The sequence below is a fragment of the Lycium barbarum genome, chromosome 7 (genome assembly GCF_019175385.1).
Source record: "Lycium barbarum isolate Lr01 chromosome 7, ASM1917538v2, whole genome shotgun sequence".
Taxonomy (NCBI): Eukaryota; Viridiplantae; Streptophyta; class Magnoliopsida; order Solanales; family Solanaceae; genus Lycium; species Lycium barbarum.
The window spans coordinates 26,359,628-26,431,716 of NC_083343.1; the positions used below are offsets into that span (position 1 = coordinate 26,359,628).

The window sequence follows — 72,089 nt, forward strand, 5'->3', positions numbered from 1 at the left end:
TAAGTTTCGCACCGCCAAGTCGTGGTTCTGATTATCTGCTATCAACTTTTGCTGGTCTACCATAATCTTTTGCATAACACCCATCATCTTTTTCATCATCTTTTCCATACTATTTGCGGGAGCTTGAATAACAGGTGCTAGAGCCTGAGGTACTTGTGGTGGCTGATAATTTTGTTTCTGATTACCCTGGTTACCTCCCAAATCGAAGTTTGGATGATTTATTCAGTTAGAGTTGTACGTATTACCATACTAATTTTTATTACCTTGCCCCCTTCCTGCGTTACCCACAAAGTATATGGATGCTGGATTCGTAGCACACCTATTGCTTGTGTGACCTTCTCCGCAGACTTCACAAAAAATGTTGGCTTGTTACACTGCTTGCACTTGTGGTTAAGCTTGCGCAGCAGTTAACTTCTTAATTTCAGTGCGCATGGCATCAATCTGTGCTGATAGTGTCGTAAAATTATCCACTTTAAAAACACCCGGTGCCTTCTCAACTGAATTTGCTAGTTGTGTCATCTTGCCGGTCTGGAGTGCTCTGAGTAAACCTGTTCAATAATGTGCATAATTCTTCATAGCTTAGATCAAGAGTCTGCCCTCTTGCAGTTGTGTCTAGTGATGACTTATGTTGGGCATCCAGACTCTCAATAAATGTGTGTCCCAGAACTTCATTCGTCTGATGGTGGTGAGGACAATCTCTGAGAAGACCTTTGAACCTCTCCCACGCTTGATACAAATTTTCTCCATTTTTCTGCCTAAATAACATGATCTCCCTTCCGAGTCGAGCTGTCTTTGCTGGTGGAAAGAACCTTGTCAAGAATTTTGTCGCCAAATCATCCCATGTAGTGATAGAATTGGTGGGCTCTACTAATAACCAGTTACTTGCATTCCCCAACAGAGAAACGGGGAACAGTGTCAGCTGCAAAAACTTTTTAATGATCCTTCCAGTAGCAAAAGTATCAATAATCTGCAGAAAAGTATGGATGTGACGCTGAGGATACTCCTGTGACATTTTCGTGAATTCCCACAAGAGTGCAGTAGCTAAATCATAGGATGCTTTAGCGCAAAGTGCCCTTTGATGGTGGGCTTCACAATGCTTGAAGTGGCATCTACCACACGACGCACTGCAGCCTCTCTCACTTTCGCTGGTGGATTATTGGCCATGACCACAGGTAATAATTAGACTAGAGCCTGCGGATTCTGTAACAATTTCAAATCTCTCATGCGCCGGTTGAAAGTACGTTTAGGCTCAGGATAAAATTCTTCAAAATTGTTTTGACTCGCAGTCCTTCGCATTCGATTAGAGTACCTGCAATCAAATAGCGGCTAAGATCAAGACGTTAATACTTGGATAACTAAAGCATAAATAGTTTATACTGGTAAAATAGCTGATTTCTAAGACCCCGGCAATGGCACCTAACACTTTTTGCTCCCAACACACACGCAAGTCTACGTGGTTGCCAAGTAATATAGTGAATTTTGAAGTCGGTTATCATATCCACGGAGACTTATGATCAACGGTTCTCCGAAAATATACTATCCCCACTAATTATGCAAGTAAATAAAAGGATGTTTGTTTAGGTTACTAAATAAAGCAAAAAGTAAATAACTACTACTTATGTGAATTGTAACAAACGTGGTTATAAGTTGAGTTTATCACAGAGAGAAGACACTCCAAGGTTACGACACTATCGTATTCATGTTATACATGCACTATCGTTGACTCTTATTCTTTATCGAGTTACTGATTGATAGGGTTAATTTTATGACTACGAATCTCTGGAGTTCTCTAGTCACCTATTCGTTTTACTTTCAAGCCTAAATCTTTATGGTCATGAACATTCATACAAACGCATTCATAATTCCTGTATATCAACCAAGTAGGGCGAACTAGGTATATCTCTATCCTAGACGGGAATCTGCTCCTCGATGCCACGGATTAGGATCCTACTTTGCTCAATCTTCGTTCTATCTTAGTATTCCTCTCTCGAGTTCAATCTAAGAATCAAATATATGTCCTACTGGTCGTGAAGCAGTAAAATAGTCATGCACAAGATTAAGCAAATAACTCATATGATAAATAGAATAAATGTCAATTCAAGTTCATACGATAATAATCATACTTTGGCCATAACCCCAGAACAAGGAAGCTTAGCCGCTCATAATCGGATTACAACAATTAACTTTCATGTTCGAATGAAGAAAAGATGAATTTAAGAAGATAAAAGTTCAAACCCTACGATGAAAGGTCTTGCTCCTTGATCTCTGTGAAATAATACGTGATAGCCCTCAAAAAATGACCAAGCGTACTATTTATAGTATTGAGAATTAACCCTACAAAGCCCACAAAAATCCGATCTAAACATTAGTATGAGTGTAATTTTCTCTAGCTCGCTGAGTGATCCCTAAAACTCGCCAGGGCCTCGCTTTGAGCCACGCTCGACGAAGCGCCCCTCTCATTTTACACTTAGAAAAAAAAAATCAAGACTCTTGCATTTTTGAAGCCCATGCTCGTTGAGCCAGGTCTAAAACTTGCCCATGCCTCTCCTTGAGCCACGCTCGGTGAGGTCACTCTTCCATTTCACACTTAGCAAGTTTTCCCAATCTTCTACAATTTCAGACACCCGCCTCACTGAGCGAGGCTTAAAACTCGACTGTGCCTCGCCTTGAGCCATGCTCGGCATGGTCACATGTCAACTTTACACTTAGCCATTTTTCTTCAATATTGTGCAAATCTCATCTTCCTTCACGTTGGGTCAGGTCCAGGGCACACCTATAGCTAGCTTTGGGCTGAGCTCCGCGAGATCCCTTCCTCACTTTGGCCAGTTTTGCATGCAGTTTCCATTTTTGTCTGAATTACCACGTATTTTCTCCAAAATTTCCTGATTGCAACAAACACATACAATTTAGCTTGTAATGCAAGAGTAATCATTAGTTTGGTGAATTTAGCTTAATTCGTCCTCTAAACAAGGAAAAATATGAGTTAAACGGTGGATAAGCGTATAAATACGCCTAACATCAGTAGCTTCCTCTTCTCGCGTATGTTGTGCCAAAAACTCCTCATACGTAGTGAGATTGTAAGAGTTCAATTCTGCATTCAAAGTAGAACTAGAAAAGACATATGGTAAGTTGTGTTCATCAAAAATAACATGTCTTGGAATGCACACCTTTCTAGATTGAGGGAGGTAACATTTGTATCCTTTGTGAAGAAGGCTATAGCCAATAAAAATACATGGAAATGTCTTGGGCTGAAATTTATCCCTATTAGAGCCTTTCAAATAGGGAAAACATCTACACCGAAAAACTTTCATAGTCCTGTAGTTGGGCTCTTGCCAAATGAGATGTCAAATGCAAATTCGAAGTAGACACTTGATTGATCAAGAAAACGACAGTCATAAAAGCTTCAACCCAAAGGAACATAGGTAAATTAGCATTGAAAAGTAGTGTAAGACCAGCCTCAACAACATGTCTATGTTTTCTCTCTGCTACTTCGCTTTGTTCAGGTGTATGAGGACAAGAGACTTGTCTTCGAATACCATTCCGATTTAGATAGGTGATAAACTCCAAGCTATTAAACTCTCCTCTAGCATCACTTTGAAACACTATTAGTTTCTGGGAAAATTGAGTTTCTACTAAGTTCACAAAATTAGGGGGGGAAATTAGATTTCTTCTTTAACGGATAAATTCATGTAAATTGTGTAATCATCAACGAAAATCACTTAATATTTTATTCCTTGTGAAGATATAATTGGGGCTGGCCCCCATAAATCACTATGTATTTTTGCCTAAGGAATAACTTCTCTTTTATTTGATACTTGGAAAGGTAACTTACAACTTTTTCCCATTTGACAATTAGTACACACTGAGATAGTATTATTCCAAGAACTAACATCAATAAACTTGTTTTTATGTAAATAATTAAGAGTCCTCGAGTGTGGGTGTCCTAGACATTGATGCCAAATTGTGTCTGAATTCTTGTCTGCCTTCGAAATTGTTAATGCTTCATGCGGGTTCCCTTCCAAAGTATACAACTTATCTCTTCTATTCCCTTTGGCCAAGATGGCCCTTGTTTTCTTGTCCTTAACAATAAAATCCGTGTCACTAAACTTCAAAGAACATCAAGTTTACTCACAGAGACAAGATTTTTCTTAAGATCAGGCATGACAAAGACTCTTTTAATTCCAAGTTCTTTCCAATATTCTTACCTCCTATATGCGTAATGGGAAGTTTATCACCATTTCCTATCATAACAGAATCAGTTCCTTTAAAAGGAGGATTTTCAATGATACCTGCTGATTGCACCATATGATTAGTAGCTCCTGAATCCATGTAGAGGTTGTTGTCACTTTGGTCATTAAAGGACATTGCTGCTAAGGCCTTTGGAACCTCTCATTGTGTTTGATACGAATAGTCTCATTTGTAGAAACAAGTTGGAGTTGTGTGGTTATTCCTTCCATATATTTGGCAAGGGTTAGACCGTGTGCTCTCTTTTGGTTGGTTAACCGTGTTGGTTAGACTTTCAAGTTGCCTTTGAGATTTTTTTCGTCCAAACCCTCTCTCTCGCTGTTGTTGTCGTTTTCTATTATAGTAACCATGACCCCTACTTTGAGTGTTTTGTGCCACAACAGCCATGCTAGAGTCAAGGTGAGTTTGTCCAACTTTTTCATCAGTATCTTCTCTCATGTCGAACCCTCTAAGAGAGTTCACAAATCATGTGAATATAGGGTATGGTGGTTCCCTAAAATCACAGTACGGAGAGTTTTGTACTTGCTTCCAAGACCTCTAGCAAAATTGATGATCTTTTCATCTTCATCCAATGGTTTGTGTATAGCCATAAGACTACCACAAATTCCTTTGAATTCCTTGATATATTCATCTATTGACTTAGAGACCACTTTTATAGTTTGAAGTTGTTGCTTCAATTGGAATTCCTTGTCTTTGCTTGCTTGTAGGTATGTATCCTCAAGACAGGACCACGTCTGCTTAGCCGTCGAACAACCTATGATAAGGAACATTGACTCTTCTGTCATAGTACCTGATAGCCAACTCCTAACAAGAACATCACGTTCTTCCCTTTCGGTGAACTTAGGGTTAGGAATAGCCTCCTCTTTCTATCCTTCAGTTGTTTCGGCTGAAGCCTCATCTTTGATAATAGTTGTGACTTTCAGTGTTTGCATTAGTTAGAGAATTTGTGTTCTCCAAACTAAGTAATTGGTAGGTTTCAGTTTGATAGGACAAATATCTACAATTTGGTGAAGGGAGGAAGGCGAAAGATTGAGTCCGGTGTTAGAGTTTGACGTTATGGTGGTAAGCAAGAACTTCAGAATTGGGTATTTAATTTGAACCGACTGGCTATGATACCATGAAGAAAGTTTACAAAGGATAAAACAGAGTTGTTGTTCTCGGTTCTTGTCTTCTATACGTTCTCTATGGTGTGAATATATACATTGTAGGAATAGCTAAGAGTCCTACTCATAATGTTATTCTAATGCACACTACAAATACAATTATAACCCCTTTCTAATCCCTGCTCTTAGACATATAGTATACGGTAGTTTAGGAGTCCTAAAGTCCTAAGTATATTGTCTAACATTTCATACTACATATTGTCAAGAGTTAATAAACTTTTATTCACAATTACCGTAGTATCATTTTGACTTAATACATTCTGAATTGTCGTTGTATTGTTATCTTGGGTTACTTTCCGATTAGAAATTTTTATATTTATGAATAAATATATTCCTTCATTGGAAAGTATTTCACCTCCTCGGTTAATTCATAGGATTTTAATTTCCTTTCCAGTGGCTTTCAACTAATCCTTTGTAACCCGTAACATTTCAATAATTTGACCTTTTGTTCAAACAAACATATGTATATCTTCGCTCATACAAAATAATATATAAACTATTTCATGATCTTAAGAATAAATATATCAAGCATTAATGTAAGACTAATTTATAATCTTCCACATATTTCATGCATGCTACCTAATCGTATACTTGTATACAGTAAAAACCGGATGTGTGTTAAACCGGTAAGACCAGAGACCAAAGGAAGAGAGGGAAGGATATTATTTGGTCCGGGTTTTCCCATAGCCGAGTTGATCATGGCCGTTCCTCCGTCTGATCAAGACTGTTCCTCCGTTTGATCAAGACCGTTCCTCCATTTGATTGTGGCCGTTAGTCCGTTTGATCGTGGTCGTTGGTCCGGGAGATCCGTTGCGCGACTGTCACACGTCGATAACGTCCTGCCATGTTCAACTGTCAATCGTACGGGTGTCAGACCGTATGGCCAACCTAACCCAACCAAATCCGTTTCAGAGTTTTTCTTTATTTTTTAGTTTCTCATATTGTATGAAGCCCAAGAAGAAACACTATAAATACGGGCCACTGCCCACTTTTGAGGGGTTGGCTTCCTCATATCAAGAACTCTTGTAATAGCAAAAACATATATAAACTCTCTCTCTCTCCTAAATATCTGATTTCGGTCCAAATGAATTGTGTTCATCTCTTAAATTTATTCAATCAAGTAATACTCATATATTAGCTGACACATAAATCTATTGCGAATCTCTGGTCACTATTGCTCTCTTCATATCATTTCCATACATATCTTTTTCCTATCAAATAGATTGAGGCTTAACCACATATCCTATACCTACTCATAAATTTAATTGGTTACCCATATTCAGGGTAAACATTTTGGCGCCCACCGTGGGGCAAGGATAATAGTGGTCTTTGATCTTAATCCCTATCTTACCCATAAAACCAAAAATATCTTCTGTTCGTCTCTGAAAAAACGGACCAAATGGCTGCTAGTGGGCAATCTGGTCACGTCAACAACAACGAGATCGTGGCCGAAAATGAAGGCAGCGGGCCACGAGGATTACCAAACCCTGCTGACCCTAACCTCGTCAATTCGAGGGAGGGCCTTAACCGTCAAAACACCGTGGACCAGGAGAATGCCGCCCAGCCGGCCACTGACCCTTTAAATACACACAATTCGATTACTTTGTCTCGGACTCAGGGCCAAAAAGAACCGGATACCCCGAATGATAATATTGATTTATGTTTAATTTTTGAAATTTTGCAGGAACAGAGAGCGGCGATTGCCGAACAGGGAATTGCAATTGCCCGGTTGCAAAACGGAAGGGATAAAACGACCTCGAAGGAGGCGAAGGGTGTTGCTGAACCCAGAAGAGATGAGGCACGGATGGTTGAGAGCGATGGGTCCGGAGCTGGTTCCTCCACCAAGGTTCTGAGAATGCTAGAAACTTTGGCAAAGCGGGTAGACTCGACCGAGAAGATGGTGGAAACATACAACTCTCGGGTGGACCAAATCCTGGGGCTGCGCTTTTACTGAAGGGGCCGGATTCGAAGAGGTACATCCAAAGGCCTTTTCCTCCGAGAGCAGATCCGAAATTAATCCCGAAGAGGTTCAAAATGCCGGATATCCATAAATATGACGGCACAACGGACCCACATGAACACGTGACCTCATATACCTGCGCTATTAAAGGCAATGACATGGAGAAAGACGAAATTGAATCGGTATTGCTGAAAAAGTTCAAGGAAACTCTGTCAAAAGGAGCATTGACGTGGTACGACCATCTGCCCGAGCATTCGATCACTTATTTCGAAATGCTCATCGATGCCTTCATAAAAGCTCACGCCGGTGCCAAGAAGGTGCGAGCCCGTAAGGCAGATATTTTCCGTATAGCTCAGAGAGACGATGAATTACTGCGTGAGTTTGTAAACCAATTCCAAAGGGAACGAATGGAGCTCCCCCCGGTTCCGGAGGAATGGGCTGCACAAGCTTTCACAAAGGGGCTAAATGTTCGGAGCTCAACGGCTTCGTTCAAATTAAAGAAAAGCTTGTTGCAGTACAAGGCTGTGACATGGGCTGATGTCCATAACCGATACAAGTCGAAGATTCGGGTGGAGGATGATCAACTCGAGCTTCCCCCGGGGCCAATAAATATGAACAAAAGTTTTGAGAGACCAAGGAAAAATCACGAACCGGAGGCCAGATCGTCGAGGGAAAGGTATCGGCCATATTCCCATTCGGAGAAGCCAAGCTTTAGGTCGGAGAAATCCAGGGTTGGCCCGAGCCATTTCTCCGGTCGGGGTGATAAACGGGTCGAGCGCCCATCGAACAGTCGGGGTCTCTCATTCAGGAGCGATGCTGGAAACCCTGCTGGCAACAAGGATTCACCGAAGATATCGGAGTACAACTTCAACGTCAGCACCTCGGACCACGTCTCGGCTATTGGCCGTATCCCGGATGTATGATGGCCAAGACCTCTACGGTCGGATCCAGGCCAACGGGACCCGATCATAGTGTGTAAATACCATGGAACCCATGGACACAGGATCGAGGATTGTCGCCAGCTGAGAGAGGAGGTAACCCAGTTACTGAAGAATGGCCATCTCCGAGAATTGCTGAGTGAACGAGCCGAAGGTAGTCACTACAAGGAAAGGAAGACTCATAAAAGGGCTGAGCCAGTAGAACCCCAACATATAATCAACGTGATAGTCGGGGGTACCGATGCCCCTCGAGGGCCGGTGATGAAACGGGCCAAGGTTTCTGTTGTTCGCGAGAAGTGCAGCCGGGATTATTTATCCGAGGGTTCTATCTCTTTCAGCAATGAGGATGCAGAAGGCATCATTCAACCGCATAATGATGCATTGGTAATTTCTGTACTTATCTTTAAAACTCAGGTTAAACGTATTTTGATTGACCCAGGTAGCTCGGCCAACATCATCCAGTGGAGAGTGATCAAACAGCTAGGGCTGCTCGATCAGATTGTACCGGTAGCCCGGGTACTCAGCGGGTTCAACATGGCGAGTGAAACCACAAAGGGGGAGATCTCATTGCCGGTGAACATCGATGGCACTATCCAGCAAATGGTGTTCTATGTAATCGAAGGGGACATGAAGTATAATGCACTGTTGGGCAGACCTTGGATACATAGCATGAGGGCCGTGCCCTCAACTTTGCATCAGCTGCTAAAATTCCCAACCTCGAAGGGGATAAAAACCATCTGAGGTGATCGATGCGACGACCGGGCATGAGATGTTAAGTTTTCTCGGTGCCTACTCCGGGTATAACCAAATTTGGAGGCACCCGGAGAATCAAGAGAAAACATCCTTCATTAACCGATATGGGACTTACTGTTATAATGTCATGCCTTTTGGATTAAAAAATGCCAGCGCAACTTACCAACGCCTAGTTAATGGGATGTTCGAAGAACAAATAGGGAAAACAATAGAAGTTTATATTGACGACATGGTGGTCAAGTCCCTGGAAACAGAGGTCCATTTAAAACATTTGCAGGAAACCTTCGACGTGCTCCGCAAGTATAACATGAAGCTCAAGCCTGAAAAATGTGCCTTCGGGTCTGGTCCGGTAAATTTTTGGGTTTCATGGTGTCAAACCGGAGGATCGAAATCAACTCGGACAAGATCAAGGCCATCAAGGATATCGAGGTGGTGAATAACGTCAAAGGAGTCCAGAGGCTCACCGGAAGGATAGCGGCGTTGAGTCGCTTCATATTGAGGTCCTCGGACAAGAGTCATCGCTTCTTCTCCTTACTGAGGAAGAAGAACGACTTCGTTTGGACACCGGAGTGCCAAAGAGCTTTACAAGAATTAAAGAGATACTTTTCCAGCCCATCGCTGTTGCACACACCAAAGGCGGACGAGCAGCTTTTTCTCTACCTTGCTGTCTCCGAGATAGCGGTAAGCGGCGTTTTGGTCCGAGAAGAATCAGGTACGCAATTTCCTATCTATTATGTAAGTAGAACTTTGGGGGATGCGGAGACCCGTTATCCCCACTTGGAAAAATTGGCATTGGCATTGGTAAGTGCTTCTAGAAAGCTCAAGCCTTACTTTCAATGTCATCTGATATGTGTAGTGACTACTTACCCCCTAAAAAACATCATGCATAAACTGAAATTATCGGGTAGACTAACTAAATGGGCCGTAGAATTTAGCGGATATGATATCGAATACAAACCTCGAACGGCCATCAAGTCCCAGATCTTGGCCGATTTTGTGGCAGATTTCACCCCAGATATGGTCCCCGAGGTCGAGAAAGAACTTCTGCTAACCTCGGGGAAAGCCCCGGGTATTTGGTCGCTACATATGGATGGGGCCTCGAACCTTAAAGGTTCCGGGATAGGAATCGTCCTTAGAACCCCGGCCGGGGATGTTGTTCGACATTCCATTAGAACTGTTAAATTGACTAACAATGAAGCCGAGTATGAGGCTATGATTGTAGGTTTGGAGTTAGCCTGGAGTATGGGTGCCGAAATAATCGAGGCAAAATGCGATTCACTCTTGGTCGTAAACCAGGTGAACGGCCTCTTCGAGGTCAAGGACGAACGGATGCAGAGGTATCTGGGAAAAATCCAAATGATATTACACCGGTTTAAAGAATGGACCATACAGCATATACCGAGAGAGCAGAACAGGGAAGCCGATGCCTTGGCGATTTTGGGATCTTCGGTCGAAGGGGAAGAAATTAACCCCGGGACTACGGTGCACTTCTTGAACACGGCGATAGGAAACGGACATGCCGAAATAAACACAATGGGTTTAACTTGGGATTGGCGCAACAAGTACATCGACTACTTGCGTGATGGAAAGCTCCCGAATGACCCAAAAGAATCACGGTCATTAAGGACCAAAGCTGCGCGTTTCTGCTTGGTAGACGGCCAATTGTATCGACGGTCTTTCCTCGGACCCCTGGCCAAGTGTTTGGGTCCCGGAGAAATGGAGTATGTGATGAGAGAGGTGCACGAAGGAACCTGCGACAATCACTCCGGTGCTGATGCTCAGGTCTGAAAGATTATCAGGGCCGGTTATTATTGGAACCGGATGGAGGAAAACTCAAAGAATTTTGTCCGGAAATGTGACGGGTGCCAGAGACATGCTCCGATGATTCATCAGCCCGGGGAGTTGCTGCATTCGGTGGTGTCACCTTGGCCTTTCATAAAGTGGGGAATGGACATTGTCGATCCATTACCATGGGCACCAGGTAAAGCCCGTTTTATTTTATTTATGAGTGATTATTTCTCCAAATGGGTTGAAGCATAGGCCTTTGAAAAAATCAGAGAAAAGGAAGTCATTGACTTCATATGGGATCATATCATCTGTCGTTTCGGCATCCCTGCTGAGATAACTTGTGATAATGGTCCTCAGTTCGTGGGCGGCAAAGTCAACGATTTCCTCGAAGGGTTGAAGATCAAGAAAATTGTATCAACTCTGTATCACCCGTGCGCGAACGGACAGACGGAATCCACGAACAAGACAATAATCTAAAATCTGAGGAAAAAACTTGAAGCATCAAAACATCACTGGAGGGAAATATTACCGGAGGTGTTGTGGGCTTACAGAACCACATCGAAATCGAGCACGGGAGAAACTCCTTTCTCGTTGGTCTACGGGGCTGAAGCCCTTATCCCCGTAGAAGTTGGCGAACCAACTCTCCGGTTCAGATATACGACCGAGGAGTCAAACGAGGAGGCCATGGCCATAAAACTCGACCTCACGGATGAACTTCGCGAAAACGCGTTGGTCCATATTGCGGCCCAGAAACAGAGAGTGGAAAGGTACTACAATCGGAGAGCCAGTTTTCGTCATTTCCAAGTTGGGGACTTGGTGCTTCGAAAAGTTACCTTGACCACCAAGAATCCCAATGAAGGAAAACTGGGTCAGAACTGGAAAGGACCATACAAGATAACCGAGGTAACTGGTAAAGGATCGTACCAGTTGGAATCCATGGATGGGCAACGGTTGCGCAATAACTGGAATGTGGCTCATCTGAAGAGATACTACTGCTAAGGTATGGACTCCTCGTGTTTTTCTATTTTGACCTCTCCTTTTTGCAGGAATTCGTGTACCGGGTAAAGAAAAGAATCTAGATCTGAAAACACGTGTTGCACTCTTTTCCTTAGTACGGTTTTGTCCCAAAATGGGCTTTCCGACAAGGTGTTTAATGAGGCAACAAGTACAACGTGTTACTCGACGAAGCTAAAGGACAAACGTCCGAATACTCGGGGTCGCACCCTACGAGTGGGGACTTAATAGCACTCACCCAATCGTGCAGCTCGGATAAGCGCTAGGGGACTATAATACCCACTTCAAAGTTTACCCCGGTTAGAGGAAATCGGAGGAGCTCAACAAACAAAACCGGACCTAAAATATCAGTTTTCGATGTAAGGACTAAACAATCAGAATGAATCGTCTCCACGCAATATTTGCTACGGCAAAACTAAGAACCGGACCTTCTGTATTAGGTTCCGATGTAAGGACCAAACGATCAGAATGAATCGTGTTCATTTAGTATTTTGCTACGGCAAAGGCAGAAGGAAAAAGTTCATTTTCATGTATATAAATACTTGCAATGCAAAAATTATTGAAAGTTTGGATAACGATATCTCGGATGTATTCCTGTTAAAGCACTTTACCCCGATGATTACCGCCGTATTTCGGCGCTCCTTCATTCATATACCCGATACCGGGCACTACGGTCGAAATTCGACAAAGGCAGCAAGGTCATCATGATCCGAACCAAAATCATTAATCCCACGAACAGGGACTTTTACATCAAAATTCAGCTAAGGCTGAGATTCAGGTAGCCGAAAAATTCCGGCCCTAAAAATGCCCGTCGTGATTCAAAGACGTCTGAATTCACAAAGCATAAGATAAGTCCCACGGGCAAACAATGCGTAAAATTCCCGGACAAAATGTACCGGATAAAGAGAAAAGCCGATATTTAGGCACAGTCAGAAATAATGAATCCTTAAAACGTCCAGCAATTCGGTCGGAAGTCACAACAAACATTCAAACAAAGTAAAGAATCAAGGAAAATACATGTTCTATTTATACGAAGGATTTTACATCGGAGACTCCTACAAAGGCAAAAAAATAAAAAGGCTAAGTACAGGCCCTAATCTATCCGGCATGGCTGGATCTGGAGGGTTCGGACATTGTCCGCTCAGAGTTTTCGGAGTCAGACCCGAGGGCACCCTTAGCCTCTTCCTCGACTCTTTTAGCCTTGAGAATCAGGGCCGAAAGATCCGTAAAGCCGCGCTCGGCTTGCTCGAGGGTGATCCGACGAGACTTCCATTTCTCATATTCAGCAGCAATAGTAGCATGAGCCTCGGCGGCCTCCACGCTCTTCAGAGCCTCTTCCAAATCGGCCTCGGCCTGGGCTAACTTTTTCGCCAGAACATCCCGAGCCTCTCCGAGGACATTTTGTATTTGGATGGCCGACTCGAGCTCGGCCTTGAGAGTGTCGTTAGCACTAGCTGTCTCTTCGAGCTCGGCTCTTAGATCAGCACATATCTGGGCCCTCTTCTCTGCCTTCTCCTCGAGCACCCTCATGCGCTTTTTGTACCAAGCATTCTCGGATTCGAGCTGCCGGTGCCTCTCGACCATGCTCGTAGCATCGGACTTGACAGAGTCCAGCTCCTCCCGGAGTTGAGCGACGGTGGTTTCAAACTCACCAAGCTTTGAGGGTAAATGAGTGTTGTCTCGGCTAAGGCCGATCTTGTCTGCTTCGAGAGTCCGGTTATATTCGGCCATCGCGGCCAGCTCACCCTTTAACTAACGATTTTCAGCCTTTGTTGCGTCGAGCTCGGGTCGGAGGTTGGAAAGAGTAACTGCTTGATTCAACCCATCCTCCTTCACCCGCAGAAGGTGAAAAATTTTCTCTGTCTCACGGCTTTGAGCATCCAGCTGGCCCTTGAGATCGTCCACCTCTTGCTGGGCACGGACGAAAGCCTCGTTGACGAGCACCACACTCTGCAAATGAAGTAAGTTAAAAACTTGAACAAATGAGACTAAAATTCTCAGTGGGATTATGCAAGGATGGCTGATAAACTTACCCGGTTGCCCGCGTGCATACCCTCGTTAATGAGGCACTGCCAAGGGACCCCGTTCATTTTTCGCTTGTCCGAGTCCGAGATAAGAGGCCTCAGATAGCTTGCCACGCCCACCGGGTGAGAAAGAAAGCTGCAATCCTCAGGAATGGTGATCGTAGCCGATCTTGTCATCCTCGGCTCCACACTTGGGGCCGGAAAGATGCGTACCAAGCTATCCCTGGCACCAGATTTGGTGGTCCGACTAGCCTCCCTCGTGGCCCAAGGGATCGGGAGATGTCTGAATCCAGCAGCTTCGCCAGTGGCGGGAGGAGTGCCTGAGAACTTGGACCGACCTCAGCAGCTTCAGCAAACGCAGGGGTCTCCGTAGTCGCAGTAGTCTCATAGTCGGGCAGCGGACCCACATCTGTGGGGGCGTCGATCTCCGGGACTGACTCAGTTCTTTGACCCGCTTCGGCAGCAGCTGCCACCCCCCCCCCCCCCGGATCTTCTTGTCCTTTGCAAGGGGGTTTCCTCGGAAGAAGCTTCACCTAAAATATCGACGAATTTAATCGACCTTAGAGGAGCCGGGTAAAGAATTTCTTCCGCACCTGTGGGTAATGCCGGAACCGAAGGTCTTTCCCCCATTGAAGGTAGGGGTGAAGCGGCGATACCCTCATCCGGAATGGCAGCCACGGAAGGGGCCACACTAATACTTCGAACGAGGAGCTCGGGCTCTGCCTCATCCCTCAGAGTCCTAACGACGCTCCTCGCCCGTTTCTTTGGTTTCTGCCCTTTGTCCGAGGGACTTTTTCTCTTGGCGGCGGCAGCAAGGATACGAGAGGCACCCGCCGAATCGAACTCGGGTGCCGAAGTTGCTGGTTCTGCTGCTGACTCCGGCCTTGGATCCACCGAGCCCTTAGGTAAACCTGAAAATCGAAGATGTTACGGAAGGATAGAAGATGTAATGAATACGGATATAAACCGGGTATTACCGTGGTTATGGGCGACCCATCGGCCACGTGATAGGTGACCCCACGTCCAATTGTCGTGGGCATGTTAGCTGAGGAGAGCAACAACTCATTCGTTGAGATCCCGGACGACCGGAGGAATCCAACCCATGGCTAACATAGATAAGAAGAGTAGTGAGAAGTTGGATAAGCTAAAGATCAAACAAAACACAAGCAATTATTAAAAGAATTCAGACTTACGATTGTTATTCCACCTTTCCAGAAAAGGCATGTAGTTGTTTGGGATAATGTCCGAGGCCCGCACCCGGACATATCGCTCCAGCCAGCCCCTGTCTCTATCTTCGTCCATTTTTGAGAAAAATGGATTCCGGCTACGCTTTGCGAGTTCTATTACGCTACCCCAGAACAACCTCAGGGAATATAAGCTAATCAAGTGGGCCAGCGTGAGCTCCTTCCCGGTATTATTGTCCAACAGCCAGAGGCAGGCCACGACCCTCCAAACAATCGGACCAATCTTTGCCAAGGTTACGTTATAGGTCCGGCACATGTCTAAGATGACTGGATCAACCGGGGGGTCGAGCTTGAGAGTGAAAGGGTAAGTATAAACGTATAAAAAACCTTCCCGATGGTCAGTGACTGATTCACTTGTCCCGGGGGCAAAAACATGAACTGAACGGATGTTCCACCCACAATCAGCCCGGACTAGGTCAAGTTTATCCTCGGTAATGGATGAGGGATATTGTCTCACATCATACCCTCTGTCGGACACCGAGGAAGGTTTTTCAACCTCGAAATCTTTGTTGAAATTTGGCTTGGCCGGTATAATGTCCGAGGCAGTGGGCTCGAAGGTGCTTTTTGCCTTAGGTGGAGAAGTTGGGTCGGTTCCTTGAGACGAAACCGAGGGAATATCATGGGAAGTGGTTTCAGTGTTAGCAGACATTTGGAGATTACGAAGAAAGATTAGGCAAAATTCGAAAGAGAAGTTAAAAAGGGGAGTAAGAGAACAGACAGAAAATTCAAAAATGGCAGAAAACAAAAGGAAGAAGCAGCAGCCTACTCAACAAAAATGGTTAAAGTGGAGAAGTTGGCAGAATCGTTCCCTTTTTTATGTACTATGAGCTGCGAATCAACAAGAAATGAGAACTAAATGTGAATTGAAAGATAACAAGTGAAGAACTGAAAGCAGAGAAGAAGTAAGTTGGAAGAGGTGAAAGTGTTCAAATGAGGAAGTAAGGGACGTTATATAGGCATGAAAACGGGGCGGTTACAAACCCCAGCCAACCGGGGGATGCCACGTGTCCCATAATTAATGAGAAACGACTTGAAGCGACGTGCGTTACGGCGGTTGTCAGAGCTGGCCATCCGGGATGAGACACGTGGCCGATGATAGAGGGACGTGATGCACCTGTTCCCGCCAAAATGGAAAGATAACTACGGATAAATTGAGACGCCGGTTTCTTGATTCATCCACTTCCCGTACTCTGATAAAACTACGGTCCGGAAAGTGTGAGGACTATCTGTATACGGTAAAAACCGGATGTGTGTTAAACCGGTACGACCAGAGACCGAAGGAAGAGAGGGGAGGACATTATTTGGTCCGGGTTTTCCCATAGCCGAGTTGATCATGGCCGCTCCTCCGTCTGATCAAGACCGTTCCTCCGTTTGATCAAGACCGTTCCTCCGTTTGGTTGTGGCCGTTAGTCCGTTTGATCGTGGCCGTTGGTCCGGGAGATCAGTTGCGTGACTGCCACGCGTCGATAACGTCCTGCCATGTTCAACTGTCAATCGTACGGGTGTCAGACCGTACGGCCAACCTAACCCAACCTAATTCATTTCAGAGTTTTTCTTTATTTTTTAGTTTCTCATGTTGTATGAAGCCCATGAAACAACACTATAAATAAGGGTCATTGCCCACTTTTGAGGGGTTGACTTCCTCATATCAAGAACTCTTGTAATAGCAAAAAAATATATAAACTCTCTCTCTCTCTCCCAAATATCTGATTTCAGTCCAAATTTATTGTGTTCATCTCTTTAATTTATTCAATCAAGTAATACTCATATATTAGCTTACATATAAATCTATTGCGAATCTCTGGTCACTATTGCTCTCTTCATATCATTTCCATACATATCTTTTTCCCATCAAATAAATTGAGGCTTAACCACATATCCTATACCTACTCATAAATTTAATTGGTTATCCATATTCGAGGTAAACAATACTAACAATTAATTTTATGGCATGCAAACAGAACATACTTTGAGACCATCAAATTATAACTACCTACCTTAACACTTATAAGATATCATAAATCATAAAGGGTAGACAATTGAAGAAGAGTAAAGAAAATTAAATCCAAATTTATGCCGTTCCAATATCTTCAAACAGTGGCCAGATCACCAGTTAGTTGAGTCCGAAAAGTTGTGTCATATAGTCACTGTGACGTTTGAAGGAACTATTAATGGAAGAATAAAACTTCCACTTCCCATTGACATTATTTAGATGCATGTCCAGGAAGTGGCAAAGAACACCTTTGGCAAGTGTCAATCAACTATGATCATATCATGAGGAATTACTCCTCATTTGACACAAGCCATCCTCTGGTTCTCTAATTTTCCTTTTCATTTCCTTCTTCATATCTTCTCAACCTGTTACTTTTCTTTCTGCCAATAAGGATGTAATTTTTATTTTCTTTTCCTGATTTCGTTAATAATATGAATTGAGAAGATGATACGTATCTGTGTATCAAGCCATTCGTCGGGCAATATGCCTTAAATTCATTTTGGAATAACAGTGCAACAACAACGTTGTGATTTGCTGTATACTGATCTTACGAATGCAACCATTAAATACAACCTTTGATACTCAGTATCGTCTTTCCTGGTGTCACCCACCACTTTTCCTTTAACTTCCTTAAGATTGTGAGAAAAATAGGTTTCAAAAGTGGGAAAGAAGTAATCCTGCTTTGATAGAGTAATCTCTGTCCTTAAGGAATTTAAGCCTCCCACTTTGTTGTTGCATCGATGGTGGCAGAATTCCTCCAGGATTTTACAAAGCCTCTGAAATTCGAATACCAGCAATTAATTCGAATTTCCCACAAGAACAGAGTGTTGTTATTTATAGTGAAAACAATAGAGAAGAAGAGAATCTGTAATTGTTGTAATTATACATTCTTGTTTGAAGGAGTACTAGGTATTTATAATACTTTAAGAGTCTGTTAGCAACAAACACATCTGTTCAAAGAAGCTTTTCGTAACAGTCACATCTTTTAGAAATAGGCACCTCAAGCCTGTCAAGTGGGCCGAGCTAGCCCAGACCCGGCCCAGCAAACCAGGCCCACCATCGGCCCGGCACGGACCCGGCTAAGAGGGGTAAGGGGTTGGGCTAGGTTGAATTTATTAGGCCCGGACAAGGTGGACAGCCCAAAAGCCCGACCCACCAGTGAGCCCGAGTGATGGCCCACCGGGGCATCGGCCCACTTTTTTTTTTTTTTTTTAAAGAAGCTAAAATTATCAAGTAATAGTCAAATAAATCTTACGTCATATAACAATTATCAAGTATTAAACAAAGCATATAGATTTGTAGTACTACCGTTTGAAGTTTGATCTGTTGGAAGCTGGACTGCATTTACAACAGCTAGCTTCTTTAATTGGACAACGACTAAATTTTTTTTTTTTTAGTTTAGTAAATTTATCATTAGATTTAAATGTTAATTTTATTATTATTAGTAAATATAAAAGCCCACGGGGTACCATCCGTGTAGGGGCTGCGGCCTGACCCCCATTTAAACGGCCCGGCCTGGCAAGGCCCAGCCCACTTGACAGGTTTAAGGCACCTTTTAGGAATAGATGCCTTTTTAATCAGACCCAAAAAAAATATAGTTACCAAAATCTCTTCTAAATACTTCCCCATCAATAATACTAATATAAAATTTCTTGCATGCTTTCTCGATCGAGCTCGTCTCATGGGACTTGCCTAGTGCGGTTTATCTCTCTAATTATAATTTGCTATGAAGCATAGTTTACCCGGTGCGTATCCGACGAATAGTGGCTGCAGGTTGCTTGTCGACCCAAAAAAAAAAAAACATTCGATATATTTGGAGAGTCTCACTAACAAAGATTCAACTTTGGTGTTCGACAAAATAGGGAAGTTTGAGATTAATGTAGAAAATTTTTTTAGTGCCCAAGACTTGTTGAGAGATGTAGTAGTTACTAGTTAGTGGAGTAAAGTGTAGGCGGTGACGTGCAGTAAAATTGATGCTTTGAAAGCTCTAATATTGTTACTCCCATGCAAAAATCTGAAGACGTCTCTAGCAACTTCACCACACGTGGATTTTCGTAAAGTGGCATCTCATCTCTTCCTCTCAACAATTAACTCTCCTCTCTTCCTTATTTATGTCTTCCAAACCAAAATCCAGCTAGCAATCCTCTCTTCTTTTGTCTCTATTATTTCCCCCATTCACATTTTATACACTTCAACTACAAGTCCTATTTCTATATGTGTAACAATAATATTTAGAAAAGGTCCTATATATTATTCTTGTGCTAGCTTTATCAATTTTTGGGTAAGAATAATGGGGAAGATATGTGACAAGGTGCATGGGTTAAAGCCAGTAATAATGATGGTGTTTATTCAAATAGCAAATGCAGGAATGAGTTTGTTGTATAAATTAGCTTCAAATAATGGAATGAGTTTGAGGGTTTTGATTGCTTACCGTTTCCTCTTTGCTGCAGCTACTGTTGTTCCTTTAGCCCTCTACTTTGACAGGCAAGTCTCTACTTCTCCTAAATATTTTTACCGGTATTTTTTTATTTATATAGAAAAATATAGATAATGGTCGAACCACACGTCAGTTATCACTTTTTCGTGAGTTTTACATCTAAATTATCAGTTATTTCCTTTTCCTACCTCAATTATCACCATTTATATATGTATTAAAACACATCTAGATGCTGATAGTTCAGGTAGAAAGAGAGAGGAAAAGGAAACAGCTGTTAGTTAGCCTAATTAGGTTCGAGGTGTGTTTTAATACATATATTGTCACAGTTCATGTAGAAAAATGGAACAACAGATAGTTGGAGTGTGAAAACTCGCAATAAAATGATAGATCAGATGTGTTTTTATAACTCTAAAAACATAAGATTCTCTTAGAGTGTCCTGCCTGCCAGTGGTCATTTGTTGAGAAAAAATTACTGATACTTTTTATATTAATTTGACTTGTGGAACAAAGCAATTGCAGGGGTAGTCCCTTAAGTAATTTGTTATAGGGAAAAAATATTCTAGAGTTTTTTCGCGAATAAAAAGATTTTCGTCTATATTTAGTTCTTACTAGAAAGCACAAAATAAAGTGTTAAATGCAAAATAGAAATCTGATAAAGATTCATATAGCATTCGAATATGTTTGTGATCCACCCAATATATGAGTCGAGGGTTCCATGGTTAATTACATGGTCCTTAACCAGTTTTTTTTTTTTTTTTAGTTATATGGGTCATTATTAGGGGTGTAAAAAAAAAACTGACAAACCGTACCAAACCAAGAAAAAAAATCCGATTAGTGATTTGGTTTGACTTGGTTTGGTTTTTTAAAAAAAAAAACCCGACCATAATTGGTTTGGTTTGGTTTTAGCTAAAAAAAAGTCAAACCGAACTAGACCAACCTGACATTACATGTATTCAATTTTTTAAATGTAGTGTAATTTATAAATATTTTCATTGTTTTTGTCTTTTAACATATTATTTCAAGCTTGCACTTAGAATTTGTATGTTAATAGGTTTTATAGCCCATAGATGTTAGTAAATCTCACATACAGGCCAAACCAAAACCAACTCAACACTAATGCTAACAAAAGAAATTCAATTCTAACACTAGAAATGACAATACTATTGGTTATCTATTCTTTAGTTTTGCATAATTGGTTTAAAGAGCGAAACTACATAGCTTAATACTATTTTTTGCTTTCCATGAAGTAATAAGTATTAGCCGTAGTTATTTTGATGTTCAATTAATATTTGCTAAAAAATTCTCTCTCTAGAAATATGACAAAAATAACGTGCCTCACGCGCAGACCTTTTTAACACCATCTCCGACCATGGTCGGCCACCCCCTTCCCGTCGGTGGTCAACCCATCCCTACCCACCTTATTTCTAACGATCTTGATGCCTCAGCCAAACCATCTTATGCAGAAGTTGTTGTCCCCTCAAGCTCTAAAGGTCCTAAGCTAAAATATAGACCACCGGAAATCGTTAAAGGCAAACCGGCTATTTTGTTCTCCCCTTTGGAAGAGGAGCAACTGGCCAAAGCGTGCAGATTCACTTTATTGGGGAAATTTTCTCATGGAAGAGCCACGATTGACGAGATCCGTCGAGATTTCAAAGCTAGGTTTCCAACCAAGGGCCCGATGACGATTGGTCACTACAGCTCAAAGCTAATTTTCATGGATTTCACTGACGAGGCTGATTTTTGCAACATCTATTTCAGAGAAAAACTTGTTATCATGGGGGATCTGATGAGAATCCTTAGATGGACCAAAGATTTCGTCCTAGAAGAGGAGACAACTCTCGCACCGGTTTGGATCTATCTCCCAGGTTTGAAATGGCATTACTATAACTGGGATGCGCTTCAGCGAATTACTGAACCGATTGGAAATCTCCTGGTGGTGGACAAAGCGACAACCACGAAATCCCGACCTAACTGTGCAAAGGTAAAGGTCGAAATCGATTTGGCTATTCAAAGGAGGAATTCGGTATGGGTTGGGATCAAGGATGAAGGAGGTACTGAAATGGGTGGTTTTTGGCAGACGATTGAATACAAATCGGTTCCGGAATACTGTTTCAAATGTATGCACCAGGGACACTCCGAGGCCGTATGCTTTCGCGGGACAGAGTTTTCGGCACACCATGATAAAAGAGCAATTTTTCAGAACGCAAAGGATTTCAATGAAGCTCCTCTTTTTACCAATGATTTTGCTGGACCCAGCAGGAATGTTCATCCCGTAGCTGGGCCCAAGGTCGATAGTGTGATGAAAAAAGAAGCCAATCCTAGGGAAGGAAGGTTCCCCCAAAACGAAAGGCCATCAAAACAGATTGCTAATGAGAAGGGTAAGAGCGAGAGGAATATCAAGAAAAGATCTCACAAATGAGTCAAACCAAATCTTTCTAGCTGGAGGCCTAAACCAGTTTCTAATGTTCTCGATCAGCCTATTACCTCTAGTGAGCAGAAGGATACTCATGAGCCTTTACAATTTGCTTCTGTGGTTGTAAATGACTTAGCCCAAGACAGCGTGGTGAATTCTATTAAGCCTTCTTCGATGGTTGCAGAGGAGACCCCTGTGAAAGTGAATAATATGTTTCGTCACTTGGAAAATTTTGTGGATGTTGTAAGCAGCCCTCTTGGGTTTGAATTTGATGAGGCAGACATGGTCCCTAACACCCCTCCGTCCCAAATTTTAAAATCACATATTGTCCCTACTCTAATTACCAAATCGGTTCAAGCAAAATCTTCATTTGATAATTCTCAGCCCCTGAGGATTTCATCTTCAGCCCCTACTATTAAAAGTGTTTTTTCCCCTACTTCCAAAGATGATTCTGAACCCCGCTCGCCGTCTTCTTCTGAAGAAAGGGCTGGGGAACTGTCTAGTATGCATACGGGTGAAGGTGATTCTAACAGGGTGGTTTTTGCTAACGATCCCATGGGGATAAATCTCACTGTTGACATTTGGAATTCTGATGATAGGACTGATGTAAACCATAGTCTGCGATCCAATGGTGTTGAGGAGGATCCTTTTATTCCAGATGATGTTGAAATAAGTGAATATGAATCGGAAGATAGTGAAGATAAAGCGAGTGACGAAGAAAGGGAGGCTGCTGAGGAGTTCGAAGAATGTAATTCTTCGGACGAGGAGAATCTCATAAAAGCCTTTGCCCCGAGAACTGATTAGCACAAAGGGGAGACTATTAACGCAGCTGATCAGCAGTTGAATCAAATGATTCTCAAAGGAAATCTCTCCCCAAGATTCAAAGGGAAAAAAAAAGAAGTTGAAAAAATTGACTCCGACCTTAGGCCTGTTACTAGGGCCAAGGGCAAAGCTACTCAAATTGGTTCCACCTCTCAATTGGTTTAATGTTTAATTGCTTTATTTGGAATATTAGGGGGTACGATCCGGGGAGCTTTTGACAGGCTAAAGTTCCTCACAAAACTGTGTAAAGTCCATTTTGTAGCTCTCCAAGAGCCCTTAGTGGAACAAACAAAAATTGAAGATTTCGTAGAGGTTTATTTTTTGATGGATGTCACTCTAGTAGTAATGGAAAAATTTGGGCATTCTGGAATTCCGCTATCTCTGCTACTGTTTTTAAAGAAGATGCCAGCAAGTGACATTCAAACTATCTTTTAAAGGCTCGGACGAGGTTTTCTGGTTGTCTGTTGTCTATGCTAAGACCAAGACTCATCTCAGGATACCTTTGTGGGAAAGTTTGAAGAATTGCAACCAAGAAATTAATGGTCCTTGGTGTATAGCAGGGGACTTCAATGCTATATGGGAGGCAGATGAAAAGAAAGGTGGAAGACCACATAGAATGGAAAAAAGTTGGGATTTTATAGCATGTAGTGAAGAATGTGGTATGGTGGATGCGGGTTTCTCTGGCCCAAGATTTACCTGGTGCAATGCTAGGGGCTTTGGCCAGAGGATTTGGAAGAGACTCGATAAGGTTCTCATTAACAACGAATGGACTGCTAAGTTTCATAGATGTGAGGTAGAACATCTTGCTAGCACTGGTTCTGACCATACACCTATGCTAGCAAGGTGTTCTATGACAGACTCAAACCATATCAAGTATTTTAAATTTCTCAACTTTTGGGCTGATCAATCGGACTACCTAGATGTGGTAAGACAGGCTTGGGAACTGGAGGTACAAGGGAATATTATGTGGAGACTTCAACAAATATTGAAACACACTGCTAGATCTTTGAGTAGCTGGTCCAGAAATCAGGTTGGGGATGTTTTCGAGAAAGTAAAGGAGTGGGAAGAAAAAATGGCCCAGATGGAAACTCAATACATTGATGATGATGATGTGAACAGTAGAGCTGAGATCCACCGAGCGCAGGCTGAACACACAAGATGGCTTAAATGCGAAGAATCCATTCTGAGACAAAAATCAAATGTGAAATGGTTGGAAGAAGGTGACTCTAATAGTAAGTTCTTTCATGCTATTATAAATGAAAAAAAGAGAAGACTCACCTTACACAAAATTCAAAAGGAGGACGGCCAATGGATTTCTGGAGATCATGATATTGGAGAAGAAGCCATAAGATTTTTCCTTCACCAGTTCACTAAAGAAGGGTTGCATACAGTCCCCGATCATATTAATTGTATTGAGAAGGTGCTGTGTCAGCGAGATAATGATAATCTGTGCTTTTTGCCCGAGGAGGCGGAAATAAGGAAGGCTGTTTTTTATCTCGACAAAAACAGCGCCTCGGGGCCTGATGGATTTGGGGGCTGCTTCTTTCAAACCAGTTGGGAAATCATCAAGAATGACATTGTGGAATTCGTTCAATGTTTTTTCAAGGGTGCAAATCTAACCAAATTCTACACAAGCACTTGTCTCGTGCTTATTCCAAAGGTAGAACACCCTGTCTCTCTAAACGAATTTAGGTCAATAAGCTTGAGCAACTTCACCAGCAAGATCCTTTCTAAGATTTTGAGCACTAGATTGTCTCCAATGCTCAAAGTTTTAATCTCAAAAAATCAAAGTGGGTTCGTTCCGGGCAGGTTGATCATGGAGAATATTATTCTTGCTCAAGAGGTGATTCATGACATAAGAAAAAGTAAGATCGGGGAAAATGTAGTTTTGAAGTTAGATATGTCCAAGGCTTACGACAGAGCTGATTGGGATTTTCTGAAGAATGTTCTTACAAGATTCGGTTTTCTGACACTTGGATCGATATGGTATTGAGACTTGTTTCTGGGAACTGGTACTCCATCTTGATTAATGGCCACAGGAGGGGCTTCTTTCATTCTACCAGAGGTTTAAAACAAAGGGATCCTCTATCCCCATCTCTTTTTCTATTAGGGGCCGAGGTTCTTTCCAAGCTGTTAAACAGACTCCCTTTGCATCCCCAATTTTCCGGCTTTCAAATGCAGCCTCGTGGCCCTCAGATTACGCATCTTGCTTATGCAGATGATGTGATCATCTTCACATCTGGAACTCGGTCTTCTATTGAGCTGGTCCTTCAACAGCTTAGGTTCTATGAGGAGTGTTCGGGTCAGCTGATCAATGCCAACAAGAGTTGCTTTTTAGTGGCTCCAGATACTGCTGATAATCTAATCCGGGCGCTCAAACTCTCTATTGGCTACAAACATTGTGATTTTCCTATAACTTATCAGGGGTGTCCCCTTTATGTGGGAAGAAAGAAGATTGTTTTATTCAATGAAGTGGTGTCCAAAATTGTAAGAAAACCCAATGGTTGGCAAGGTAAACTTTTATCTATAGGGGGAAGGGTAGTGCTCATCAAACATGTTTTGCAATCCCAGCCCCTTCATCTTTTGGCTGCTATTAATCCCCCCAAGACTGTCATAAAATAAATTGAAGCTTACTTGGCCAAATTTTTTTAGGGATCTTCTGATGGGAAAAATCGATACCATTTGTCTTCATAGGATAATTTATGCTATCCTACAAAGGAAGGAGGGTTGGGGTTCAGAAGAATTATAGACATATCGGAGAGTTTTGCTTACAAAAGATGGTGGAGATTTCGATCGGTCAGAACCTTATGGTCAGATTTCCTACTTGCCAAATATTGCAAAAGAGTTGGACCAGTTGAGAGAAAATATCAATCTGGGCAGTCTCATTGTTGGAAGAAATTCATGGAGATAAAATTAGAAGCTGAAAAAAATATCCTCTGGAGGATTAACAGGGGAGATATTAGTTTATGGTGGGACAACTGGACCGGTCAAGGGGCTTTAGCATTTATGGTCGAGACAGCAGGGGCAAATTTAAAGTTACTAGTGAAAGATGCCAGAATCGATGGAGAATGGGCCTTTCCTGAGCTTCATCAACTTCCTGAATATATTATTGAACTCATTAATTCCATTGAAGTTGGTGATCCTGATATTCCAGATCTCGCTATTTGGATGCCGTCAGTGTCAGGTAAGTTTTCTACTAAATCAGTTTGGAACATGTTGAGGCAGTCCAGAAATAACATGAGCACTCTTGCTAAGCTTTGGCATAAATTTCTCCCCTTTAAAATTTCCTTCCTAATATGGAGAGCTCTCAAAAGAAAGTTGCCTTTCGATGACATTTTAGTGCGTTTCAACATTTCTCTCGTCTCTAGATGTCACTATTGTTTTATGCCACAAAGAGAGACTATGCTACATGTTTTTGTAAATGGGGATTGTGCAACCAAAGTGTGGAAATTTTTTGAGGCTCCTCTCGGTATCATTTAGGAGGATGTTTCTCTTATTGCTATGTTGTTGAAATGGTGGAGCGCCAAGCATTTTAATTCAGTCCACAAGGAAATTCTAACCATCTTACCTTTGATCATTATCTGGGAGTTGTGGAAATCTAGATGTGCCGCTAAATTCAGTGAGAAAAAGATGTATGTTTCCAGAATTGTCTATCAAATTTTCTTTCATCTCAAATGGATCCTGGCTAAATATGATATGAACTTCGACTGGGAATCTCGCTGGCCAGAGATTTGCAATACTCTCATGAACTCTCGAGACGAGTTCAAATGTACCATCATTAAATGGGAAAGGCCCGAACTGAATTGGGTAAAATTAAATACGGATGGTAGTAAATTCGGTGATGGTCACATCGGGGCAGGTGGTGTTATCAGGGATTTCGCTGGCCATATGCACATGGCTTTTGCTAAAAGCTTAGATACGAGCAGCCACAACTATGCTGAGGCAAAGGCTGCCCTCTTTGGGCTTCGGTGGTGCAAGGAGAATAGCTTGCATAATGTCATTTTAGAGTGTGACTCTAAGTTTGTCGTAGATATGTTGAAATTTACTTGTGCTGTACCTTGGCAACTGTACCATATTATTGAGGAGACTAGAAAGATTATTTCTCAGATTAATGTGGTCACACAACACTGTTTTAGGGAAGGGAATCAAGTAGCGGATGCCATGGCTAAAGTGAGCACAAGGGGACAAGATATGATCGTCTACAACTGTAATAACCTCCCAAAAGAGGCTCTCGGCCCCTTCAGACTGGATTTAATCCAGATGCCATCGTTCAGGCGCAAGCATGTTAAGATACAATTTAGAAGCCGCTAAGGATTTCTGCTGTATAGTGCTTATTCTTTTGCTACATATGCCTCCTTCATCTCTCTTCTCTTTGTTCTTATATGAAGGAGCATATGATTCTTTTGTTGCAATTTTTGGGTAATGGGGAATTTTTGTAACCCCGTTTTACCCCAGGCAGGGTGGTAGCTAAGCTCCCCTGGCCTCTTTGCTGTAATTTATGTCTTTATCAATACAAGGGAGACGCCACCTACGGCGGAAAAATTAAAAAAAATAGTTATTTTAGCATGACTTAATATTTTTAGATTAAGATCATTTTCTTTATGACTTATTAATTAGCAATATTTATTTTAGCCGATTTTACTATCTTTTTTATTGAATATTATAATACAATGTCATCACCCATCTCACATTTTGTGTTATTTTCTTAAGAAACGCCTTAATTAGCTAATTGTAACTTATTAGGACTAAAGAAATAATTGTAGGACTAAAGAAATATTTGAAGTAAAAGTTATATGTCTTGTATGAAGACTTTTCTGGAAAAAAAAAAACCCGAAAAAATCGAAAACTCCGAAGAAATCCGAGGTTGAAAAAATCGACTTTTATTGGTTTGGTTTGGTTTATAGATTTAAAAATCCGAAACAATTGGTCTGGTTTGATTTTTGTAAGACCCGAACCAACCCGGTCCATATATCCCCTAGTCATTATCATATGAGATTTCGATGTTAAGACATAGGAATGAATCATTAACTTAAAAAATAAGAGATTTTTATAGGGTCAATTTCTTCTATTTAAATTGTATTGGTTATTTAGGGTGTGTTTGGTATGGACACAAATATTTTTAGTAAGATATTATTCAATTTTCACATGTTTGGTCGGTTAAAATGTTTTTTAAAATATTTTTAGGAAAACAATTTATCACTTCCCAAACTAGAGTAAAAAACAATAAGTTCCACAAATGACTTCTCCACCCCCAAACGCCCACCAATCCCGACCCTCACCTCCACCTCCACCTCCACCTCCACCTCCATGGAATTTTTTTATATTACATAAAAATCCTTTTGAGAATAACTTATTGTTAACTTATCAAATATCAGAATATAAATAAGAAAATCATTTATTTTCTAAGAAAACATTTTCCTTCCTACCAAACACACCCTTAATTTCATAATGTGTTAGTAAAATGTTCGTACTAGTCTTCCAAATTAAAGCATTATTGTTCTTATTGCCGTTTTTTCCTATATGTAGGAAGAGTAGGCCAAAATTGACATGGATGGTAATGTTGCTTGCGTTTCTTTGTGCGCTCTTCGGGTAAGTTCCACTACTTCATTCATTCAATCAACTAAATGCAATGTGAATGACAGTGTAAAAACAACTAACAAATGAATATTATTAGGCTCTCGACTCTTTCTCCACTATCCAATACTGTTGTTGACTCTTGAAACCTCTTGCTAGTAACATTTTAAGGAATCCTATATATACTGCTCCTATTACTTTACGTGATACTATTTCCATGGACAAAAACCGAATACTGAATTATTTTGTATTTTTTTAAATCTATATTATGTAGAAGTGATAAATATTAAAAATGTGACTTAAAAGTCAGATTGATAATAGAAATATTAAAATTAAAAGTTAATTCTTCAAACGAATTTAAATTTCTTAAAGCGTGAACGTTTTTGTCCAAGCATGTCATTATGATTCTAAATTACTTTTACGAATTTAATATAGCCTGCAATTTACTATATTCTTGTAATCTCGTTTTGGTACTAGTGCTTTCAATTAAGTAGATGTCTGCCATTAACTAACTATGATCTACATTTGCATTCATTTCTGATTTGGCTCGTTTAAACTTTGATTTTTTATTTATTTATTTATTTATTTATATATGCAGGGGTTCAATGGCACAAAATTTGTTTGCAGCAAGTTTAGTCCTAACTTCAGCAACTTTTGCTACAGCTATAATTAATCTCATTCCTGGGATCACTTTCGTTGTAGCCATACTCTTTAGGTATTTTTCAAAATTCACTATATTTGACCTTATTTTTCCGTATATTTAATTGGAGGAGATTGGCCGATGAATAGGAAATTGCAAAAAAATAATAAAAACTCAGGTTCATATATTTCAAAGTTGATTCAAGAAGTCCTCGGAAAAAAAGAAAAACTCCAAATATTGATTTAGTGTGTTTTTCTAAAACCTCTTTTTTCACTCGTAAAACACTTATAATTACGTATCTTCAAAAAACTACAACCTTTTCAAACACATTCCACATTTTTCTTTTCAGGAAAAATCTTCCAAATGTTGTCAAACAACTAATTTTTGAAACCTAAACTTAGGTAATATAACGTGTAAGTGGATCGACTCATCAAGTTTTCAGAGTTACAACTATTTCGATCTGATAATTTTGGGAGACTATTGTACCAATAACTATGACAAAATCTTAACCGTTTTGAGAAAAAGACACTTATTGTTTTTTGGTTGCCTTTGTTTTTTTTAGTGGAAAAGATGCATGGTTTAATGAATGCATGCTAGAATTGAATTTGAAACCTAAAATTTAATATTTAATTTCAAGAGTATTAATTCAGCAATAAAAACCTAAGTATTGAACTCGAAAAATTTACATCGGTAGAATACCTAATTAGATCACCTTAAATTTGACGTGTTTTATTCAAATCCCCCTTAATCTATACCTGATTTTAATTACTCCCTTGTATATGATTTTTTTTTTAATAATTGTTACCCCCTCAAATAATAACTGGTCCTCGTTGCTTACCCTCTTGTACTTGGCTTTTCTATAATCCAAGTGATTTCAGATGGCTTTTTTTTTTATTTTATTTTATAATTGCTACCCCCCTCAAATAATAATTGGTCCTTATAACCCCTTTGTACTTGACTTCTCTATGATTTCAACTGACGTATGACGCGTGAGAGTATAAAATAACAGTCACATCATATTAATGTAACGTGTAAAAAAAAATTAAAATATCATTTCCTTTTTTATTTAGTCATTCCAATAGCTATTACCTTATCTCCTTCACATATTTTCTCTATTCTCCATTAAAATACAACTACTTACCATTTTTCCTTCTTTTCTCATTTTCTTAAGAGGTAACAATTATAGAAAAGCCAAGTATAGAGGGCAATTAGGATAAGTTATTGTTTGGGGGTAACGCTTATAGAAAGATCAATACACAGAGGTAATTAGTACTCCCTCCGTCCCAAAAAGATTGTCCTCTTTTGACTTGGCACAAAGTGTAAGAAATAAATGAAGACTTTTGAAATGTGTGGTCCAAAACAAGCCTTAGATATTTATGTGGCTGTAAATCATCTCATAAAGTTAAATTGTTGCTAAATATAGAAAGGAGACAATCTTTTCGGGACAGACTAAAAAGGAAATGAGGATAATCTTTTTAGGACAGAGGAAGTACCAAATATTGTTTAAAGGAGATTTGAATAAAACGCGTCAAATTTAAAGGTCTTTTCGTATTCTTATCAACGTCATGTGAGGTATACTAATGCTTTTATCTATATGGACTGATTTGATTAGGTTGGAGAAGTTGGGTTTGAAGACGAGAGCAGGGCAAGCAAAAGTGTTGGGAACATTAATTGGAATAGGTGGGGCTATGCTTCTCACATTTTACAAAGGCTTGGAAATTCAAACTTGGTCAATCAAAGTTGACTTTAAAGGACACATGGCAGCCTCCCAGCAACACCAAAAACCATATGCTCACATTTTGGGTCCTATTTTGGCTATTTGTAGTTGCTTCTCCACAGCATTATCCCTCATTTTTCAGGTAATATGCATCTAAACTTGTCCTTAATTTTTTTTAGCTACGCACTCTGAATAGTTATTGATAATGCTAGGTCTCATTGACTATTCTAGGGCATTTGAAGTACTTCATCTCTCTCAATTGTTGTCACATTCTTCTCCCCTAACTAGTTTTAAAAAAATGACATCTTTATATATTTAGTTACAATTTAACTTCAAACTTTTTATTTTATCCTTAATGAGATGATTTATAGTCAAAGAATTTTCTATAGCTTATTTAGACAACAAATTTTAGAAATCTTCTTATTTCTCTTAAACTTGTGTTCAGTAAAATACCTTCACACAAATTGGGATGAAGGATAAAAAAAAATGGGATGGAGGAAGAGTTGTTTTACTTCTTTTTGACAAAACAAAATATTTTGAAACTAAAACCATAAAACAAGTGGGATTACATAAAGATTTTAACGGTTTTTTCAATAGCTAGTTTAATTAGTGCCTATTGTATTTTCCTTAGCTTTTAATATTAAACTAGTGAATTGGTTCGCGCTTTGCGCAATTTATTGAATTTATGAAATATATTTTTAATATTGAATAATTTAACTTTTAAAATCTTTTTTAGTATCAAATTCAAATGGATTAGATTTTATGTTCGAAAGCATTTTATTATTGTCACTTAGTTTAATTCCTTTTCTCTAATATTTTAACAATTAATGGTTTTAATCTTCTAGAAATACTCAAATTCTATATAATAATATAAACTATAAAGGTGGACATAGTTTAAACATAGTTTTCATTGTCCATTTTATTTTACGGATTTTAATCTCTTAATGTCGATATACGAATAAATTTTAAACATAGATTTTCTTTGTTCATATCTAATATATTAGCATTTAACTTTCTAACTTCTCTTCACTACCTTTCAATTGTTACATTTTAATTCTTTGTCCTTTTTAAAATTCTTTGAAAAGGAAAATGTATCAACAACAACGTCTACTACAGAAATAATAAAAGGGAAGAAACACAAATGAAATCTCTTTGATTAATTTTTACCTTATCTTTTTCATTCGTTTTACCTTTCTTTTCCCTTTTTCTTTTCTCTTCTTCTTTCTTTCTTGCTTCCTCGCTCATTCATTTTAGGAAAGACTAGTTACCTTTTCATCTTCTTCTTTCACTGGAACATCATATTCTTTATAAACAACAACTCCACTCTAAAGCCACTCTTTTCCATCCTCAAAATCATCAAAACTATACTAAAATTTCATAAATAAAAAAAAAAAATGTTTTTTCGTTTAAAACATTTTCCTATAAATTAACATACGATATCGTTGAAAAAGGAGAGAGAATTCAAAATAGAATGGAATTTTCAAGCTTCAATTTCATTAATAATTCTTTTGACGATTGACAAATTTATCATTTATTAATTTCTTTTTATTGAAAAGATGTAAGCAATAAAAGCATATTTACTCTATTTATAACAATACGGAATAGAGAAATGAGAAGTACAAATTATTTAAAAAAAATGATATAAAATTTTTTAGTACCTGAATAAATCAAAACTTGCTTTCGATAAAGTTCATATCCATTAGAAATCAAAATAGGAAGAAGAAGTGAGTTACACAAATCGATATCACAATAATCCACCAAAAACAATAGTATCATAAAATCACCAAAAAATAAAATAGGGAAATATGACATCCATATATAAACCCATTACTCACCTATTTTAATATGCTAAAAAACATAGCCATGTCTAACAAATAACAATATACTATAATAGAAATAAAAAAGAATACAGGAAAACAGAGTCCAAAAGTACTTACTCACCTGGCGTAAAAAAGGAGGACAAATCGATGATAGGATAGTAACAATACTCATCATATTTTGATAAGGATATTTTGAAGAAAAATTAATGATATGTAATCAAAGCTTAAAAAAAAAGAAAAAACTGAAAACTTTAAGGTACCCATTTATGGGTTAGTTTATAGCTTTATGAATTTGTTGTGAAAGAAACGTTTCAAACCTAAAGAGCACCAGTGATTGTGGGCTGATTCACGTTAATGCAAAAAGTATTTGGTCTTTAGTGCTACATTTATTGTATGAGGCATTTAATTAATTCATAGATTAGGAGCAGAAATGAATTAAAAAATTGCAACAAAAAAATGGAAAAAATGTCAAAAAAAGGAGAAAAAAGATAAATGCAAATGGTGGATATAGAGAGATGTCACATCACCTTGTCTATGCCTAGCTTTATATTATATATAGATATAGATATAGATTTTGCACACTATTATTAGTGCACTGTGCAAAAAATTTGAAAACATAAAAGTGAAGAAACGATTTACCTAGTTAGTGTATCCAATCTCTTTAAACATAGTACCATAATCACGATTTCTCGTTTAAAAATATTACATCACTTCTTGAATTATTATGCTCTGCCACCTTCAACAATGCATCATTTTGTCAATTAAACATACTGCATATGTAATTTTATGAGAAGGCTTGGAAAATTAGTATCAAATATTGAACCTGAGAAGAAAAATGTTTTACAGTTTACATTAAAGGGAAATTAACCAGATGGAAACGAAAAAAAAAAGTAAAAATTGATGAAAATTGTGCTAACTTTTTTTTTTTTTTTTTTTGTTGGCTAATTTACAATGTTTAGGCCAAGATGAGTAAGTTGTACCCTTGTCATTTTTCTAGCACTGCCTTAATCTCCATTATGGGAGCACTTCAAGCTGGAGTTTTTGCCCTTTCTACTGAAAGAGATTGGAATCAATGGAAATTAGGATGGAACCTTAGACTACTTATAGTAACTTACGCGGTATGTTATATTTCCATTACAATATTTAATTAGTTTTTATTTTTTATTACGGTATACAGACCTCTCTATAATATCCATTTTCTATGACAATATTTTACTATAATGACCTAATTTTCTTTGGAACAAAATTAAAATATATTGTCGTTATAGAGAGGTTTGACTTTATATTACTTTAGATAAATGTGTGTTGTTTTTGTAGGGGGTAGTGTCTTCTGGAATAGCAATCATCTGCTTGATGTTTTGTGTAAGAATGAGAGGTCCATTGTTCGTGTCTATTTTCACCCCTTTAATGCTTGTATGTGTTGCCATTGCCGGTTCTTTATTTCTCAACGAGAAATTACACCTGGGAAGGTATTCTTTTCCATTATTTACTTATTTTATCTTAATGTTTTTTAATGCTCTGTAGCGCAACAGTTTAATGTTTACGTCCAGCGTGCAGCAAATCTCATACTTCATAAACTAGATAAGCAGTATTATAGCTCAACGATGTTGTTGGAAGCTATTTAGGTTACACATTTATATCTTGTTCTAGTTAATTAACTCTTGTTTAAAGAAGACATTAATCCGTTGATTGAATGAGATGGATCAAATGATATTATAGGCTGAGTTTAACTTATATATACCGATGGTCTAAAAGAAATTCGCATTGTCATATTATCAAGTATCTTTTCGGTGACTTATAGTGTAGAACTTCTTTATATGGTCGGTTTATGTATTTAAACTCAGGATGGTGTTTCATATGCAAAAAGCTCTGTAGTTGCAATGTAAGGTTTATCATAACAGCTAGGACATTATATAAGTCATTATGATACACTAAACTCTTAGCTTACGTTAACTAAGAACGAGCCAAACATGAAATATTTGAATATTTGGACATTAATTGCCTACAAATATATGTCTAAAGGTAGAACTTCTAAACTAATCAATGACACCAAAAAGGAACAAATTAAATATATCTAATCTTAGGGTACTTTGCATATCTAGGAAGAAATCACTCTGCTTTTCCAATCGTCGTAATAGTTTATAGCTCCTTGCCTAGTTGTTTATATTGTTAGTCTTTTAGATATTACAATAAACATCACCAATGTCCCATATTACACCCTTTGTTTCTTAAGAGCCGCTTTGACTATATATATTCTCAAAACGACTGATACATAGATGCTGTATTGTTTCTTTACTAAAGTGTAATCTATCTGTGTCCTGATAATTCCGAAGGATGTAAAATATGAAAATTTATCAGTCCAGTAGTTTCTAAATAGAGCAATGTAAAATTCGTTTTTTTTTTCCCGCGTACCATTGAACTTAAAATCAATTGTGAAGAGTAATTGCCTTTAAATAAGTTTCCTTTACTAAATGTAGTAATTTTATTTTGTTTATGAATGTAACTTTATTTATTTTTGGAATATTAGTGTGCTAGGAGCAGCGATAATAGTATGTGGATTGTATACGGTGTTGTGGGGGAAGAACCAAGAAATCATCAGGACTTCCAAATTGACACCTTCGACGAACTATGAAGAATCCGATCCAGAAGATCATATAATTACTCCTAATTGTAGCAATGTCATTTGAATTGCTCCAAATTTCCATCCTATGAATGAAATGGAAGAACTATCCAGCCAACAAGTTCTAAAGGAGAAGGAATCTATTAATCTTGATTCAAAGGTTTAGAAGTTCTCTCAATAGATTTATGATGAAAGTTTAAGTTATATAAGTCATCAGTGTAAGGATAATAGTTGCAAATTAATTAAGGTCTTTGCACTGTCCTCCTTTATGCTTTTTATTTAGTTTGCTTTCTTCAGTTGATATCGAGTTATTATTGTTTACCCTAAAAAGAGAACATTTGAATTTTTTTGTGTTTTAAAGGATACGTGAATTGATTTCTTATAAATAATGAATAAAAGCCGATAACAACTAGAGAAATCAAATGAACAAATCAGCATGAAATTATAAAGTGGTAATGAAATAATTACGCCTGGGCTTTATTGATCCTTGGAGTGAATCCTCTAATAGGTTTCCTCCGGTGGAATAATTATACACTCTGGCCTTGAAGAATAAATATTAATCCAGTACAAAAGAATGACAAAATAAGCTAATTGTAAAGGACTGAATTATATGAATGTGAGTAAGTAATTGTGATTCGATGTCCCTTTCCAGAGGCTTTTAGGCTCCTTTTATAGTACAAACTCCTCAGCACTTAAGTCGTGACTTAGTTCTAATAATGAGTAACAATAGACAATAAAATGCTGGTTTAATTATAAATTGTAACGTTTGCTTCGAATCTGGACCGGTCATATAACATTAATCTTCCATTAATGACCCGAGACAACTTCTTCGGAAGGTTTGCTCTGGGTTTATTCGGGGCCTCTAATTCCGACTAAAATGAAACGACTAAGCAACGTTTCAGCCCCCCCCCCCCCCAACTGCCACGTGTTCCTCTCCCATCATGCCACGTGTTGAGCTATATCTTGCCATGTATACAAATAGTCCTCACACTCTCCGGTCGAGAGAAGTTACATCGGGGAGTGGACTTGAAACGTCATCGGACCTATCCCTACTTAATGGCGGCGAATCGTCCCAACCTTTCATTCAAAAAGGCAACCGTCAAATCCGAATTCAATGCTTCTACTGTGAAGCGATTGCAACCTTTCAATCACAATGACTGACATAAAGTTGTCGTTCTTAGAAAATTGTGTCCCTTTGAATACCAAATGTTTCATCTTAGTTGAGTATGAATAAGGCAATAGAACAAGCCTAAATTCAACCAAATCTTTTCTTTCCTTAAACGAGAAAGAACTTCTCTTGAAACCTTCCTTGTCCTTGTCTTCATCTTTTCCACTTTTGCAAAATTTCTAACATGTCTGCTTCCTCATCCTCTAATCGCTCTTCTCATAATGCTACTCCATCTCCAGGACATCGTTCTGGAAAAGCCCCAATCTCACCAACAAGTCCATAAATCGACCTTAATTCTCTTGTCACTGATATCCTCCCTGTTGGGTTCAAGTATCATGAAGATTTTAGCGCAGGTTACCATCATCAATCCGTTGAAGAAATTGATCCCTTCATAACTGCTGACACTATTCCCATGGTTCGAGAGGACTATAACTTCAAACCTGAAGTTGAAATTGCTGCTGTTATTTCTGAAGCTATGATGAACCATCACTTTGAGGGTTTCTCCATGGTATACACCAATCCTTTTACGATAGGTTTCAAGCTCCCAGTTCACAAGATCATTGAAGACTTCTGTCGCTGATACCGGGTTTGTATCGATCAAGTTGCCCCTCAAATTTGGCGCCTGCTCTACTGCATTCAACTTCTGGCCGACCAAGCTGGAGTTGCATTCTCCCTTGATCACTTGATACACTTGTATGCTCTCAGGTTTTCTGAGGAAGGTTAGTACACTTATATATATATATATCCTTGTGGAAAACAAAGCCTGGTTAATCCGGAGGATGATTTTAACCAGGGGTGGCTTCATAGTTTTGGTGATGATTCAGACCAGCCAGCTTCATTGTACCTTGTCTGAGCCGTTTCCGGAGGCATGGAACATTACTCGTAAGCCTTTTCATGGAATTTTCCTTTTTTCCGCTTTTTTGTTTTTATCATTACATCATGCCTCATTTCACTTACCCCTTTTTCGGTATTTTATTACTTTTCCAGAGATTCCTGTTGAGTCGAAAAAGTCGGGATTTTCAAATGGGTTGTTGCACTGTTGCGTGCTACTCCCAATATGACTCGATCTTGGAGAAGTATGACCTTCGATTGGCGGAGAGGAAAAAACCATGGTGAGCCAAACTCAACTTTGTCAGTTTCACAGGACTTCTTATTTCTTCTTTTCTCCCATTTTTTCAAGCCTTTCTGCGAGAAAGTCCACCTCCTGGAGGGTCCACACTCCAAAGATTGCCTTGTCAAATATTGTTAATTTTGTTTCCTCCAGCCATAAGTGTACCCCAAAAGAGGCTTCTACTTCCCCAACAGGAATTAGTTCTAGAGTACGAAGTCGACGTTGGCTTATGGAAGCATGGAGCAAAGCACAGCAGGGCGTGCACCCCGGAATCGTTTTATCGATGATGATGATGGTGAGCAGCCATGAGTTGGTGATCTCCAAGATCCATTACCTGACGGTTCCAGTAAAGCATCCAGGACCCAAGGATTCTCCTGCCGAAGTATGCCCAGGAAACCTTGCTACCCCTGTTTGCGAACCATCGCAGAGAAGCTTCATTCCATCGGTTGAAGCTGGAACTTCGGGCTCATCTCCATGTCCCAAACCTCCGGTTGCCAGCTTGGAATCTTCACTGGCACACCTAGCCAATCCGTTCCTTCAGGTATCTATTCTTCCTTCCTAGTGAGTTTCTTCACAAGTCCCCCCGGTTGACCCTTTTATTATCCCTCTTTCAGGGTCGTGGCTAATACCTACATTTTGAACTTGCAATATTCATTGCTCCCTCCTGTGGCGAGCTCAAGCTCCAGGAAGATAACGATCGTCTGAGGGTTGAAGTAGAGAGGCTCCAGGCTGAAATTCAAGACTCTAATTCTCTCTAGCCCTCCCTGAGAATGCGCTTGGATGATGCGGCTAATTCACTAAGGGACCAGGAGAATTCTCTTATGATTCTAACTTCCTTGTATGTAGGTCTTTAGAATAAAGCTGCCAGGCTCGAGGATGATTTGAACAATATCCGAGGCTAGCTTTTCTGTGTTGAGGCTTCTCGAGATCACCTTGGAGTCCAATGCAAAAAGTTACGACTTCGTCGTGATATAGTCTTTCTAGAAATATGGAGGGATATGCTCGAAGACGCAAGCGCTCCTAATTTTGATCTTCCTACGTCGTTGCTTGAAGCGAAAATTGACTCGGAGGCTGCGAAGATGGCTTACCAGGACATCCAGGATCCTGAAGGGAACAGACTGAGGAGTGAAGACTCTAGGTTACCACCTACTACTAGAGCTACTCCGGATATTTTATTATTATTTTCCCTTCCTTTTTGCATTTCAAACAATTGTTAGCTTTTAATGGAACTTCTCCGAGTTCTGCTTTTAAGCCCAAACGGACCATGGGACCGGTCATACCGGTCCTTTTCGCTGGTTTGTAATGTGGCTAGGTCTATTTTTACGATCAACGAGCGCATTTCTATCTTTCAACGACATAACTTGTTTCCGGATGGTAATGTGTTCACTCTGTTTTTTGTATAATCATCTCCTTCCTCTTCCATTTATTCACCCTAGCTACTTCTATTCCTCAGGCATTTCCCATACCAACCTCAATGGAATATGAAGACGAAGTTGCTGGGCAGCAGTCAAAGAAGAGAACATTTAAGAAATTTAATTTCTTGATGCTCTTCTTTACATGTCTACTGATGGACTTGCCAAGTTGTTCCATGCTCAACCTCACAGAAGATTCCAGAGGGGTTTGAAGAAGAAACCCGTAGGTTAATTCTACCGTAACCACATAGGAAGAGTTTTTACGATTAATGTAATTTTGATGAGAACAGTGAATGTTCTAAATGGTGATTAGCTTGGGTTCAGTAACTTGCTGATACATTGTAACCCTTTCAGTTTTTGCACTTATCTTGAGCCTTTTGTTGTACCTTTTAATCTTTCAACGTGTATTCCCAACTTTTAATTTCATAAACATGACTCTTCTGAATCAACCTACTTCCTTGTCACAACTCTTTTTTTGTTTGTTTCTTATAACTCTGGTAACTGTTTCTTATTTTATTGTAAGACAAAGTAAAGATTTGAAAACAATCAAGACTTACCCGGACGCACTACTTCTGAGGACAAGTCAATTCTTTTATCTTCTATTCACTGGGATTCCTTTCTTCCCTAAGGCAAGTTAACTCTTCCATATTTACTCCGAAAATGACATATATGTGCGATTCCATGTACACTTTTACTGCATTCGGGTGGATAATCCCCGCATTTGTTTCCCACTCGGATTATCTTATTATCATCTAGACTAAATGCTTCCAAATGGATAATAATTTTTTGGGGTTTAAATACATCTATACTTAATTTTCTTGGGTTTAAATACCTCTGAATTTGATTTTTTGGGTTTAAATACCTCTGAATTTGATCTGTTTGGGTTTAAATACCTCTGAATTTAATTTTCTTGGGTTTAAATATCTCTGAATTTGATTTTCATGTGTTTAAATACCTCAGAATTTGATTTATTGGTCGGGAATGATACTTCCGACTCAATTTTCTTTTCATGAATAAGGTCTTCTATTATGCTGATGAATTCGACGTCTCTAATTCATTTGGGCATTATTTGCTTAAGTGTAAGCTTATAATTTGTGTATAACTTGAGTATTTTCAACTACTCAATCAAAGTTTTGCTTGAAGAGAAAAAAGTCTATTTGACTGATACATTTCTCTTTCTACTGTAAATCAAACTTTAGGAAATAAATCCAAAAAATATGGTACAACCTTTTGACTAACCAGTTAAGAGCTTGGCTCACAGTCCCCAGTTTTTACAATATTTAACTTTAATAAAGTTGTTCCAGCTTTTGGATTTGAAAATTTTAACTCCTTCTTTCTTCCGCCAATCCTTAGTTCGTTGCTGCGATTAATCTTCTCGAAATATTTTTTGGATCATTCTTGACTTCTTGCTACCTATGGTGACCAATCAATCTGACTTACTATCTAAAGTAGCACATTTGTTGCTGCCTCATTAAAAACATTGCCGGAAAAATCCTTTCTTTGTTTTTAGGGATAAAATCCCACGAAGGGTAAAAAAGTGCAGCATGTGTTTTCTAAATGCTCCGGATAACTTTGCAATCTTCCCGTGCTTCCAAACTCATTCTTTTTTGGAAACCGCTTTCCTTTTGTTCCTGCAATAAGCGTTGTAACTTTCTTAGAAAAAATATTTAACAATTAAAACTTACCTTGATTGATTTTGTCTTGCGACAATTTGGTGTGAACTTCTTCCCTATAACCATATCTGGTTAAACTGTTCTTCGCTCATTCCTTTTGCTCACTTCTTCCTTCTATCGATTATTCCTTTATCTTCCATGCGAGTTTTTTTTGACAAAATAAATCAGCCTTGACTATGTCACTACCGGACATCCCATTCGTGGAAACTTTTAGTCGGGACATATTCCACTCCCTCCTATGTTTGAAATTCTAACCGTCTGAGTGAAGCTGCGATCACGGCACATGTATCTTGAATCCATGGTATCCCCAACACAACCTTAAAATCTATGCCTTCATTTATTATACGGAACCATATATTCCTTTCACCGCCTCTTGTGACAACTAACAATTCTACAACCCCTTTCATAATTTCTCCGGGTCTAACTATCTCCCCGATTTCCTTCTTGGGTAGTTCTATTTCATCCATGATTGCCAACTGTTTTATAACTTCTCACTAAATAATGTTCACCGCACTTCTTAGAACAACTGAAAGTCCAGAAACTACACAATTAGTAATCAAAGCAGAAATCACAAAATCATTTGGACGCGGTGAAATTTCTTCCACACTTCTATTGCCAATTGGCAACACTTTTTTTCGCTCATGTTCCAGAATTTTCCGTCTACGAACTCCTGTCACCTCATCCTTTCTAACTGGAGGAGTTTCATTGGTTTGTCCGGGCTCGTTAATTATCACATTGATAACATGGCATGGTTCGGTCTGAAGCTCTTGCTTGACTAAATCCCTATTATTTCCTTCGTTATCTTTGGCTCTGTCACTCAGGAATTCTCTTAAGTGACCATCTTTTAATAAACGGGCTACCTTGTCCTTGAGGTGACTACAATCAGCAGTTCGATGACCATAGGTTCCATTAAAAATCACAAAATAAGCTCATATCCCTCTGACTAGGATCTGATCTCATTGGTCTAGTCGTTTCACTCCATCGATCTTATTTATTACCATGACTAATTCCACTAAATCATTGTTGAAATTGTATTCTGACAACCATGTATTTTCAGTATTGCTTGTAATCGAATCAACTGTTGTTGACTTGGACTGCAGTCCTCATCTACTTTGACCAGAATCGACCTTTCTATCAGGATTCGATCTCTCATATTTATTGTCCTGGCTCTGTTCTGGTCTTGAGCGAGACCTTTCCTGTTGACCATGCGGTTGATATCTTTCTTTTCCAAATCTAGAATCATAATCAACATTCCTTCTTGACCTGTCATGGTTCCGACTCCGGCCAGTTGATCCAGCCGGTAATCCGAATTGGTCATCTTCCACTCGAATTTTTGATTCATACCTATTATGAACATCTTCCCAAGTTGTAGTAGGAAATTCTAATAGGTTTTCTTTCATTTTTAACGAGGCACTTGAACTTTTAGGGTTTAACCCCTTGGTAAATGCGTCTACTGCGCATTCATCCGGGACAGCCGGCAACAACATCTGTTCCTTTTGGAATCTTATAGCAAACTCACGAAGCAACTCAACATCGCCTTGGGCAATCTTGAAGATATCTGCTTTCCTTGTTGACATTTTCTTTGCTCTAGCATGTGCTTTGATAAAATCATCCGCAAGCATTTTTAAAGAATGAATCGAATGCTCCGGAAGCAATGAATACCAAGTCACTGCCCCTTTGGGCAATGTTTCACCAAACTTCTTGAGTAAAATGGGCTCAATCTCGTCCAGCTTCATATAATTCCCTTTATTAGCATATTTGTAAGAGGTCACATGCTTCTGAGGATCTATGGTCCTATCATATTTAGGTAGATCCGGCATTTTGAACCTCTTCGGGATAAATTTAGGCGTTTTGCTTGGTGAGAACGGCAGCTGCATATATCTTGTTATATCCAATCCCTTCAGTACTGGCGGGGCTCCTTGAATTTGATCTATCTGGGAATTGAATGCCTTAAATTCTTTTTCATTCGATCCAACTGACTGCTTAATTCTTTTCTAACCAATTGGAAAGAGCCTTCAGGTGTTGCATAACTTTAGGTGTTGCTCTGCCACTACGGGCTCCACTGCCGCTTTCTCCTTACTGCCTCTGTATTAAGTGAAATGGCACCATCATTGCGTCTCCCTGCTTGTAAGTTAGCAATAGCTTTCTGCTGGTTTTATAGCAGTTCTAATATCTTTGTTATCCCTGGGTCTGCTTTCGTAACCACTTTTTCTTCATGGTCATTATTAGGAATCGAATCGTCTCCTTTGTGCTTAGATCCACAAGGGGGAATCGGGGTTCGATCGTTCCTCTCCCTGACTTCTCCTGCTGCCGGATCTTTTTCTTGAGCATTCCAGTTGTTCAACACTCCATCAGCTTGATTTCTAGTGTGTCATTGTCAAAAACTACCTGGTGACAAAGATTTAAAAGTGAGAAGTAAAGTAATTAGAGTGAAAGTTTGGGAGAGAGTGGTGGAAGTGAGAGTGAGGAAGATAGTGTGTATATCAGAGAACCAGTTCAGATTCATGACAGGAAGTTTAACTACACCATTCACCTTGTGAGGAGGTTGGTGGAGTAGTATAGGGATAAGAAGAAGGAATTTCACATGGTGTTTGTTGACCTAGAAAAGGCTTATGACAAAGTCCCGAAAGAGGTGCTGTGGAGATTTCTGGAAGCTAGAGATGTTCCTGTAACTTACATTAGAGTGATTAAGGACATGTATGATGGAGCCAAGACCCGGGTGAGGATGTTTGGAAGTGACTCAGAACATTTCCCAGTCACGTTGGGCCTGCATCAGGGGTCCGTTCTTAGCCCTTTTTTATTTTCTTTGGCGATAGACGCACTGTCATGCTACATTCAAGGAAAGGTGCCGTGGTGCATGTTGTTTACAAATGATATTATGGTTATTGATGAGTCGCGGAGCGGTGTTAGCGCGAGACTGGAGGTTTGGAAAAAGACCCTGGAGTTGAAAGGTTTCAAGTTGAGCAGGACTAAGGCACAATACTTAGAGTGCAAGTTCAGTGATTTGATTCAAGTAGAGGATGCGGACGTGCAGCTAGATACTTAGGTCATCTCGAAGAAAGAAAGTTTCAAGCACCTGGGGTCGATCATCCAAGGGAATAGTAAGATTGATGACGATGTCACACATCGTACTGGAGCTGGATGGATGAAATGGAAGCTCGCATTGGGGGTGTTGTGTGATAAGAAGGTGCCACCTATACTAAAGGGAAAGTTCTACAAAGTGGTGGTTAGACCGACTATGTTGTATTGGACGGAGTGCTTGCCAGTTAAGAATGTTCATGTCCAGAAAATGAAGGTAGTAGAGATACGGATGCTGAGATGGATGTGCGGGCATACCAGGAGAGATATGATTCAAAATGAAGTGATTTGGGATAAGGTGGGCATGGCCCCAGTGGTGGATAAGATATGGGAAGGGAGGCTGAGATGGTTCATCCATGTGCATCGGAGATGCAGTGATGTGTCAGTGAGAAAGTGTGAGAAGCTAGAAGTGGTGGGCCTGAAGAGAGGGAGGGGTAGGCCAAGAAGGCCTGGGGAGAGGTGATTCAGCAGGATATTGCGCTACTTTAGCTTACCGAGGGCATGACCAGTGATAGGAGGGTGTGGAGTTCGATTATCAAGGTAGAGGCCTAGTAGGGGGCCGCGAGGATTTTCCATATTAGGAGTATTATTATCTTTGTTCACTCGCTTATTTTTTCTAGATCTCTCATATAGCTTTCTTTTTTCGTTCTTTCTTTCTTTAAAGTCATTTATCTTATTATATGTTACTATTACTACATATCTTGGCACCTTTTCTTGAGCCGAGGGTCAATCGGAAAGAACCTTCCTACCTCTAAAGGTAGGGGTAAGGTTAGCGTACACTCTACCCTCCCCAGACCCCACCATGTGGGAATATACTGGGTATGTTGTTATTGTAACTAAAGTAATTAGAGTAACAAACAATATCACTATTATCCTTAGCCTCACGATGGGCACCAAACTGCTTACCCTAAAAACAAACAGTTGAATTTGTTTGTGGTTTAAATGAAATGTGAATTGATTTTTTATAAATAATTAATAAAAGCTAATAACAAATAGAGAAATAAAATGAATAAATCAGTATGAAATTATAAAGTGATAATGAAATAATTAACCCTAGGTTTTATTGATCCTTGGAGTGAATCTTTTGATTGGTTTTCCTCCGAGGAACAATTATACATTTTGGCCTTAAAGAATAAATATTAATCCGGTACAAAAGAATGACAAAATAAGCTAATTCTGAAGGACTGAATTGTATGAATGTGAGTAAGTAATTGTGATTTGATGCCCCTTTCTAGAGGCTTTTAGGCTCCTTTTATAGTAATTCCTCAGCACATAAGCCATGACCTAATTCTAATAATGAGTAATAATAGACAATAAATGATGCTTTAATCCTAAATCATAACATTTGCTTTAAATCAGGACCAGTCATGTAACGTTAATCTTCCATTAATGACCCGGGACAACTCCCTCGGAACGTTTGCTCCGAGTTTATCCGGGGTCTCTCATTCCGACTAAATGAAATGACTTCACCCTAACGGCCACGTGTTTCATTCCCATCATGCCACGTGTCGATCTATATCTTACCATGTATACAAATAGTCCCCCGACTCTCTGGTGGAGAGAAGTGACACTGGGGAATTCAATGCTTCTACTGTGAAGTCCCGACAACCTTTAAATCACGATGACTGACATAAATCTGCCATTCATAGAAAATTGTGTCCTTTTGAGTACCAAACATTTCATCTTCCTTAGTGGAGTACAAATAAAGCAATAGATAGAGCCTAAATTCAACCAAATTTTTTCTTTCCTTAAACAACAAATAATTTATCTTGAAACCTTCCTTGTCTTCATCTTTTATACTTTTGCAAAGATTCTAAAATTTCTGCCTCTCTATCTCCTAATCACTCTTCTCATAATACTACTCCATCTCCCGAACATCGTTCTAGGAAAGCCCCAATCTCACAAACAAGTCAAGAAATTGACCTTAATTCCCTTGCCACTGATATCATCCCAATGGGGTTCAAGTATCATGAAGATTTTAGTTCTATTGACCATCATCAATTCGTTGAAAAAATTGATCCCTTCATAATTACTGACACAATTCCCATGGTTTGAGAGGACTGCAACTTCACACCTGAAGTTGAAATTGCTGATGTTAATTCTGAAGCCAAGATGAACCATCACTTTGAAGGTTTATCCATGGTATATACCTATCATTTTGCAATAGGTTTAAGGATCCCTATTCACAAGATTATTGAAGACTTCTGTCACCGATATCGGGTTTGTATTGGTCAAGTTGCCCCTCAAATTTAGCGCCTGGTCTATTGTATTCAACTTTTGGCCAACCAAATCGGAGTTGCATTCTCCGTTAATCACTTGATGCATTTGTACGCTCCTCGGATTTTTCGAGGAGGGTTAGTACATTTATATCCTCGCAGAAAATAATGCCTGTTAATCCGGAGGAATATTTTGACCGGGGGTGGCTTCATAGGTTCGTGATTATTTGGACCAACCACCTTTATCGTTTCTAGCCTGAGCCGTTTCCGGAGGCATGGAACATTACTCGTATGACTTTCCATGGAATTTCCCTTTTTCCTCTTTGTTGTTTTATCATTGCTTCATGCCTCATTTTACTTACCCCTTTTTTGTATTTTATTACTTTTCTAGCGGTTCCTGTTGAACCAGAACTTCTGGTTGGGATTTTTGAATGGGTTGTTGCACTATTGCGTGCTACTCCCTACATGACTCGGTCTTTGAGAAGTATGAACTCCGATTGTTGGAGAGAAAAAATCACGGGGAGGCAAACTCATTTTTGTTAGTTTCGCATGACTTCTCATTTTTTTTTATATTTATTTATTTACTGAACCTATCCTTACAGGCCTTCTTGCAAGAAAGTCCACCTCCCAAAGGGTCCACACTCGAAAGATTGACTTGTCAAATATTGTTAATGCTGATTCCTCTAGCCGTAAGGGTAAACTAAAAGATACTTTTACTTCCCCGGCAGAAATTGGTTCCAGAGTATGAACTCGACGTCGGCTTATGGAAGCATGGAGCAAAGCTCAGTAGGCTCGGCTTATGGAAGCATGGAGCAAAGCTCAGTAGGCTCGGCTTATGGAAGCATGGAGCAAAGCTCAGTAGGCTGTTCACCCTGGAGTTATTTTTATCGATGATGATGATGGTTAGCAGCCACGAGTTGGTGATCTCCATGATCCATTGCCTGACGGTTCCAGCAAAGCATCCAGGGAACCCAAGGATTCTCCTACCGAAGTATGCTCAGGAAGCCCTGCTACCCCTATTTGCGAACCATCGCAGAGGAGCTTCATTCCACCAGTTGAAGCTAGAACTTCGGGCTCATCTCTATGTCCTAAATCTCCGACTGCCAGCTTGGAATCTTCACTGCCACACCTGGCCAATCTATTCCTTCAAGTAACTATTCTGCCTTCCTAGTGAATTTCTTCGCAAGTACCCCCCCCCCCCCCCCCCCCCCCAGTTGACCTTTTTATTATCCCTCTTTCAGGGTCCCATGGCTGCTACCTCCATTTCTGAACTTGCATGATCCATTGCTCCCTCCTGTAGCGAGGTCAAGCTCCAGGAAGATAATAACCGTATGAGGGTTGAAGTAAAGAGGATCCAGGCTGAAATTCGAGACTATAATTATCTCCAGGCCTCCATGAAAATGCCCTTGGATGACGCGGCTAATTCACTAAGGGATCGGGAGAATTCTCTTTAGATTCTAACTTCCTTGTATGTAGGTCTTCAGAATAAAGTTGCCAGGCTTGAGGATTATTTTTAACAACATCCAGGGCCAGCTTTTCTGTGTTGAGGTTTCCTGGGATAGCCTTCGAGCTCGATGCCAAAAATTATGGCTTCGTCGTGATCCTGCCATTCTCGAAACCCAGAGGGATATGCTCGAAGAGGCAAGTTCTCTTGATTTTGATCATCCTATGCCGCTGCTTGAAGAGAAAATTGACTAGGAGGTTTTACAGAGATGGCTATTGAGGACATCCAGGATCTCGAAGGCTACAGACTGGGGAGTGAAGACTCTCAGTCACCACTTGCTGCTGGAGCTACTCCGGAAATTTAACCCTCGTACTTGCTCTAAATTTTCAAAATAGGATTTTTTTTTTGTTTCAAACAATTGTTAGCTTTTAATGGAACTTCTCCAAGTTCTGCTTTTAAGCCCAAGAGGACCATAGGACTAGACATACCAGTCCTTTATGCGGGTTTGTAATGTGGCTTGGTCAATTTTTACAATCTCCGAGTGTATTTCTATCTTTCGATAACATAACTTGTTTTCAGCTGCATCAATCATGTGTTCACTCTATTTTTTGGTATAATCATCTCCTTCCTCTTCCGTTTATTTACCCTAGCTACTTTTATTGCTTAGGCATTTCCCGTACCTACCTCAATGGAATATGAAGGCGAAGATGCTAGGCAGCAGTCAAAGAAGAGAACGTTGAAGAAATTGAATTTCTTGATGCTCTTCTTGACATGTCTACTAATGGACTTGCCAAGTTGTTCCATGCTCAAGCTCGCAGAAGATTCCAGAGGGGGTTTGAAGAAGAAACCCGTAGGTTAATTCTATCGTAAGCACATAGGAAGAATTTTTATGATTAATGTAATTTTGATGAGAACAGTGGATGATCTGAATGGTGATTAGTTTGAGACTAGTAATTTGCTGATACATTGTAACCCTTTCCATTCTTGCACTTATCTTGAGCCCTTTATCGTACCTTTTAATCTTTCAACGTATATGCCCAACTTCTAATTTAATAAACAAGACTTTTCTGAATCAATCTACTTCCTTATCACACCTTTTTTTTTTTTTTTTTTTTTTTGTTATAACTCCGGTCACTATTTCTTATTTTATTGTAAGACAAAGTAAAGATACGAAAATAATTAAGATTTACCCGGACGCACTACTTCTGAGGACAAGTCAATTCTTTTACCTTCTGTTCACCCGGATTCCTTTCTTCCATAAGGCAAGTGAACTCTTCCATATTTACTCCGAAAACGACATATGTGTGCGACTCCATGTACACTTTTACTGCACTCGGGTGGATAATCTTCGTGTTTTTTGTTTTACTCGGATTATCTTATTATCATCCGGACTAAATGCTTCCAAATGGATAATAATTTTCTCGGGTTTAAATACCTCTATATTTAACTTTCTTGGGTTTAAATATCTCTAAATTTGATTTTCTTGGGTTTAAATACCACTGAATTTGATCTTCTTGGGTTTAAATACCTCTGAATTTGATTTTCTTGGGTTTAAATACCTCTGAATTTGATTTTCTTGGGTTTAAATACCTCTGAATTTGATTTATTGTTCGGGAACGCTACTTCTAACTCAATTTTCTTTTCATCAATAAGGCCTTATAATTATGCTAATGAATTAGACGTCTTTTATTCATTTGGGGATTATTTGCTTTAGTATAAGCTTATAATCTGTGTATAACTCAAGTATGGGAAACTCTCAATCAAAGTTTTTCTTGAAGAGAGAAAAGTCTATTTTACTGATACAATTCTCTTTCTGCTATAAATCAAACTTTAGGAAATAAATCCAAAAACTATTGCACAACCTTTTGACTAACTAGCTGATAGGTTGGTTAACCGTCCCCAATTTTTACAATACTTAACTTTAATAAAGTTGTTCCAGCTTTTGGATTTTAAAATTTTAACACCATCTTTCTTCCGCCAGTCCTTAGTTCCTTGCCGCGACTAATCTTCTCGAAATCTTTTTTGGATCATTCCTGACTTCTTGCTACCTATCGTGACTAATCAAATTGAATTACTATCTAAAATAACACGTTTGTTGCTAGCTCATTAAAAACCCTGCCGGAAAAACCCTTTCTTTATTTTGAGGGATAAAAATCGGACGATGGGAAAAAGAGTGCAACACATGTTTTCTAAATCCTCTGGACAATTTTGCAATCTTCCCGTGCTTCCAAACTCATTCTTTGTTTGAAACCGCTTTACTTTTTTTCCTGCAATAAATGTTGTAACTTTCTTAGAAAAAGTATTTAAAGAATTAAAACTTACCTTGAATGATTTTATTGCGACAATTTGGTGTGAAATTCTTCCCTGTAACCATATCTGGTTAAACAGTTCTTTGCTCATTCCTTTTGCTCACTTCTTCCATCTATCGGTTATTCTTCCATATTCCCTGCATGTTTTTTTTTTGAAAAAATAAATCTACCTTGACTATGTCACTACCGGACATCCAAATCGTCGAAACGTTTCGCTGGGGCGTGTTCCACTCCCTCCGGCGTTTGAAATTCTAACCGTATGAGTGAAGCTGCGATCACGGAGCTTGTATCTTGAATCCAAGGTATCCCAACACAACCTTAAAATCTATGGCTCCCTTTATTATTTTAAATTTGTATTCCTTTCACCGCACTTCTTGGAACGACTGAAACTCCGGAAACTACACAATTATTAATCAAAGCATAAATCACCAAATCATTGGGACAGGGTGAAATTTCTTCCACACTTGTATTGCCAATTGACAACACTTTTTTCCGCTCATGTTTTAGAATTTTTCGTCTGCAAACTCCTTTCACCTCGTTCTCTCTAACCGGGGAATTCTCCGGGCTCGTCAATTATCCCGTTGATAACATGGCATGGTTCGCTATGAAGCTCTTGCCTGACTAAATCCCTATTTATTTCGTAGTTATCTTTGACTCTGTCCCTCAAGAATTCTCTTAAGTTACCGTCCTTTAATAATCGTGCTACCTCGTCCCTGAGGTGACGATGATTAGCAGTTCGATGACCATGGGTTCCATGAAAATCACAAAATAAGCTTATATCCCTTTGACTAGCATCTAATCTCATTGGTCTGGGTCGTTTCACGCCATCGATCTTATTTATTACCGCGACTAATTCCACTAAATCAATGTTGAAATTGTATTTTGACAACCTTTGATTTTCAATATTGCTTGTAATCAAATCAACTGTTGTTGACTTAGACTGCAGTCCTCGTCTACTTTGATTAGAATCGACTTTTCTATCAGGATTCGATCTCTCATACTTATTGTTTTGGCTCTGTTCTGGTCTTGAACGAGACTTTTCCTGTTGATCATATGGTGATATCTTTCTTTTCCAAATCTTTAAGCATAATCAACATTCTTTCTTGACTTGTCATGGTTCCGACTCCAACCAGTTGATCCAATCGGTAATTCGAATTGGTCATCTTCCACTCGGATTTTTGATTCTTACCTATTACGAACATCTGCCAATGTTGTAGCAGGAAATTCCACTAGGTTTTCTTTCATTTTTAACGAGGCACTTGAACTTTTAGGGTTTAACACCTTGGTAAATGCTTTTGCTGCCTATTCATCCGGGATAGCCGGCAAAATCATTCGTTTCTTTTGGAACCTTATAACAAACTCATGAAGCAACTCAGCATTTCCTTGGGCAATCTTGAAGATATCTGCTTTCCTTGCTAACACCTTCTTTGCTCCAGCATGTGCTTTGATAAAAGCATCCATAAGCATTTTTAAAGAATGAATCGAATACTTCGGAAGCAATGAATACATGTAATGACCCGTTTGGTCGTTATAGTCTTTTCGATGCTTTTGACTATTCCCCAAGCTTGTTTAGCTCACATTTGACCCGAGGGGAAATTTGACTGGCTTCCCAAGGTTTTTGGATATGATTTGGGTGACTTTTTGGCAAATTTGGGCTTAAAGAGAAAAAAAGTTGACTCAAGTTGACTTTTGGGTAAACGGATATTTTTCGGAAATCTGTCGATTCCGAATGGTCCAGATAGTCTTTTAGAACGCGAGCGTATATTTTGTTCTGTTCCTGGTGCGCTCGGGTACATTTTGGTACTTAGGTTAGGAAGTTGGTTTTGAAGTATCGGGGGTTGACTCGATCAACGAGACGTCCATTGGGAATTCCGAGGCCACGAGCGCGATGGTAGCATGTTTTTATATGTGTCTGCATAAATGGTATGTGAGCAGATGACTTCGGGTGATAGTCGCGATTTCAGGTTGAGATTATGAAACTTGGGGATTTTTCTGGTGTTTGGTGTCCGCTGTAGCGGCACCAGAACCGCAATGGCGGCACCGCTATAGCGGTGGCCATGCTGCAAAAGCGGCCTAGTGTTTTCTTGGTTGACTGCCGCAATGGTCTGAGGGGGTGCTATAGCGGAACCGCCGCAGCGGTCTCGTGGTGCAAAAGCGGTATCGGGCAGATAGATTCATTAAGTGAGTGTTAAAAGCTCTAAGTTCCTCCTTCATTACTATACCGAAAAACTGAGTTATTGGGAGCATTTCAAGGCAATTCTTGGGGGAAATTCATTGTGGTAACTCCCTTTACTTTCCTTTTCATTCCATGATTACTTTATCACCTTAGGAATCCATTATCATGCTAGTTCTTTAAGAGTTTGATGATTAAAAGAGGGTTCAAGGGGTTCTTCATTCTAGGCTTTTAAATCTTGATTTATTGATTGGGTTAGCTTCATTAAGCGTGGAATTGATGATTAGAATCTATTATTGCATGATTCCTTCCTAATTAGTGGTAAATTTGTGGAATTGGAAGTTAGGGTTCATATCCAAATTTGGGAGTTTTTCCTAGAATCCAAATTTAAGAATTTTGTTAGTCCTCCTAGCTTATTATTGATGGGAATTGATCACCTAGAACATTAATTTCATGTTGAGAACCATAGATTCCTATTTTCATATTTCTAGTTCATGAACCCCATTCTATAAATTGGGATTTGGGTCTTGAATAGAAGTCAGGCTTGAATGATGTTCTTCTTAATTCTAATTTCATGATTCAGATATGTTTAGACTTTCGTTATCTCGAGGCTCAACGAAAAGGGAAGACTAAGCTTTGATTTTGAGACCTTGCTGTTCGGCTCTCCAAGTAGGTTATGGTTTACTTTATGGTGAGACTTCGATTAGCGAAGAGTATATTTAGATGATAATGTCAGAGAATTCATGTAAATCTTTGGGTATGAAGTTGGGTTGGATATTGTCTTAGGTTGGGCCTTGTTGTATGATTTGGGCGCTAGCCACCCCGTTGTGTTGATATACTTATCTTGTTCTATTTATTTATTGGCTCATTGCCATGTTGAGACATTGGGAAATTATGACTAGTGTTATATTATGACTATGATATTGTGGTACTTTACTTGATTCAGTAATGAGATGAGATTGTGATTCCATTGTGGCTTATTGTGTATCCTTATTATTGATACTACTTGTGTGCCTTGGGTGGTACTGTTTGGATGGAATTGATATATTGATATTACCTCGCATTGTATTCACACTCATTTCCATGATTCATTGATAATGCATGATTTGGTACTGATGATGGAAGTGAGGGAGTGTAGCCTCCGAGGTTTCTGCCGGAGAGCGTAAAAGAAAGATGAAAGTCCATGATCTGAGGTCATTTATCCGAGCGGACTGAGTGTACGTTTCCCGAGGTTTCTTGATGGAACGATTGAGTGTCCGATGCCCAATGTCTTTGCTTGGATCGTGGGAGTGGTACATGGACTTCGTAGGTCCCTCATTGGTTTGGCTGTCGAGATGTGATGTTCCATCATCGAAGTACATGTGTACGGTGCATATGCATTGCATTCCTCATACATACATTGTTGCATTGCATTGTACCTTTGATTTTGATGACTTGTTGTGACATTATTGTGATTGATTGGTTCAGATTGATCATACTGCGGCCTGACACAGTTGGGTTTAGATGCTATAACATAGGTGATGACTTGTACTATGGATACAAATTCGTATTGACTTGTACTTGTTGGTTTATGTGTTTATCTTACTTTGTTATCTTTATACACATTAGCTAGTCTTAATCGCCCTATTTTACCTACCAGTACTTGCTGTTTGTACTGACCTGTACTTGCTGCATTATTTTATAAATGCAGAGTTCCACATGGGATCGACCTCTACTCCTCGTGGCTGATAGTAGTCGAGCATTGTTGTTTCAAGTCTTACAGGGTGAGCACGAGGACATTCGCCGCCTTGAAGACTCTTCTTTTATTACGTCTTTATTTCCGTCCTGGGACATGATTTTGAGACAATTGATGTATTACTATTGTTCAGACTTGTAGTATTTAGTTATATTCTCTTGTATGACCAAACCAAATAGGGGTGTATTTCATTACTTTCACATTTCTTATATCATTATCGCAAGAATTACGTTATTCTATCTTCTTTCGGTTATTTATTTATTTATTCATGTTTTTATGATTGTTGGAATAAGGGTTCGCTTATCGAGGTGGGAAAGGTAGGTGCCTGCGCGAGTTAGTGAAATTGGGTCGTGACAAGTTGGTATTAGAGCCCTAGGTTACCAAAACTATAATACAAGAGCCTGTCTAGTAGAGTCTCGTGGATCGGTATGATAAGCTCCGTACTTATCTGCGAGAGGCTATGGGACATTTAGGAAACTTTACTTTCTTTCATTCTTTCTTGCTACTTTATTCTAATTGGTATCTGGAATGATCAAATTGGTATCAAACTCTTATCTCTTCTCTCACAGATGGTGAGGATTCGAGCAATGATGGCTCGAGACCAGGTGCCAAAGCCCGCAGCTACGACTGACACCAGGGGAAGAGTGACAACTAGAGGACGCGATCGAGCTAGAGGCCGTGGGGTTTCCCCAACCAGGGGTAGGGCTCCTGTGGTAAGGCAGCGGTGTGAATGATCTCCATCTCCAGAGCCTAAGGTCCAGTAGGTTCGAGAACAGGCCGTTAGGGATGTGTGGCTCCAGCACGGGCACACCGCGTGGCCACTTCAGAGCAGATGATATAGGATACTATGGCGCGTGTTTTACTTCACTTGGATGCCCAGCAGGCAGCCGCTGGAGTTACTTCTCCGGGTGGAGGATCACAGACTAGAGGTGGGGTGCATACCCCCGAGCAAAGATAGACTCGTACAACGCACCCTGCTGCCGCTATAGCTCAACGTATGGATGCAGTGCTGGGCCCAGGAGATGATCTTACACCCATGGCAGGCCCTGTTATGAGCTTGACTGATCAGGAGCTGGTAGGGAGATTCAGGACGATGGAGCCGCCGAGATTTGCTGGCACTTTTGGAGGGGATGCGTATGAGTTTATATTGGACATGCATGAGTTGCTACACAAGATGGGGATTGTTGAGACCCACGGGGTCGATTACGTGTCATACTAGTTTCGCGAAAACGCGAATGTCACGACCCACCCCCATGGGCCGTGACTGGTACCCGACCTGGACACCCGTATACGTACCTGTTAAACATAATCAAACTGAACCTATGAACAATATGGACTTTACAAAGAACTCTGAAGGTTCATAGCGTCAACATATATGTATATTCAGATACACTGTCTCCTGAGGAGTCACAACTGATCATATCATGAAATAATACGCAAGCCGACAAGGCTGCCATCACATATCAATATCATATGCAAGCCGACAAGGCTGCCACTATAGACGAACATCATACCACAACACCTCGTATAGACACAGCTGAACAGAATCCATACACTAGCCACACATATGTCTACAGACCTCTAAGAGTACGAATAGAGAAATATGACGAGATAGGGCCCCGCCGTACCCCTGGATAACATATACATATATATATATATATATATAATCAGATCTGTACTAAAAGCTAAAACCCCGGAACAACGGAGCTCTCCAAAATAGCTGAGTAGAAGTCCTATGCTGAAGGGTCACCCAACCGACTATCTGTACATGCGGGCATGAAACGCAGCCCCCCGAAGAAAGGGGGTCAGTACGGAATATGTACTGAGTATTTAAAGCATGAAATACAGTAAAGAGGATCATAAATGAAATAGAGATTACCAGAAACAAGTATGACTTTTAAAACATCAATACACTTGCCTTATGAAATGAAAGTCATGCATATCAATATCATATATCATATATATAACGTGTCCCGGCCCTATAGTGAGGGACTCGGTAAATAAAATCATATCATCATCATGCATATATATATATATATATATATATATATATATATATATATATATATATATATATACATATAACGTGTCCCGACCCTCTAGTGAGGGGCTCGGTGGATAAAGTCATCATATGCCATCTTGGCCGCCATCACCGTATCATCATATCATCATGTCATCATATCATCATATACATATACATATAACGTGTCCCGACCCTCTAGTGAGGGACTCGGTGAACAATGCAGTGAAGCTGTGCACGAAAACATATCCTGGCCCGGGATTCAGTGAAAGACATATTGAGGCATGCACGAGCAGAGTAGTGAGAAACTATATGCAATTTAAAAACATTTTCAAGGACTCAATAGAATAGTTAACACGAGTTACCATTTGAAAATTAGGACAATAGTCGTATCAAATACCTTTCGAATATCACTCGGAACATATCAAACATCCCTTGAATGTCATCATAAGCATATCACAAAACCTTAAGGGTCATAGTCATATGTCACTATAGTATGAAACACCTTATAGAAGTCCAGTAACTAGTTACCATAGAGTTCCTAAGAATAGGAACGGATATTTACCGACTATTAACCAACATACAGAAAACTGAAGAGGGAGGCTCAATCACTTGAGAATTGTAATATCAAGAAGTGAATGAGAATCATAAATATCACTCCAAGCTTATGAATGGAATTACCCCAAAGTTCATATCAGTCATCACTTAAGTCTAAGACATGCCAAAAGAAAGAAGGGACAACTTTACATACCTGTTAGCGGCTATTCGTAATCCGTTCGTCTCGTCGCTCTTTTAACCTATTTTATATAAGATTAACGTTATCGTTAGCAACTATATTTTCTAGTCCACAAATCTATAACCCATTTCTTATTGAACCTATGTTTTAGTTTATATAATCTCGTTTAGGGTTTTCTATTATCTAAAGATTTAGCGAAAATCCGGCAGCACTTCCCCTATATATATTCATCTATCCCAAATTTCCAATTGCTCTCCTGTTGACACATCAATACCAACAACAAAAATATATATAATAAATTCTCCCAATTCAGCCCATAACAATTCTAACAATCCAACAATTCTTCTGAACCCTTTTCAACCCACAATTCCATATAACAACGATTTCATGTAATTTTCTTCTTCCAATTTCGCCCAATCCAATTTTAATAATTCCATTACAATACTATTAACACAATTACACCATAAAACAAGAAAATCTTACCTTAATTTTCTCGGAGGAATTTCCACTCTTAATTGCTCCAATTTTACAATTTCTTCTTCTCCGACTTAATATCCAATGTTGCTATCACCTCCTTGAACTTTTAATTCAACTTAGAACTTAATCAAAACAAGAAAAATAAAATTTTTCTTCAGCAACCATGGCTGGCCGTGAGCAGCCATGGAAGCTTTACTTTTTTTTTTTTTTTTTTTTGGTAAAATGAAATCAAAAATGGTGAATTCTTCATTACCCCATTGCTTATATATGTTACTCCATCTATGGCCACGTATCCCACTTATCCTTTGACTCACCAAAGCATTTTGTTGAGTTGTCATTTTTTTTTGGGTGGGGCCCACAATTAAGAATTAACTTAATTAATTTAATTAATTACTAATTCCCACTCAATAATCCAATCACAATTAATTAATTCCTAATCTCTAATAATAATATTTTTTTACACTAAATAAAATTTATAACAATTTATGTTCTAATTAAAATTGAAAATTAAAGGTTTCTACTTTTTATCCGAAAATAATTCCGTCTTTAATTCGAGTCGATTTACTTGCGGATAATTTGACGTATAAATATACGCGGTATAACATCCTTCCCCCCTTTAAAACATTCGTCCTCGAATGTTGAACTAATCCTGAGCTCCTAATACTTTCTCAGGTGGTCTCTTACCTAATTATGTCCTTTTATACCTTTTCAGTTTTTCGACTCGCTTTAGTTCATTATAACGCATTCCAGGCCTTTATTTAGTCATTCCTGTAATAACTCCTCTTTCGGTTACTTCTCGAAATTATTCCGTGCCTTTGTTTTTACTCTTCTCCTTGTTCCACAGTTGGTTATCAGCTGCATTTCGAGCTGTTCTGCTGAAGTGTTACTATCTCTCTTATCTGCATACTGTTCGGTTGTACTGTCATTGAGTGATTTGGACTTGTACTCATAGTGCATGCAGTCATGATTTGACACTTTCCTTTTTTATTGTTGTTCCCTTAAGATGACGTATCATTCACTTCATTTTACCTCCTTATCTTTAAACAAGATCTTGTAACGCGCAGACGTCCCTCGTCAGTTCTTTGAACATTAATATTCCTTGAGCACTGCAAGCTTCCTGTAGACCTTTCACAGGTCCTACGAGTAAAATGAAACTTCCCAGAGGGAAACATTTTGTACTCCAGTACCTTTACTTTACTCTGTTGTTATAGTCCGTATTCTGGAATTTTCAACATCTTGTGTCACTTTCTGACTTCCCATAATTGTCCTCGCACTATCACTTGCCTTTACTTATTGATCTCAATCTTTAGGGTTGGCTATCACATAACGCTAGGGTCTCCTTATACTATAATCTTATGTCACCTCGTAATCAATAACCTGCTTGTTACGATCGTTTCGGTTGAATCACTTCATAATTTCCTTTGCTCTAACTGGCCATACCTTAGGCACATCCCTCGTGTCGTTTCTCTATTTTTTTGACTCAAATTCTACCATTGCCTCCTTACTCAAATTTGCTCATAGCCCTTCTATTACAAATCTTATTGCAGCTTTTACGCAAGTATGTGTGGGTGCCCAATCCCAGGAAAGACTTTAGCGTTGCCGCGTTAGTCTTTATATAGACCCCACATGTTCCTCTTATCTTTTGCAGTTGATGTCAAGGCTTAACTATGGCTTTTATTCTCAGTACTTGTTTCATCTCTGTAGTTTTTCTTCAGACCTTATTACACCTTTCTTTGATGTACTCAAACTGTTGCAATCGCATTGTTGTTACCGAGTTCTTACCCTTCTTGTCAAGTTCTTACTTGGTTGCATCTGTAGTATACAAATAGTCGTAGGTCGCATAACTATTCTTGTATGATTCGTACAAAGTATATCTATTCTCAGTTAAAGTCTTTTCCCTGGTTTATTCTGCTCTGCTTATCTTATTGTACTATTACTTACTTATTGTCTATTTCGTCATGCTCTTTCCCCTCCTGCTATTTTCCATTGGGTTTTCTCATACCCTAATATAGGAGAGATTCCCTATTCTTCTTCCTTTGCTATCTATGTGTCGTAACATCGTTAGCCAATAACTCCGTTGTCAACATCTTGACCTTTAATCTCGTATAGCCTTGCTATTCCTGATCATACCCTTTTACGTTACTCGTTACCATTTTCTGGTCATATTCTCCTCTTTTTATAAGTACCCATCTTCTGATGCCATATTATCCCAGGTCCTTACCAATAATTGTCGGCACTGCCTCAAATACTATCTTGACTATTGTTTGTCTATCGCTGGCTCAGGTTTTACCAACTCATTTCAACATGAGATTTCACTTGAGGTTTGAGTATCCATATGGGGTATATCATAACGTCAATTGTTTTCCATCGGTACTTACTTTACTTTCTCCCGCTTCCCCCCTTTGGGGTTGTAATTATATCATTATCTATTCATTTTCCGCTCTATGCCTCCATTTCCAATTTTGAAATTCCTATGATTCTTTGTCCAATACCTTTGGTATACTGCGCCATATCCATGTCTTCCTTTATGTCAGTTATAACTTAGATTACCTGTGTATGAGACCTAACACAATCACGGGGTGATGAGAACACTCGATATATAGTGCAAAATCTCATTTGATGATTGGTATTCGAGTAATGTAATTAAGATAGCAATTTGTTCGAAGCCTCATTCCATTCATCCCAATCAGTAATTGGGTAGTGCTTATCGTTGTTTCAAATTCTCCCTTCAGTAGCACTTATATTCTAATGATAAGTATCTCAAGCTTCCTCATAACACTATCTTTATCCCAACGGATATCGTCTGTTTCTTCTAATAAATTTACAATACATCCGTTATTTTGCGAATCCACAATACTTGTCCTTTAAGGATTTCACTGTTTCCGAGGTAAAGTCACATGTACGTGGCACCCCTTTTTTTTTTGCCTCCCGCTTTTTCATTCTTGTTGTATATCCAACGATAACTTCTAACTTGCTCAAAACCATACCAAATTCGTCTTACTAATGGTTTTGTTTTGTCACCTTCTTGTCGTACTACACCTTAAGTTCATAATCATATATTTGCCTCGCGTCCCATACTCATACTCAATTAGTTACGTCTGTCTTGGGTGCTTCCTTTAGTATCCCTCCCATTTCTCCAGTCTATGTCCATCTTTTATTTGTGAGTGGGCAACCTCATGGTATCCCTACATCCTTCGGAAAGCAACTTTTACATAATCCCTCTTTCGTTTTCAAAACATATTCTGTTCATTTCTATTTGTCCTTATCATGCCAGCCATTCCTGGCATTCATTCTGTCTCGTTGCTCATCTTTCTTTAGGTTGGTCTTTCACAGTTCTGTCACTTGTACTACTCGTTTTCCAAACTATACATGTCATAACGCATCGCTATACTGTAATCCGACTCGTTTTCTTCTTATCTTCCTCTTTCTATTAACTCCTTCTCTTCCTGTGCTCGCTTTCACTTTCGTCATCATTTGATCTTTATTATGAACTTTTCCTATAGAACTTGTAAGTCTTTCTTATTCATTCTATATTTTCTTTTCCGTCTCACACTAATCACACCACATTCGTTAGTTACTTCCCTGCTAGGCTTTATTCATTTCTATAGCAATCCTTATGGTATTCACATTACATCCTGTTCGTAACCTATCTTATAATGTAACACTTCTTAATCTTATTCACAATCCTTACTATGTTTTAATTACACTCTGTGAGCTAGGCGTACTTAACCCTTCACCCTTTCTGATCGATCTTACCCTTAGTACCTCACAAGCTGTCTTATCAATACCTTCATGATTTGGTATAACTCTTTCCCTTCTGTACTTTTGTCTCAATCATACTACTATTCCTTTTTAATTGTAAACTCATTGTAATTTATCCCCACTCATCGATTCAGTCGATACCTCAATAAAATGTTCTGTTACGAGTTGCCACCTTTTTCTAAATCATCCCTCAGTATCACAAGTCCTTCCGAATCATCCTAGCATTTCACCAACAACATATGAAACACATGATCCTAGACAGCCCACAAGTTTAAGTTTCCTTCCACAGATTCTATCTCCAATTAGTTGATTAAGAACTAATAAAATATTACTATGAAGCATTCTCCACTCACCAGCACAAGAAAACTAAAATCCGACAAGCACCACAGAACTTCTTAGTGCTTGGTTCACATAGTTTACTTCCAGGTTTATTCTTGAGTCGTGGACGAACCATTTAGTTCACAAACTGCTTGTCGTATGCTTTGTACTCTTCCAATAGTGGAACCTAATTGCTGTGGCTGGGAGGTATTCTCGTCCATTCAATTGAATTCCAAATTCTGCTGCTTGAATACGCTTCTTCAGAACGAGGTCTCCCAAACAAGAATGATGCCTCTTATAGATGACGTAGGGGTATTTCTTAAAGCTTTAGTCCAACATAATAAATTTACCTTGTCGGTATCGATTTTCAAGACATATTATGAACTTATATCTCATTCTCTTTTTTTTCCTATTTCTGTGAAAATTTGGGCAGAGTTTCCTCTGTACTTCTTACTATCCCAAAACCTGCACGCAGGAAATACCAACAATGCCTCACAGGGCCAACATTTATACGCATATATCATATCGTATCATAGCCACACAAGGCTCCCAATTTATAGAAAAAGTATAAAGTTGTTGGGACTTACCTCACATATCGCACCTCGAGACGTACCTGATCCTTTGACGATCTATTCTGTTATACTTTCTTATCCACCTCCTCTTTCATCCATGAACCTTAACGTTTCAATCATGTTTCAATATTGTTACCTTACCCAACATGCCTCTTTCGCACCGTAACTCACTTGTGTACCTTGTAACTGCCAATATCATCGGTCTCTTTCTTCTGTCGATGTCGTTCTTCAGCTGAAATCAAAGGTTAGTATAAGGAATTTCATTTCCTATGGCTGGGATCTATCGCACGATCTTAGATATGAAAGAAAAGTAACATCCTAAATGTCCTGTAGCTTCTTGTTTATAGATGTGGTGCACAACACACCGATAAACAAGACTCTACTAGACACGGTCTGTAGACACTCCGAGGACGAACTGCTCTGATACCACTTTTGTCACGACCCACCCCCATGGGCCGTGACCGGTGCCCGACTTGGACACCCGTATACGTACCTGTTAAACATAATCAAACCGAACCTATGAACAATATGGACTTTACAAAGAACTCTGAAGGTTCATAGCGTCAACATATATGTATATTCAGATACACTGTCTCCTGAGGAGTCATAACTGATCATATCATGAAATAATACGCAAGCCGACAAGGCTGCCATCACATATCAATGTGCAAGCCGACAAGGCTGCCACTATAGACGAACATCATACCACATCACCTCGTATAGACACAGCTGAACAGAACCCATACCCAACCCACACATATGTCTACAGACCTCTAAGAGTACGAATAGCGAAATATGACGGGATAGGGCCCCGCCGTACCCCTGGATAACATATACATATATATATAATCAGATCTGTACTAAAAGCTAAAACCCCGGAACAACGGAGCTCTTCAAAATAGCTGAGTAGAAGTCCTATGCTGAAGGGTCACCCAACCGACTATCTGTACCTGCGGGCATGAAACGCAGCCCCCTGAAGAAAGGGGGTCAGTACGGAATATGTACTGAGTATTTAAAGCATGAAATACAGTAAAGAGGATCATAACTGAAATAGAGATTACCAGAAAAAAGTATGACTTTTAAAACATCAATACACTTGCCTTATGAAATGAAAGTCATTCATATCAATATCATATATCATATATATAACGTGTCCCGACCCTATAGTGAGGGACTCGGTAAATAAAATCATATCATCATTGTTGACACCCAATTTTGTCCCTCCTTTATTTAATTTTATTTACTCGGGCTTTCTAAATTTACTGACGAGCTAAATATTTTATTTTCACTATTCTATCTTTTATTACTATTATTTTCGCTACTTTTATTTTCAACATTACGAGCATTACTTTATCACAAGTTTTAAATGTTCATCATCGTTTCATTTTCGGGTTTGGAATCGTTAAATTAATTACAAGACAACACTTTGTTAAATCCTTTTTTTTCCTACATATTAATTGTCTCCATATAGTATATATTGTACTAGTTACTAAATTAGAAGCCCAAAAAATAATTAAAATAGCGGAGGAAGGACAAATATTTTCAGCCAAATTAATGGCCCAAAATACAAATACAATATTGTTTCCCTATCCAAATGAACAACCCACATTTTAATACCCAACCATCATTATATCAGCCCACATTTAAATTAATCGACCAGCCCAAATAATTCCTTACTCGGTCCAACCAAAAAACTACCCGACCCGGCCCAACTACCCTTTTAAACAAAATGAAACCCTAAGGTTTCATTTTTCAGCCCCACCGCCGTCCACTTCCCTTCTCTCTCTCCCTCACACCCCCTCCACATCGTCTCCCTCACGTTCCTCTCCAACACACCTGCTCCCTGCCACTTCCACCACGTCTGTCCCCCACGCCTCTGCTTCCTACTTTCTCTTGTTCGCCGCTTCCTCTCTCTCATACGCTCCTCTCTCTCCTTTCTTAAACTCGAATCGAAACCCTATAAATAGAACTTTCTTGAGACGTTTGCAGGGGGGATTTGGCTGCAGAAAGGGGATATTCAGTATCTTTGGGGATTTGGGGGAGACAACACTCAACATTTCCTATTTTTGTTACTCTAAATCTGAGTTTGTTCAAATTCTCTTGTTAGAGTTCTTGGAGTGAAGACGAAATCAATCCTACAAAAAAGGGGCGAAGGATCTGGAACCAAAATGCCCTACAAACGCAAGTTTTAACCATCAAAGATAGCTTTACTCGAAAAAGAACAGCCAACAAATAATCTATTTTTGGTTGGAAACTTTTTGTTACTTTAATCAGTTTCTTCGCGTTCGAGTTTAGATTTCGAGACTCATACCCCATTTCACTGCACCACCAATAGGTAAAATTTGATGCCATTTCGACTCATCGTTCTGTTAAAATTGTGTTAGTATGAAAAAATCATGTTTAATATCTTGTTGTTGCCATTTGTGATTCGAAATTTGTTTGCATTTCTTTTCGCGTAGTAGTTGTAGTTGACGAATGATAAGTAGACATTAAGGTTCGCGTTTTAGTTTTTACCATTTGTTAATATTTAGATATATTTTATGAAGGCTTTAATAAACCAGATTATGTCTAGCTCTGTTTTGTGGAGTTTCTGAATGTGAAGTTCTTCTCCCAGTTTTCATTCTAATTTGTATGAGTTTAGTCTAGTTAACCTTAGTTTGAAATGACAATTAATTCTGTCTTCCGTTTGAGTTATGGCAAAATGAAATAAATAATAGTTGAAACATGATTGCTATTTTGTTTTAGTTTGGTTAATTCAGAATCTGGTTTCTTATTATGTTTGAACCATGTTGTCGGAGTATTACGAGGAAATTCTGCTTATGGGATTTGTATTCTCGAATGCTGTAGAATCATATTCATTCGTTTAAATTTAAGGCCATCTTTTCAGGCTGTACATCGTCTAAAGTATGAGTGTTCGACAAATGTTTGGGAGTGTTCATATGCTTTGTGTCACCTAATACTCTACTCCCTTTTATGTTTTCTGTATTTTTTTTTTCTCTCACTTTCCTCTATGTGCTCTTGGGCTCTGCTTTCTGGACTTTGTTTTATCATGGCCATTTTATTAGTAGATTAGTTCAGTCCCGTGCATAGTATTTAGGCTTTTGTTTAGTTTAGTGATCATGCCTTAGTATAAAGTAATGCTAGTCCTGGAGTATGTGTATGCTTATGTTGGATGACTATGTTGATAGTGTCTATTTTCAGTCGATACTTTCATGTGTTCATGCTGTCTAGTTAACATAGCTGGTGTACATATAACTTGTGGCATGTTACTGCTGTCTACCTCTATGTTGTACAATTATGTAGCTAAACAGAATCAGTATAGACATGAGTGTTATTTTAAATCTAAAACTTGATTATCGTATAAGTTATTCAGGTTAACATTGTCTAGTTTAAAGTTGGAAAACCTGTAGAACTCTTTGATTTAAACTCGATCAGTGGTTCAGTTGAGTTAGAGGGGTGTCTCTATGAATTTACTTCAATTGTTCCTGAAGCAGTTTGCTAGACATACCCATGGTAATCTGGAATCCCACAATGTTGATTTGGTTAAGGCTAGTTCATGGACTGCCTTTTAAAAGTTAAACTTATGCTGTGTAATGCCTCCGCTGTGAGTTTAGTTATCACTTATGTGCTACTGCCCATTATCTGAACATGTGTTTAAACTTGCTATAAGCCTAAATGGCCTAACCCGAGCAGTGTGTCTGGTTAATCATGAGGTTTGGGTCTTCTTTTAGTTGCTTTGTTGTTTCAAACAATTGACAGATTGAACAGGTGTCTACTGTTCTGTTAAGTTTATGGCTATGGTATTTATATTGTCGGATTTGGTGACTGGTATTAATGTAATGCACAATCAATTGGGTGGGATGTTGTAAAGATCTGTGGTGTGTGAATTGTGAAGTATGGACCGTTTACGAATTGAAATACTCTATATCTGATGAAAATGGATTCGGTTTGACTATCTGCTTAATCAATTTAAGTGTGTAACAAGTTATTTTGCTAAAACCTTCAGTTATTATCTCTTTCACCAAGCGAGATTTTGGTTCTGCCTCTCTGCTTTCGAGCGGGTTCACTGTCTGATTCATATTGTGTTTTCCTCATATCTAAATCTCCTGTAAAGACCTGTTTCTAACTACCTGAACATGGAAAGATTTAAACCCCCTCAGTCCCCTTTGGCTGCTGCTTTATTGTCGGGTTTGTGAGCCACATTTGATAAAATAGCTACTGCTGAACTTTGGGATAAACAACGGCACTATGGCCACTACTTTTGGCTAGCTGTTGTTGCCACTCTTGGGCTGCTGCTATACTACCAACAGCTACTGCGTTTTGCGTAGTAATCCAATGCCTATGTCGAAAAAAAAAAGTGATTATACTTGGCCGTTACGTGGATGTCACACTCGATAAAATAATTGATGTTTTTCTGCTACTCATAGCTGTGCTAATTGCTGCGTTTGGAATTATGCTAGTGGTCATTGTGTATTGTTTATTGCCCATTTCTTCACATGTCACTTAGTTTCGGTTGCAAGTTCTTATATTTTGGGCTGAATATGTCTTTTGCACCTGTTAATCATCTGTAAGTTTCCCATAGATGATGATTTCGTATGTTATAGAAATTATACCATCGCACTAATTTCTTCTCTTTTCTTATGCATGACATCCGGGATTGCAAGGAGTCTCGAATGAGACTCGACTTTGTCGCGAGATCAAACAATTGTATTACCTCGAGTCAGCCCACCCGCAAAAAATAAAGAAAAGAATTCTGGGCCGAGGCCCCATCACATTGGCAGCAAACAGCAGCAGCCTCACAATGGGCTGAGCCCATCAATTATATTTGTCCATCTACTTTATTTCATGCAATTAATTTGTAATCACATGACTAATATTTTACTTGTTTTATTTGCTTAGATTAGGTGAACCTTAGCGTCATTAAGGGGTTTAGTTTAGTAAAGGGTAGTTAATTCCACAAACTATATTCACTTCTATTTATGTTCCAAACTATTTATAGTATCCATAACATTTATTTGAATGATTGATTTTTCAAAGTACCACGACCACATCGAGCTAAAAGAATCAAGTTTTATTCTTTCTATCTTAGAACACTTGAGATACATATTTGTTAAAACATTGATATTAATCTTGCAATAACTTTACAGATACATTTAATTTGCTAGTTGGCGTAATTCATATTCCGAATACATATAACTAAACTCTTTTTTATTCAATCACTACTTTTCTACAAGTTTTACTTTAAACAACATTTTATTTCTATCTATAACTTTAGCAATACTTTCAGGATATTTTCTTAAATATTTAAAAATACTATATTTACACTTAAGTCTAACTAATCATAAGTCCGGTCGGATTAACCATTATTAATGGAATTTAGAGGATGCCTATTACCTTCCCTCTAGATTAGTTGAACCCGTACCTAGAATCATTTGGTTTCGTAGATTTTAGAATAAAATCAACTTTAGATAAATACTTTAAGTAACTTTAGGTGCCCTAATTCACCATAAATAATTAGGTGGCGACTCCTTAAAACAAATGAACAAAAATAGGAATCACCAATATGTCGTACTCTACTTTAACCCGATTAAAATGGGGTATGACAGCTTGGCGACTCCGCTGGGGAATCATTAGGTTCTAACCATAACGGACTTAGTTTAAATAGGCTTTGTGTGCTTATTTTAATTACTTTATTTTTTTGTTAACTGTTTTTACATGCTATTAATTGTTTGTTTGATATAAACTGTTTGTTTGATATAAACTGCTTATGTGTTACTTGATTTGATAAAATTGTCATTCCGTTCATATTTCTTCTACTCCTGGAAAATTCACACATATTCACACACTTAAAACGGCTTCACGGTTCGCGCCCGTGCACTACTAAATTACCCCTTTAGTTGGATTGGTCTAGTGGATTTAGTCGATCGGCGGTGCAGTCGACGGCCACGGACTTTCCACTCCCAAGTTGTCCGCTTGGGAGGACCTTGTGTCATAGGAAGCCAACTCTTAGTCAGCCTAAGATAGAGCTAAACCAACACCCTTTATTAGGAGCATACATTTCATGACCTAGGAGACTTAATACCCTTGGTGTATTAAGCCCATTAGATGACTTTACCCAAACGTCCAAGCGGGTTCACGACCCCGAGTGACACTAATCATACTTTATGTGCATGTTTGAGGATAATTGTGCCTAAATATTGACTATATCCTCTAATTAATTAAACTTTAGGAGGGAGGGCATGACTAATATTTCTATGACAGGTATGATGTTGTATCGGAGTTCATCAATAAATGACGAAGACCAAAGATATCACAAAATGGAGCTAGATGTCATATTTACTTTACTTAGCTTAGGAAGCATTTTATATTGTACTCATTCGACATGTAATAAATATTACATTATTCTTGTACTTTATTTTGGGAAATAGAATTTGTTTAATTAATCAAAAGCAATGGGATGACGTATTATGGCACACTTTACCCTTCAAACAAACGTTAGGCCTACCTCTGGCACGAAGAGGTCACATGCATACTAGGATGCGTTATTGTTTGATATAATCGTTTACATTTGTTTGACAACTTGTTTGACTTTATTTGACGAATTATTTGCTACATGACTTACTTGACTTTACATGATCATGACTTTACCTAGATATGTTCATGAGACTAACATCATTTACACTTTATGTTTCTTTTATTTTATTCCCAACAAAAGTTGATTCGTGTTGACACTCGAGCTGGCTGACCATCCTTACCTCACAAGGTCAAAGACATCATCATTACCGCGACGTAGTTGGGCTATTCAAGGAAAAGAAATTAGTATGTCTGATCCAGCCGCATCTATTTCAACTGGTTTGGAAAACATCGTGATCTCCAGTGATCCCCCCGAGACTTCCGAACATAGAACTAATATTCAACATGATGAACATATCGCCCGCCTGACTCAAGAAATTGAGAATCTACGTGAAGAACTAAATCGGGTTAGGGACTTGACCAATTTATCCATCATACTCCAGAGTCCACCCCTGAACCTAGAAATACTGCACCAAACCCACCTCGTTTCCCATCACTCGAATCTCCAGTTCCTGAGCATTTTCCTCCACAAAACAATGCACCTACCAACAACAACTTACCTCCGATCACCCCCGCAAATCCACCAAATCCATCATCCGCCTATACTCCCCCACAAAGTCAACCACCCACTTACACTAACTATACTCCTCCACAAAATCAACCACTCACTTACACTAACTATACTCCTCCACAAAATCAACCACCCACCTACACTACCTATGCTACTCCTAATCCACCACCCGTCAACCCACCAAATCAATCACTAGGTCATACTCCTTACATTCCTTTACCCACCAACACTAACCCACCACCTACAACTACTCCCCTAAACCCACCAAACCAAGCCATTACATACTTTAACCATCCACAACAGCCTTTCTACCCTTACCACTACGCTGAAATCTACCAAGCTCCACTAACTACTTACCCTGTCTATAATGCCCGACCAAATTACTACCAACCCCGAGCACCTCACTATCAAAACCCACGTCCATACCAAACTGTTCAAGTTCCCACTTACCAAAATCGACCACATACCACACATAAAGCCCGTCCAAACCATGACACTAAAAACACCCGTAATTACACTCGGTTCGCCGAACCCTTGGCTCAATTGTTTGAAAGAATGAAAGCAGCAGGCGTGATACAACCTATTGAAGGGAAAATTCTCAATCCTATTCCAAAATGGTTTAACTGTTCCAAGCGTTGTGCATACCATTCTGGAGTTGTTGGGCACGACACTGAAGATTGTTATGGGCTCAAAAACAAATTGAAGCCTTGATTAAGGAGGGAGCAATCCAGCTCACTAGAGCTCGGCCCAACGTGGACAACAATCCCTTTGCCTACTCAGGAAAACGCCAACGTGAACATGATAACTATCGAAGAAGTTAAGAATTTGAAAAGACCATTACGCTAATTGGAAAGAGGGAGATGGGCACGTCATCAACTTTTGCTCCCGTGGGGACAATCCAAAACAAATACCAGTGAAGACAACTACTCACAACACCAAGACACCGACCATACGGGGTGCCGAACCAGGAGAGACTTTGAAGAATTGTGCTTGTACTCCGTCCTTGATTCGCCGGGAGTGTTGGTGGATTGAACATGTAGTGAACGTTTTATAGCATGATTTTTCTGTTTGCTTTGCTTCATCTTTTGGAAGCTTAATTGCAAAATCTATGAATGCATTTCTGATTTTCCTTAATCATCTATTATTATTATTTTCTACTTTATTTATCAAAACTGCCAACTCTATGATTGCGACATAAAATGAACGAATAGACAAAATACATCTCGAGAGAATAACAAAGAATTTAGATGATAAGACAAGATTCCATTTTGAAAGAAAATGAAATAGTCGATAGGTGATTCAAGAAGAAATCAAAATACGACGTCAGGTTAGACAACCTAGTTTGCAATCTTTCCTTTAACAATAGTATGAACTACGTTCCGACCTGATTCCCGTGGTGGGATACGTAGGCAGCCCACATAGGGTTCGGTTACACTATAATAGAAAATCCAAAAAATCTTACGTAATGCGAACTACGCTTGACCTGATTCCTCGGTGGATACCTAGGCAGCCCACATAGGGACTCGGTCATACTAGGTTAGAATGTTTCCCATTTGCATGCATTCGAACTACGCTGACCTGATTCCCATGGGGGGATACGTAGGCAGCCCACATAGGGTTCGGTTGCATTACAACAAAGAATCCAAAAATCCTTATACAAGGAAAACTACATATGGCCTGATTCCCTCGGCGAGATTCATAGACTATTAACATATGGCTCAGTCATGTTTAGTTAGAAATCCAACAAACCTTTATCATTTACATAACAGAACTACGCTGACCTGATTCCTTTGGTGGGATACGTAGGCAATCCACATCGGGTTCGGTCCCTTTATGAGAAAATTTCAAACCATTTTTTTTATGAACCTTACGAACTACGTTCTGACCTGATTCCTTGGCAGGATACGTAGGCAACCTATATAAGGTTCGGTCACACCACAACATAAGTTTAGTATACCCCCACGAGGACAAAACTAGGGCATATTTTGAAAGATTAGACAAGAGCAGAGTTAGACATTGATAATATTAAGACTATCAGACACGAAGTACTTTAGACAAATGACCTTTCAATTGTTCAGAAATGTCACAATTTGAAGTTGGTAGAAATATTTTACAACTTACATACATATATTTATATATGTGTATATATATATATCTTTCCCTACATACATACATTTACATATATATATTTCACAATTTATATATAGTTATATTTCCTCATACATATACTTACATACCTACCCTTCAAATGAAATACTTTCTTTCAATTGATTCACTACTGTTCATCTACTGAGGCTTGAACGGAGATCGCAAGATCCAAACAAACAAGACGAACGGAGCGCCAACAACGTCAAGCTTCGAGTCAAACACGAATCAGCTTCCCCCTCCCAAACTAAGAATTTTTCTTTGAGTGCAGGAACCTAAAATCGCGAGATCAACAGTCAAGTCTATCAATCAGGGCCAAAAAGAATCATTTGGCTCATTATGGCCTCGCCTCAAAAGCCATACGACTTTACTTCCAACTTTATCTTTTAATTTATCTTATTTTTATCACAATAATTTTATGACTTTATATACCTGTTTTTGTAGGTTGACGAGATTGAAGGCGAATTAAATCAGGATTACGTGTCCTTAATTTGGCCTGTCACGATACCATCAATATCATTAGCCGAGCGAACCGACTCTTACTTTACTCTCCGTTTTATTATTTATTTTAAATACTTTAATGACTTTACTTTAAATTTTGTAGAAATCAATATCACACTCCGAGGATAACTATACACTTTAGGCTCGTCCGCCTTTAATAGGACATTTTAGGCTCGTCCGCCTTTAATAGGACACTTTAGGCTCGTCCGCCTTGAATAGGACATTTTAGGTTCGTCCGCCTTTAATAGGACATTTTAGGCTAGTCCGCCTTTAATAGGACATTTAGGCTCGTCCGCCTTTAATAGGACGTTTTAGGATAGTCGGCCTTTAATAGGACATTTAGGCTCGTCCGCCTTTAATAGGACATTTTAGGCTAGTCCGCCTTTAATTGGACACTTTAGGCTCATCCGCCTTTAATAGGACATTTTAGGCTCGTGTGCCTTTAATAGGATATCATTTCTTTAAATGCCTCACACGGCATATGCATCATGTCCTCGAAAACAACCGGAGACATACATGGGTTTGTCCACTCTAAAATAGGATACATCGGGTTCGTCCACCCTAAAATAGGACATATTGGGTCCTTCCACCCTAAAATAAGAATTCACATTTTTATCTTGAATTTTACAAGATTGGCGTCAAGTCTCCGAAGACAACCGGGGGCATCATTCAGCTATACAGTCTCATATGCATAAGCCAGACGGCTACACTATGACTTTACTCTCTACTTTATCATTCACTTTACTAACTCTAACGATTTTACCTTGAACTTTACAGGAATTATCATTAAGCCTCCGAAGACAATCGGAGATATATCATCAAGTCCCCGAAGACAACCGGAGATATATCATCGAGTCCCCGAAGACAACCGGACACATCACATGGCTACACAGCCTCACCTGCATAAGCCAAACGGCTACACACTTACTT

The 72,089-nt window shown here is 39.2% G+C and overlaps 2 protein-coding genes and 1 non-coding gene across 3 annotated transcripts in view; 2 read left to right on the top strand and 1 right to left on the bottom strand.

Moving 5' to 3' along the window:
• LOC132601424 (uncharacterized) overlaps window positions 1-108 on the bottom strand; it is a 1,309-nt gene extending 1,201 nt beyond the window's left edge. The window contains exon 1 of the mRNA XM_060314503.1: window positions 1-108. This exon is cut by the window's left edge and continues 116 nt beyond it. Coding sequence (XP_060170486.1) covers window positions 1-108 — 108 coding nt within the window.
• Window positions 109-677: 569 nt separating this feature from the next.
• LOC132604720 (small nucleolar RNA R71) lies at window positions 678-784 on the top strand. The gene has a single exon (XR_009568823.1). It is a non-coding gene; the product is annotated as a small nucleolar RNA R71 (small nucleolar RNA).
• An 18,333-nt stretch (window positions 785-19,117) lies between these two features.
• LOC132602215 (WAT1-related protein At1g25270-like) lies at window positions 19,118-35,479 on the top strand. The gene is made up of 7 exons (XM_060315178.1): window positions 19,118-19,610; window positions 28,325-28,383; window positions 28,967-29,083; window positions 30,621-30,867; window positions 33,505-33,663; window positions 33,863-34,014; window positions 35,073-35,479. The coding sequence occupies exons 1-7, from the start codon at window positions 19,413-19,415 to the stop codon at window positions 35,230-35,232; spliced, it is 1,092 nt and encodes a 363-aa protein (XP_060171161.1). The 5' UTR covers window positions 19,118-19,412; the 3' UTR covers window positions 35,233-35,479.
• Window positions 35,480-72,089: the final 36,610 nt, after the last annotated feature.

Bases quoted from the DNA above. Each gene is read 5' to 3' on its own strand.
- LOC132602215 (XM_060315178.1), top strand. From the start codon at position 19,413: ATGGGGAAGATATGTGACAAGGTGCATGGGTTAAAGCCAGTAATAATG. The intron at 29,084-30,620 runs GTATTTTTCAAA...TGATTTGATTAG, and splicing joins GTTGTAGCCATACTCTTTAG to GTTGGAGAAGTTGGGTTTGA. The intron at 30,868-33,504 runs GTAATATGCATC...TACAATGTTTAG, and splicing joins CATTATCCCTCATTTTTCAG to GCCAAGATGAGTAAGTTGTA.